At 42.0% G+C, this 72089-nt stretch overlaps 1 protein-coding gene across 1 annotated transcript; it reads right to left on the bottom strand.

The window, feature by feature from the left end:
- Window positions 1–19377: 19377 nt before the first annotated feature.
- Window positions 19378–45434, bottom strand: LOC141108835 (uncharacterized). Its single transcript, XM_073600798.1, has 5 exons — window positions 45191–45434; window positions 33393–33457; window positions 27362–27418; window positions 26827–26913; window positions 19378–22328 (listed from the first exon to the last, which is right to left on the bottom strand). The coding sequence occupies exons 1-5, from the start codon at window positions 45210–45212 to the stop codon at window positions 21390–21392; spliced, it is 1170 nt and encodes a 389-aa protein (XP_073456899.1). The 5' UTR covers window positions 45213–45434; the 3' UTR covers window positions 19378–21389.
- Window positions 45435–72089: the final 26655 nt, after the last annotated feature.

The raw sequence follows: 72089 nt of genomic DNA, 5'->3' as shown, positions 1-72089 counted from the left end.
TTCTGTCAGATTTTAAGATCGGCCAATATTTCCTTACAATGTGTTCAATAGATCTATATTGACTATTGAACCCTGTGACAAAGGAGATGTCTGCCGGAGAGTTCTTCTCATTGCTGCCTACCTTTATTAACAAGGAGTTCCGGTCAAGTCCTTGTATCTCGTTTCTTATTTTGACCAGAATTTCCGGGTCATATCCTTTATCTGAAAACTTCTTAATTAAGGTATCTGTCTGGTTCCGATAGTCTTCGATGTTCCCACAATTCCTCCGTATTCTCAAGAACTGCCCCTTAGGTATGTTCTTTTTCCATTTCGGATGGTGACAGCTCGAGATGGGTATATACCCATTACGGTCAGTGGGTTTGAAAAAAGTCCTTGTTGACAACTCCCCATCCTGTTTAAAAATCTGTAGGTCTAGATATTCTATCGAGTGCCAGTCAGTCTTTCCAGTGAAGGAAATGCCATATTCGTTCTGGTTGAGTTCAGCCAGGAACCCCTCGAAGGAGTCAGAGTCCCCTTCCCACAGAATAATTACATCGTCAATGTATCGACGGTAAAACTTTATCTCGGGTCTTCTGGTACCATATATATAGTGCTCTTCCAAAAGGTCCATAAATAAGTTCGCCACACTCGGCGCGTACTTGGCACCCATAGCAACCCCCTTCTTCTGTACATAAAAATCCTTTTGATACCAGAAGTAATTACTCCCCATCGCCAGTTCCAGGCCTTCCAAAATAAATTGTATTTGCTCTTGCTTGAGGTCTGAACCTTCATGTAAAGCTTTCTCGACCCCTCTTAGCCCATCCTTCTGCTTAATACTTGTGTACAATGAATTTACATCAATCGTGGCCAAAAGACAACGATCAGTTCCAGTAATTTTTCTCAATTCATTGATGAGTTGAGTACTGTCCCTGAGATAGGACCTTCCCTTTACCACCGCTGGTTTCAAAAAACGATCTATATATTCGCCTAGTCTCGAAAATAGGGAATCCAATCCACTAATGATAGGTCTACCCGGTGGTTTATTCAGCCGCTTATGTATTTTGGGCAGATAGTATATAACCGGGGTTTTCGTGGAATCCGGAATCAGGTATCTCGCTTCTTTTTTGTTCAAAATTCCTGCTACACTCCCCTTTTTTACCAATCTTTTTAGGCTCCTTAGGTATTGTGGTTTGGGATTACATTTCAATTTTTTGTAGGTGTTTTCAACACCCAGTAAATTCTTCATTTCTTCTTCGTATTCCTCTTTCTTCAGAATAACCAGACCCCCTCCTTTATCGGCGGGTCTTATTACCACCTCCTTTCTTTTACCAATATCCTTGATCGTCTTCCAAATATGGGAGCTTCTAGATTTCCTTGTGCCCATTTTGGCCAGGTCATTCTCTACCATTCGTTTGAACGCACCTATACATTGATCCCCAGGGACCTTGGGGTTAAAAATGGAGTTGTTCCTAAGTTCAGTGTGGATATAGCCATCGGTTCCATTAACTGAACTGACTTTTTTATTCAGAGCATAATGCTTCTTTATCTTCAATTTCCTAATAAATTTTTGTAAGTCAATGTACACTTCGAACTTATCAATCCCTTTTTCTGGTGCATATTTCAACCCCAAGTCCAATATCTTCAATTCATCATCCGTAAAAGTTGCTTCACTTAGATTGTAGATTCCTTGGCCTAGTATTCCCTTCTTCTTTTTCGGCTTCCCTCCTCGTTTCCCTCTGGTCTGTTTCTTTCGTGGCTTCTGGGTTGGTATTCCCACCCTCTCTCTGAGTTCATATTCCTTCCATTCTCTAGATTCATACGTGGATGTTGTGGGGAAAACTGATCTCGATACCCATTCGTCCTCTGTGTCCTGTACATACCATGTGGGGGATCCCTCCTCTGAGGACCATCGGGGTCTCGCCCCATCCCCCTCCAGCTGGGTGGATGGTATTGTACCCTCGCATTCCATCTCCCAGGGGGTCTGTCTCGTGGTCTTCCATGCTGAAAATCCCTCTCTCCTTGATAGTCTCTCCTGTTCCTAGGGTCCCACTGGGGCATACGTGCTCTCCCATATCTAAGTGGGGAGTACCGATTGCGAGTAGGTACATTATACCTCGGGGTGCCTGGAGATCTTCCATAATATTCATCCCTCCTACTTTCCAAATGTCTAGGTGGAAAATTGGGGGTTCTAGGGATCTCTTCTCTCCTGTTGGGTGTTGTATGTTCAAATCTGGTATGACGCGGTGTATTCGGATTCTGCGTATCTCCCTCTATAGAATCATCAATAAAGTTGTCGTCTAAAGATAATTCCTCCATGTCTACATTTGTTTCACCCAACTCCATCTGCCATTTGTAAACCTTCTTGTTGGTATAATCTAAGACATCCCTTTTATATTTCTTTTGTTTTTTAGCCTGGATGTCTGTATCATATTTTTTGATATGCTCTTGCAACTCCCTCTCTTTAACTTTATAGTCATTCTGGCTGCTAAATGGTAACAATAGTGTTTTTATTTCATTAATACTGACCTCCACCATCCTCATTTTCAATTCTCTCCTTTTAATGATATTACCAAGGAGTTCCTTCTCGCATTTAGAGAAGAAAGAGTACCACTCCTCCATGAGGGTGGCATCATTCAGGCCATCATTGGGATTCAAGTCCCATCTCAATCTCCTCGGTACCATATTCTCACCAATATATGTCTCAAGGGTGGCAATGTCCCACCACACCCTGAGTTGCTTTTCAAGCAAATGTCTAAGCTGTTTAAAAAGACTGTTCATGTCCTTCATGTTATTAACCTGTTCCTGACTGAATACCCCTGTGAGATTGATATTACGATTCACCATATAGCCAAAAATATCCATAGCTGCAGAAAGGGGAAGTACACCTTATGGGTGACCAAAAAATATATATATGACAGTATTTCCGCGCTTAGGAATAAGGAGGAAAAAGACTGCTGCCCCCCTAATCAATAAATATCACCAAGGTGATATCTAAAAATGGATAATAATCTAAACAGGGGAATTGGCGCTGTCCAGCTACATGTGCATCGAAGAATATAAAACTTCTTTGACAAATAAATAAACGGGAATAATTAGTGATGTGTATAAACAATGCGTGACAAGGGCAAACAATCCCTTGGTGAATAATATTAAAGTGCAATAGGCTCCTAATAATGAAGAATGTGCCCTAATACCAATTGATCAGATGCCCATATGTGCCTGAAGAAATATACACCAGATGTAAAATGTGTATAATACAACCAGTATCACTAACAACAAAGCAGTAAAGTGCATTGGTGTTTAAAACAGATATATAAATGTACCTTAATCTCAAATAAATAAATATAAAAATAATATATTAATTATGCCCGCAGGTGGATGAACAATAGTGACAATCAAATTGATAATAGCTAATCAGATAGACAGTAATAGTTAAAAAATGAAAAAATGAAAAAAGTCCCCAACAAGTGTAATTAAAAATGTATATGAAAAATGTATATAGAAAATGTGAAATGTAAATGTCCAAGTTCCAAGTCCCAAAGATGTGTCCTTATGATGGAGAAAAAAAAAAAAAAAAAAAAACGTGATCTCCGCTTTAACTGATATAATCCCCGTCTTCCATTACACCCCCACTCGTGCTTGCACTCACCGGACTACCTCACCCCTGCAGGGGTAAAGGCATGTATGGAGAAATCCCGCGATGGCGAGTCCAAGGAGCGTTCCTCCGTCCAAGGGGTATAGTATCCTTAGTAATATCCCCAATAACAGACATCCATATAAAGTGAGGAAGAAGGAAACCTCATAGCGTAACTCCACAAAAAACGATTTTATTAAAGTCCTTGACAAACGTAGTAAAAACAGTATAAAAAGCACCGGAGCTAGCAATGCTCCAAATCCCGGATCTCAGCTGTTAAGCAGCGTGGTATGGCGTGCGTTCCACCGCCCACAGCTAGAGACCGGAACAAACACAAAGAGATAGCGACGTGTGCGTATCACAAGGCCACGCCTTACGCGTTTCGTCATCAGGACGTCATCCGAGGCGTGGCTATCTTGATACTCCACACGTCTATATAGGGAAATGGAGGTGCCGCGGGAGCCAATCAACTGCTGTTGACCTAGTGACCTATAATCAAGATCTCGTGGTATACTAGTAGATGGTAATGCGCCATCATGTGGATGAAATAGATAATGACATATTTGGGCGCCTCCATTTCTCACATGGGATTAATATAAAAAACATGCCATAATCTACTGAAGGTATAAAAACGATAATGGATATAAAACTGCATACCCCAAAAAACATAGTACCATATAGGAAATGTATATCCCAAGAAATATATAAAAAATATATATATAAAATATATATAAAAAATGTATATAAACATAAAACTCATATATATAATCACTAAACATATGTAAAGAATATATGATGTGACTACGGACAATGGAAACATGGTGCATGATGGAAGCAACAACATCAAACATGCAAACCATTTATATGTAAAAAATATATGTGTGGTAAACATCTAATAAAAATATGATATATGCAATAGGACCTATGTCCAAAAAGGAGTATCAAGATAGCCACGCCTCGGATGACGTCCTGATGACGAAACGCGTAAGGCGTGGCCTTGTGATACGCACACGTCGCTATCTCTTTGTGTTTGTTTCGGTCTCTAGCTGTGGGCGGTGGAACGCACGCCATACCACGCTGCTTAACAGCTGAGATCCGGGATTTGGAGCATTGCTAGCTCCGGTGCTTTTTATACTGTTTTTACTACGTTTGTCAAGGACTTTAATAAAATCGTTTTTTGTGGAGTTACGCTATGAGGTTTCCTTCTTCCTCACTTTATATGGATGTCTGTTATTGGGGATATTACTAAGGATACTATACCCCTTGGACGGAGGAACGCTCCTTGGACTCGCCATCGCGGGATTTCTCCATACATGCCTTTACCCCTGCAGGGGTGAGGTAGTCCGGTGAGTGCAAGCACGAGTGGGGGTGTAATGGAAGACGGGGATTATATCAGTTAAAGCGGAGATCACGTTTTTTTTTTTTTTTTTTTTTCTCCATCATAAGGACACATCTTTGGGACTTGGAACTTGGACATTTACATTTCACATTTTCTATATACATTTTTCATATACATTTTTAATTACACTTGTTGGGGACTTTTTTCATTTTTTCATTTTTTAACTATTACTGTCTATCTGATTAGCTATTATCAATTTGATTGTCACTATTGTTCATCCACCTGTGGGCATAATTAATATATTATTTTTATATTTATTTATTTGAGATTAAGGTACATTTATATATCTGTTTTAAACACCAATGCACTTTACTGCTTTGTTGTTAGTGATACTGGTTGTATTATACACATTTTACATCTGGTGTATATTTCTTCAGGCACATATGGGCATCTGATCAATTGGTATTAGGGCACATTCTTCATTATTAGGAGCCTATTGCACTTTAATATTATTCACCAAGGGATTGTTTGCCCTTGTCACGCATTGTTTATACACATCACTAATTATTCCCGTTTATTTATTTGTCAAAGAAGTTTTATATTCTTCGATGCACATGTAGCTGGACAGCGCCAATTCCCCTGTTTAGATTATTATCCATTTTTAGATATCACCTTGGTGATATTTATTGATTAGGGGGGCAGCAGTCTTTTTCCTCCTTATTCCTAAGCGCGGAAATACTGTCATATATATATTTTTTGGTCACCCATAAGGTGTACTTCCCCTTTCTGCAGCTATGGATATTTTTGGCTATATGGTGAATCGTAATATCAATCTCACAGGGGTATTCAGTCAGGAACAGGTTAATAACATGAAGGACATGAACAGTCTTTTTAAACAGCTTAGACATTTGCTTGAAAAGCAACTCAGGGTGTGGTGGGACATTGCCACCCTTGAGACATATATTGGTGAGAATATGGTACCGAGGAGATTGAGATGGGACTTGAATCCCAATGATGGCCTGAATGATGCCACCCTCATGGAGGAGTGGTACTCTTTCTTCTCTAAATGCGAGAAGGAACTCCTTGGTAATATCATTAAAAGGAGAGAATTGAAAATGAGGATGGTGGAGGTCAGTATTAATGAAATAAAAACACTATTGTTACCATTTAGCAGCCAGAATGACTATAAAGTTAAAGAGAGGGAGTTGCAAGAGCATATCAAAAAATATGATACAGACATCCAGGCTAAAAAACAAAAGAAATATAAAAGGGATGTCTTAGATTATACCAACAAGAAGGTTTACAAATGGCAGATGGAGTTGGGTGAAACAAATGTAGACATGGAGGAATTATCTTTAGACGACAACTTTATTGATGATTCTATAGAGGGAGATACGCAGAATCCGAATACACCGCGTCATACCAGATTTGAACATACAACACCCAACAGGAGAGAAGAGATCCCTAGAACCCCCAATTTTCCACCTAGACATTTGGAAAGTAGGAGGGATGAATATTATGGAAGATCTCCAGGCACCCCGAGGTATAATGTACCTACTCGCAATCGGTACTCCCCACTTAGATATGGGAGAGCACGTATGCCCCAGTGGGACCCTAGGAACAGGAGAGACTATCAAGGAGAGAGGGATTTTCAGCATGGAAGACCACGAGACAGACCCCCTGGGAGATGGAATGCGAGGGTACAATACCATCCACCCAGCTGGAGGGGGATGGGGCGAGACCCCGATGGTCCTCAGAGGAGGGATCCCCCACATGGTATGTACAGGACACAGAGGACGAATGGGTATCGAGATCAGTTTTCCCCACAACATCCACGTATGAATCTAGAGAATGGAAGGAATATGAACTCAGAGAGAGGGTGGGAATACCAACCCAGAAGCCACGAAAGAAACAGACCAGAGGGAAACGAGGAGGGAAGCCGAAAAAGAAGAAGGGAATACTAGGCCAAGGAATCTACAATCTAAGTGAAGCAACTTTTACGGATGATGAATTGAAGATATTGGACTTGGGGTTGAAATATGCACCAGAAAAAGGGATTGATAAGTTCGAAGTGTACATTGACTTACAAAAATTTATTAGGAAATTGAAGATAAAGAAGCATTATGCTCTGAATAAAAAAGTCAGTTCAGTTAATGGAACCGATGGCTATATCCACACTGAACTTAGGAACAACTCCATTTTTAACCCCAAGGTCCCTGGGGATCAATGTATAGGTGCGTTCAAACGAATGGTAGAGAATGACCTGGCCAAAATGGGCACAAGGAAATCTAGAAGCTCCCATATTTGGAAGACGATCAAGGATATTGGTAAAAGAAAGGAGGTGGTAATAAGACCCGCCGATAAAGGAGGGGGTCTGGTTATTCTGAAGAAAGAGGAATACGAAGAAGAAATGAAGAATTTACTGGGTGTTGAAAACACCTACAAAAAATTGAAATGTAATCCCAAACCACAATACCTAAGGAGCCTAAAAAGATTGGTAAAAAAGGGGAGTGTAGCAGGAATTTTGAACAAAAAAGAAGCGAGATACCTGATTCCGGATTCCACGAAAACCCCGGTTATATACTATCTGCCCAAAATACATAAGCGGCTGAATAAACCACCGGGTAGACCTATCATTAGTGGATTGGATTCCCTATTTTCGAGATTAGGCGAATATATAGATCGTTTTTTGAAACCAGCGGTGGTAAAGGGAAGGTCCTATCTCAGGGACAGTACTCAACTCATCAATGAATTGAGAAAAATTACTGGAACTGATCGTTGTCTTTTGGCCACGATTGATGTAAATTCATTGTACACAAGTATTAAGCAGAAGGATGGGCTAAGAGGGGTCGAGAAAGCTTTACATGAAGGTTCAGACCTCAAGCAAGAGCAAATACAATTTATTTTGGAAGGCCTGGAACTGGCGATGGGGAGTAATTACTTCTGGTATCAAAAGGATTTTTATGTACAGAAGAAGGGGGTTGCTATGGGTGCCAAGTACGCGCCGAGTGTGGCGAACTTATTTATGGACCTTTTGGAAGAGCACTATATATATGGTACCAGAAGACCCGAGATAAAGTTTTACCGTCGATACATTGACGATGTAATTATTCTGTGGGAAGGGGACTCTGACTCCTTCGAGGGGTTCCTGGCTGAACTCAACCAGAACGAATATGGCATTTCCTTCACTGGAAAGACTGACTGGCACTCGATAGAATATCTAGACCTACAGATTTTTAAACAGGATGGGGAGTTGTCAACAAGGACTTTTTTCAAACCCACTGACCGTAATGGGTATATACCCATCTCGAGCTGTCACCATCCGAAATGGAAAAAGAACATACCTAAGGGGCAGTTCTTGAGAATACGGAGGAATTGTGGGAACATCGAAGACTATCGGAACCAGACAGATACCTTAATTAAGAAGTTTTCAGATAAAGGATATGACCCGGAAATTCTGGTCAAAATAAGAAACGAGATACAAGGACTTGACCGGAACTCCTTGTTAATAAAGGTAGGCAGCAATGAGAAGAACTCTCCGGCAGACATCTCCTTTGTCACAGGGTTCAATAGTCAATATAGATCTATTGAACACATTGTAAGGAAATATTGGCCGATCTTAAAATCTGACAGAACCCTTGGGAATTTATTGACAAAAAAACCTCGGTTTATCTATAGGAGAGCACCCACCCTTAGAAACCATCTGGTCCACAACGTTATTGATCCTCCTAAGAATGTAAAATTGTTCTCTGACATGAAGGGCTTTTACAAATGTCAAAAGTGTCTGGCCTGCCGGGTTAGTAAAAAACAACCTAAAAAAAGAACCTCTTTTAGAGCCAGGAATGGCAAGGAGTATGATATTAGAGAGTTGATTACCTGCAATACCACCCATGTAACCTACATTATCGAATGTCCCTGCCGGCTGCAATATGTGGGTAGGACCACTAGACCCCTCTGTGTACGGATTAGGGAACATATTAATAACATCAGAAAAGGGTTCCCTAAACATAATCTCTCCAGACACTTCGATGAATTCCATCACAGGGACCCGTCTGGGTTGATTTTTTACGGTATAGATACCGTTAAAAGTCACTGGAGGGGGGGCAGCAAGAGGGTGCTTATTTCACAAAATGAAACAAGATGGATACATCGTCTGGATTGCCTGGTTCCCAGGGGTCTGAACGTAGAGATAGATCTTAATTGTTTCTTGTCCAATTTTTAGGCACCTCCCCCTTTAGCTATACTAACCCCTTTTGCAACCTTGAGACTCCTTTAATTATATTGAACCTAGATCTAGCCTGGGTTTTAATTTTTTAATTTTCTACCCTATTGTTGGTTTAAATTTTTCTTGTACCTCACTTTCCACTGCACTTTACCGGTTTCCTATACTAGGGCCTTGGGTTTTGACCACATAGGCTCCTTGATTTTCATGGATTTCTACTCCTTCTTTTCCTTTTTGGACATAGGTCCTATTGCATATATCATATTTTTATTAGATGTTTACCACACATATATTTTTTACATATAAATGGTTTGCATGTTTGATGTTGTTGCTTCCATCATGCACCATGTTTCCATTGTCCGTAGTCACATCATATATTCTTTACATATGTTTAGTGATTATATATATGAGTTTTATGTTTATATACATTTTTTATATATATTTTATATATATATTTTTTATATATTTCTTGGGATATACATTTCCTATATGGTACTATGTTTTTTGGGGTATGCAGTTTTATATCCATTATCGTTTTTATACCTTCAGTAGATTATGGCATGTTTTTTATATTAATCCCATGTGAGAAATGGAGGCGCCCAAATATGTCATTATCTATTTCATCCACATGATGGCGCATTACCATCTACTAGTATACCACGAGATCTTGATTATAGGTCACTAGGTCAACAGCAGTTGATTGGCTCCCGCGGCACCTCCATTTCCCTATATAGACGTGTGGAGTATCAAGATAGCCACGCCTCGGATGACGTCCTGATGACGAAACGCGTAAGGCGTGGCCTTGTGATACGCACACGTCGCTATCTCTTTGTGTTTGTTCCGGTCTCTAGCTGTGGGCGGTGGAACGCACGCCATACCACGCTGCTTAACAGCTGAGATCCGGGATTTGGAGCATTGCTAGCTCCGGTGCTTTTTATACTGTTTTTACTACGTTTGTCAAGGACTTTAATAAAATCGTTTTTTGTGGAGTTACGCTATGAGGTTTCCTTCTTCCTCACTTTATATGGATGTCTGTTATTGGGGATATTACTAAGGATACTATACCCCTTGGACGGAGGAACGCTCCTTGGACTCGCCATCGCGGGATTTCTCCATACATGCCTTTACCCCTGCAGGGGTGAGGTAGTCCGGTGAGTGCAAGCACGAGTGGGGGTGTAATGGAAGACGGGGATTATATCAGTTAAAGCGGAGATCACGTTTTTTTTTCTCCATCATAAGGACACATCTTTGGGACTTGGAACTTGGACATTTACATTTCACATTTTCTATATACATTTTTCATATACATTTTTAATTACACTTGTTGGGGACTTTTTTCATTTTTTCATTTTTTAACTATTACTGTCTATCTGATTAGCTATTATCAATTTGATTGTCACTATTGTTCATCCACCTGCGGGCATAATTAATATATTATTTTTATATTTATTTATTTGAGATTAAGGTACATTTATATATCTGTTTTAAACACCAATGCACTTTACTGCTTTGTTGTTAGTGATACTGGTTGTATTATACACATTTTACATCTGGTGTATATTTCTTCAGGCACATATGGGCATCTGATCAATTGGTATTAGGGCACATTCTTCATTATTAGGAGCCTATTGCACTTTAATATTATTCACCAAGGGATTGTTTGCCCTTGTCACGCATTGTTTATACACATCACTAATTATTCCCGTTTATTTATTTGTCAAAGAAGTTTTATATTCTTCGATGCACATGTAGCTGGACAGCGCCAATTCCCCTGTTTAGATTATTATCCATTTTTAGATATCACCTTGGTGATATTTATTGATTAGGGGGGCAGCAGTCTTTTTCCTCCTTATTCCTAAGCGCGGAAATACTGTCATATATATAGGCATACAGTAGAGTGTTTAATTATATCTCCAGAGCAGAGGACCTAGGATGCAGGATGCAAATAAATCAGGCTGGGGCTTTCCAAAAAACTCCCAGTTGTTCTGGGTAATAAACTAGCGGGTAAACAGAAATCCTCGGTTGTGGCATACGATCAGGCGAGGTAGAAAAATCAGGTATCACAAAAAAGTAAACAAAGTACCTTCAACCATTATTGGATTTATGGAAGTGTTGAGCCTGGGATCCTGGCTGAGAAAGTTGAGAGGATTGTCGAGGAGGCCTGGATGGTATTGGTCTGGAAGAGGAAGACGACGCTACCGGCCGGGGCGAGAGGAGGTCCAACTGCAGATCCTGGAAATTACGTTTCAAATCAGATGGGAAAGTAGCATGAAACTGGCGGCCCGAGTGGGAGAAGGATAATTTAAAGGGGAAACCCCATCTATATTTGATCCCCTGTGTCTGTAAAACTTGAAGATAGGGTTTGAGGCCTCGCCGCCTGGCTATAGTGACCGGATATAGGTCGGCAAACAATTGGAGAGAGTTACCATGAAAGGAGAGGCCTTGTTGATCTCTTGCATCTTGCAAAAGTTTCTCTTTGGTGCGGTAATAATGAAATTTAATAATAACATCACGCGGAGGACCATCTGAGGGTTTGGGTGCCAGGGACCTGTGAATACGGTCAAACTCGAGCCTCTCCACTGGGATCTCGGGAGCCAATTCCTGGAAGAAAGCAGTGGCTGTGCCCTGTAGGTCAGTAATAACCTCTGGGATACCGCGTATTCGCAGGTTGTCCCTGCGGGCCCTATTGTCTGCGTCCTCCAATTTATCTTTTAGGGTCTCAACCTCGGCTGTCATTTTATCAACCTCCTCCTCGTGGCCCTCCAACACCGTGGTTGCCAGATCCATGCGTTGCTCTAGTTGATTGGTACGGTGGCCTATCTCTTTAAGGCCCCGCACCAAGTCTGAAGAGAGCTTGCGGGAGGCTGTGGTGATCTCGTGTCTCACTATGCTGCGGAACCTGTCCAATAAGTTATCAGGGTCCGCAGAGAGAGGTCTCCACAGATCTGTGAGGAATTGGTGCAGGCTGTCTGCAGGAGACGCTGGATCCTCAGCAGAGAGCTGAGTAGCGTCATCCGACTCCGGAGGCTCAGGCGCCATCTTAGATTTCCCTTTGCCAGGGCCTGAAGGAGGTTTATGGGGCTTCCGGTTCCTGGGCTTAGGTTTGACAGAGCGATACATTACCGGTCATTTCCCGAGGTGATCCGGAGCCCGGGGAGGTAAGTGAGCTGTGTCCCTGCTCGCTCTGTGCGCTGTCAGGCCGGTGTATGTGTTCCGTCTGAGCGGTGCGAAGCAGAGAAATCAAGTGGCCATCTCCGTCGCTCGCGTGTATGCGCCCCCCGGGTCTGGTATGGATTTTAAGGGGAACCCTACTTCAAATTTTTTTTAAAGAATAGCGTGGGATCCCCCTCAAAATCCATACCAGACCCCTATCCGAGCATGCAGCCTGGCAAATGTTTGTAAACACTGTTGACCAATCATGCATGTGCTTTCTACACTATATAAAAACCTCTGTCACCCAACAGCAGGGGGGCCGTTCTCCTCTTGTGAAGAACATGTGTTTCATTAGGCATCTTTCTGTTCACCGTAAGACAAGTGTTTTTGACTGAATTCCAACATTTGGATACAATAATGCATTACTGTTAGGGCTGAAATGATATTTTAGGAGGCAAAGAAACTTATGCCTCTTAACTTAAACTTATACTATAATATGTAGTCCTGGTCGAGGCACACTCTGGACATGCTGCAGCCATTCACACACAGCCAGTGCTGCAGCTATTCTCCCTCTCCTTGCCTGCCAGTGAGGAGAGAGAGCATTGGTGTCAGGGAAATGGCCATAGGAGAGCTTTCAATGTTGCCAATACTGGTAATGGGCGCATTCGGCGCATGCCCGTGCGCACTGGTGCAAGAAGGATGAACAGAATTGGCGAACGTGTGTGCGCAACGGCAGGTGTATAACCTGACGGATACGGCCACTTACTGGCTTATATAAGACTGCTGCTGAGCCCATCAGAGTGCTTGATTGTCCTCAGCCTTTCCTGTGTTCCTGAGTCTCTGTGCATATTCCCTTTGATTTTCTGCTGTGACCTGGCTTGCTCCTGACCTGTCTGATCTGCTCTCCTGGCTTTGACCCCATGGCCTGTTCTACCAACTCTGCTGCTGTCTCCAGTTGACCCCGGCTAGTATTACAGACTTTGCTACTATTACCTATTCCTTGCTTGCCTTCCTGTGTATGACCTCGGCTAGTTCCTGTTCCTGCTACCTGCCTTCGCTTCCTGACAGATCCACTGTGTTTGACCCCTGGCCTGGCATTCACTATCGTCTTCTGTGTGCACTAATGCCAAGTGCTACTTAGGTTTTCTAGGAGACTTCTGCCCAGCTGTTAAAAGAGAGAGAGAAAAAATAGGAGGTTGGGACTTTAAATGAGGTGCATATCGTAGAGTCAGCAGTTGATGAATGTACGTGAAACAAACATTATAGATAATACATGTATGTACACAGTAGGAATAATAAGTAATATTCTTGAAAATACATTTTATTGATACATTTTCTTGTTACATAACTTCATCAACAAATATGATTTGAAAATAATGTACAGTGGGGATGGAAAGTATTCAGACCCCCTTAAATTTTTCACTCTTTGTTATATTGCAGCCATTTGCTAAAATCATTTAACTTCATTTTTTTCCTCATTAATGTACACGCAGCACCCCATATTGACAGAAAAACACAGAATTGTTGATATTTTGCAGATTTATTTAAAAAGAAAAACCAAAATATCACATGGTCCTAAGTATTCAGACCCTTTGCTGTGACACTCATATATTTAACTCAGGTGCTGTCCATTTCTTCTGATCATCTTTGAGATGGTTCTATACCTTCATTTGAGTCCAGCTGTGTTTGATTATACTGATAGGACTTGATTAGGAAAGCCACACACCTGTCTATATAAGACCTTACAGCTCACAGTGCATGTCAGAGCAAATGCGAATCATGAGGTCAAAGGAACTGCCTGAAGAGCTCAGAGACAGAATTGTGGCAAGGCACAGATCTGGCCAAGGTTACAAAAAAATTCTGCTGCACTTAAGGTTCCTAAGAGTACAGTGGCCTCCATAATCCTTAAATGGAAGACGTTTGGGACGACCAGAACCCTTCCTAAGAGCTGGCCGTCCGGCCAAACTGAGCTATTGAGGGAGAAGAGCCTTGGTGAGAGAGGTAAAGAAGAACCCAAAGATCACTGTAGCTGAGCTCCAGAGATGCAGTTGGGAGATGGGAGAAAGTTGTAGAAAGTCAACCATCACTGCAGCCCTCCACCAGTTGGGGCTTTATGGCAGAGTGGCCTGACGGAAACCTCTCATCAGTGCAAGACACATGAAAGCCCACATGGAGTTTGCTAAAAAAACACCTGAAGGACTCCAAGATGGTGAGAAATAAGATTCTCTGGTCTGATGAGACCAAGATAGAACTTTTTGGCCTTAATTCTAAGCGTTATATGTGGAGAAAACCACCAGGCACTGCTCATCACCTGTCCAATACAGTCCCAACAGTGAAGCATGGTGGTGGCAGCATCATGCTGTGGGGGGTGTTTTTCAGCTGCAGGGCCAGGACGACTGGTTGCAATCAAGAGAAAGATGAATGCGGCCAAGTACAGGGATATCCTGGACGAAAACCTTCTCCAGAGTGCTCAGGACCTCATACTGGGCCGAAGGTTTACCTTCCAACAAGACAATGATCCTAAGCACACAGCTAAAATAATGAAGGAGTGGCTTCACAACAACTCCGTGACTGTTCTTGAATGGCCCAACCAGAGCCCTGACTTAAACCCAATTGAGCATCTCTGGAGAGACCTAAAAATGGCTGTCCACCAACGTTTACCATCCAACCTGACAGAACTGGAGAGGATCTGCAAGGAGGAATGCCAGAGGATCCCCAAATCCAGGTGTGAAAACTTGTTGCATCTTTTCCAAAAAGACTCATGGCTGTATTAGATCAAAAGGGAGCTTCTACTAAATACCGAGCAAAGGGTCTGAATATTTAGGACCATGTGATATTTCAGTTTTTCTTTTTTTATAAATCTGCAAAAATGTCAACAATTCTGTGTTTTTCTGTCAATATGGGGTGCTGTGTGTACATTAATGAGGAAAAAATATAACTTAAATGATTTTAGCAAATGGCTGCAATATAACAAAGAGTGAAACATTTAAGGTGGTCTGAATACTTTCTGTCCCCACTGTATAACCATAATTACAATATTTCATTCAGATATTAAAATCATCACAATTGGGCTAAATAATAATAAACGAAAATTGTGGATATTAAATGGGGAGCTGATAGTGTAGAAATCTAAGGATTTGACATTAGTTCATGATGAGTAGAAAGTAGATATGAATAATCAAACAGTAAAATACATGATTGTACACAGAGAATTGCATCCATATAGCTTGATGCGTTTTGTGGAGTATGCTCCACTTCCTCAGGAGCAGATACAAATCTAGAAAATATATATATGAAATATAATAATATAATGGTCTAATAATTTACCCAGATATGGAAAAAGGAGAGGGGAGAGAGAAAAAAAAAGCCACCAGTCCAAAAGGGGTTCTGTAAAACGTATTATGTATGTATTAGCATAAGGGTAAGTATATTAATGGTCAACTAATCAAAAACATGTGACTGCCAGTGGAAATGTTTCATTCTAGTTTATTCACTTGATTTGTTCACTCTTTTCATGCCTTTCTCCTGGTTCCCACTGGCAGTCACATGTTTTTGATTAGTTGACCATTAATATACTTACCCTTATGCTAATACATACATAATAATTTTTGCAGAACCCCTTTTGGACTGCCATTTTTGTTTACCATCTATTACCCAATGGAGATCTGCAATTTTCTTCGGGCACTTTTTGTATGTCCCTGCGGTCATGGAGGGTACCCCCACAGCTCCCGATGCAGATGCCCCCTGATGATTCTCATTTCACATTGCCACATATTGAATCCCAAACTGTGAGCATACTAAGGTAGGGATCCCACCTTTTTGGTGGGTTTGGTTTTCTCTCTCCCCCCTTCTTTTCTGATATCCTCTATTACAGATTGGCTCTGGGATTGCATATGCCAACATTAACCAGAGCTCTGTGGAGAGGAAAAGGTAGGTATTCGGGGCAGTCTCAGAGAAGATGTGATGGAATACACACACACAGTCTAGCAGGCTGCTGTCAAGTCAATTTTGCAACAGTGTCTGGTGTTGTCGCCTGATCGAGGACAGGAGAAAACTGCAGCTGACATCGCTAAACCCTGGATAGAGAGCGGGAGGAGACAAGTCACCACCCTAGAAGTTGGTGAAAGGCTGCTGGCCATACCCTTCTACACCGTACCTAAAGGAGCAGCGTTGTTTTATGGGGACACAGTTCAAACACATACACCCAGGTTCAGAGGGAGTTAAGTTTGAGTGTTCCAATGCCGCATTAGGGTCCCAACATACTGGCCAGTATGATCTTTGATTGTTGAACTATTGTGCATTGTTGCAATAAATATCGAACCCTCAGCATTGGTGTGTTGGAGAGTGTGGTGCTGCTTGTAGAGTCATAGGCACTGGGAACAAGGGACTAGCGGGTCCTTCAGAGGTAAGCGCTACAAATATAAACTAAGGCTAATGCTTTAAGGCAAGCCACATCATATTTTTAAGACCTTCAGGTCAAGATCGCCTCTGAAGCTCCCAAAGTTCCTATCCAATTAAAGAGCTTTTTGTATACACTGAGACATGCCTGCAATCCTGTTCCCACTTTATAATGCTGGGGATGTGCAGTTAGCTGATCCAGCTATGAGCATTGGGGTTTTTTGGGATGCTCTGTTGGTATTCTGGGGATTACGTCAAGAATAAAGATTTGTGACTAGATATCTGACATGAAGGGTCATACTTAACCCCTGTTCAATTTTGGTAGCCTGTTGAATACTTTATACATCTCTATACTACCCACAGGTATCTGTGTCTGCAGGTTGGCCAACTGATCCTCTGATATCTGAAACTTTGCACTGCATCCTGATCATACCTGTAGATCATTTGGGCCCCCTGGAAACCTGGCCAATAAACATTGTGGTTAGCGATTCCCACATACTGCCTTATTGTTATATTAAATGCATTGGTTTTAGCTCCTATAATGCTGAGTATGAACGTTCAATGGTTTTCACATCCTAGCTACAAGACAGAACATAAGAGTTTTTTAGGCCAGGCTTGTATGGAAAACATAACAATAAAATTAATGAATATTTAACAAAGCTGCAAAGTTTTTGTTTTAATATCTACTTGGGCCCCTTGACAGCATAGGCTATTTCCTGGAACAGGTGAACCTAGCCTTTAATACCCCCAGTCAGCTAAACATTATCAATAGGGGTCTTTCCCCTTATCATTATTGTGCATGCAGCAAATTCATTCAAATTAATCACAGGAATGGTCCCTCAAAAGTTCTTACCAAAATTATCTTAAGGTGTCTGGAAACCTACCCAAATAACTGCTGAGTTTCCAATCCTTCACCACACCTCCCATTCTACTTCTAATTTTAACTGAAATATTTTACAGTTGGGACATGGGAATTGCTAACTGGAAGTATTTTTACCAGGCTCCTGGGCGGGGGTCATTTTACAAAGCTGCACAGTTTTCTTAATATCTTCTGGGCCCCCTATGAGTGCACACCTGAACACAGAAAGACTTATCTTATCTTGACTTATATTTTCATTTATTGCTAAGAACACCATACCTTCCCAGATTCTGCGAGACTGCTCCAGGATTTTATTTAACAAAGATCCATCCAGGCAAACTCCAGCACCAGTGTCATGATTGCCAGCCAGCACCAGTGCCAGTAAAATTAGTGAAATTAGGTGTGTAATTTATGCCCCTTAAAATCCTGAAGCTTCTCCTTAGATTTTGGGCCCCTCTATATAGCTAGGCTGTGAAATAGTCTCACCCATGTGGTATTCCAATACTCAGATGTTTTGGGGTGTAATTCTAAGTATGCTAATGTTGTGTGTGAGAAATATCTTAAATTGACACTAAATCCTGGTTTAAAAAATAAAAAAATATTCAACTATGTATTCCAAGCTCAAACAAGCATCTCCTATTGCTCTCAGCCTCCTCCAAATCTCCAGATGTCCTTTTAGAGAGTGGCTACATTCATTCTCCATGGTCCCACTGTATGTGGGAATGTAGCCACCCCCACTCTTACTCACTCCCAAGATGGACTGTGGACTATGGGATTTGTAGTGTGCATAGAACAGTGTACATGACCACAACTAACATGCACTGCTCATTTCAAACAAACCTAAGTAAACAGGAGATGTTCTTAAGCTCATGGATGATATTACAAGGAGGTAGAAAACCAGAGTAGGAAACAATTTCATAAAAAAATTGATTTCAGGGCCATTACTGTCCTGGCACTTCAGGGCCTCTTAAAATGTGAAAGCTAGTCTGGAAATCAGATGCATAATGTATGCCCCTCTAACCACTTGCCGACCGCTGCGCGCAGATATACGTCGGCACAATGGCAGCGGTGGGCAAATGGGCATACCTGTATGTCCCCTTTAAGAGCCGGGGATAGCAGGCGCTGCGCGCCGCCGGATGCGCGTGCCACCGCATACAGTATCGCTGTATAAATGACAATGGTCCCAAAATAGTGTCAAAAGTGTCCGATGTGTCTGCTAAAATGTCGCAGTCCCGATAAAAATCGCAGATCACCGCCATTACTAATAAAAAAAAATTAAAAATAAAAATGCCATAAAACTATCCCCTATTTTTTGGACGCTATAACTTTTGCGCAAATCAATCAATATACGCTTATTGCGATTTTTTTTTTAGAAGAATACATATCGGCCTAAACTGTGGGAAAAAAAATGTTTTTTTATATATTTTTGGGGGATATTTATTATAGCAAAAAGTAAAAAATAGTGCATTTTTTTCAAAATTGTCGCTCTTTTTTTGTTTATAGCGCAAAAAATAAAAAACGCAGAGGTGATCAAATACCACCAAAAGAAAGCTCTATTTGTGGGAAAAAAAGGACGTCAATTTTGTTTCGGTGCAATGCCGCACGACCGCACAATTGTCAGTTAAAAGGGCGCAGTGCCGAATCTCAAAAAGTGCTCTGGTCAGGAAGGGGGTAAAATCTTCCGGGGCTGAAGCGGTTAAAGTCTCTGGGTGCTCCTTACCTTTTTCAGCCCCTCTATACAGCAAGGCTGTGAGTAATTCATGCACAACAAAAATTTGATACAGCAAAATAAATATGGAAAAATGTTAAAATTTTATTGAAAAAATATAGTGAAAACGGTAACTTAGATAAAATACAAGTATTCAAATGCACAAACCACTTTTAAAGACATGGAACACATACAGGTATATGTCTGAATAAGTAATGAAACAAATCGGTTTATCATTCAACCATTTTTTTTTTATTAATGAGGTTTAAAGTGATCTAAAAAAAAAAAAAAGTTAAATATGTTATCAAATTGCACATTATTACTAGAGATGAGAAAAATGAATGGGAAAGGTGAAAATAGGGTGCATTTTGGTGTTTTTTAAGGGTGCAATGGGCAAAGGCTCCTGAAAGTTATAGTAGCTATTTTCAACTATCCTGCTCCTATTCTGGTGCTAAAAAAACAGCCTCTTGTCATCCTCTTTTTTTTTTTTTTTTTTTTTTTTCTTACATTTTTTAACAGAAGGGTAAAAAAACAGAAAAAGGGTAAAATAAAAAATATAAAGCAATATTTAGCAAATAAAAATCAAATCCACACACACACACAAATAATAATACAAATACAAAGAATACTAAATAAATCAAATAGAATTTTTTTTTTTTTTCTAAGGAATTTCGTCTAAGCAGCTCAATGAGTACAACTGAGAATTAAACCCATGACGACATCACTAATTTGGATGTGAGATCAATTTTGTTAAAATCACTCTGCTTCTCCCTAGTTATCATACCACATCGCTACTGTCATTGTTAGCATCATGAACAGGGATATCTTCTTGAGCTGCTGTAAGATGCAACCAATCAGATTCCTTATTAAAAAAAAAAAAAAATGATATTTTGCTTGTTCTCTTTAGTTTTCATATACATGTCCAGTATTTACCCTGTTAGGTCATAGCTTAAAGAATTTTTTTGTTTGTTTAGTCAATGTTACCTCAATTTTATCAAGTATACCAGACTCCAGAGCTGCTGTACTGCCTACCGATCCATAGAAATCAACACTCCTAATGGGCAGAATACTTGTTCCATGTCAATAACAAACTAAGTAGTAAAGCTAGGGTCAAATTAACCCAGAAGCCCAGAAGCTTTCACTTTAAAATTAAGTTTGCTATGGAAACTTTTATATTTCTATCCTGACAGGTCTCAATGAAAAAGTATCTGTGTCTAAAACATCAGTGTTATTTTAGTATCCATTTAAGGGGTCTTAATATCAAGATTTTTTTTTTTTAATTTTCCTTCTGCGCCCACCTAGGCACTTCAAAGATATGAGGATGTTAAAAGTGTAAGACAAAGAATGCTGCTTTAAAATGAAGTACATTAATGGTTCATGTAGTAAACGTGGTTTACTACATGCCCATTTTAAGGTCCTTGCAAATAACCAGCATGCAATTTTTGCACCTAGAGAATAGGGGTCTTAACCTCTGCATATGGAAAGGCATATTTACAGTAAGAGCTTTGGAAAAGGAAAATAGACTTCCTGAAGAGCTGGCTGCAGTCATCTCTGTAGATTGCTTAAAAAAAAAAAGCAGAATGTGTTTTTACAGTAAATGCACAAGAAATAATTACCTATTCATATTTGTTTAAAATGACACTGTATATTGTTGATTCAGGAAGTATCTGATTTCTTTGGGGGATCAGAAAGGACACTTTTCTCCCTGTAGGATTAAACTGGTTCAGTTTTTTTAAATATGGGTCTTTACCTTCTGTCAATTAACTGTTAGTTTGGAATTCTGTGAATGTAGTTATCTCAATTTTGGATATTAGGTATTTTTAGTTTAACCAGAAGGATGTGTCTTTTTTTTTCAACCTAACTTACAATGTAACTGTTGTGTCTAAGGATATTGAAATCTTATTAGTTGTTTTATGTAACTGCATTATGCACATCCTCTTCTTTTTAGTCAAAGTTTTGCTGATTGTAAATGAAAATGCAGAAACAGACAGGAGCAGACATAATAAGTATTCATCATAACTATAAGCTATAACATCACTGTAATACTGAATAACATTCATGAATCATTTGATCGCTTAGTTTTAGATATCTATTATATTAGCCGAACTGCTGACTACTGTCACTTTCACTTTCTGAAGAACTTTGTTTGTGATGGTGACGATAGCGATAACGATTAGGTCTTTCATAATGTGCATATCTTTGTTGTTTGCTGGTATATTTGGAATTTCTCTTAGTGTTGTACTTTATAAGGGACTGCCTATCATTCTTTTTAGGCTGATTAGGTTGTTTCTTAACCTTATCCTTATGTGTCACTGGCTTTCTATGTCCGTCATTTTGTTTATTTCTGTGGATCTCGCTATTTTGTGTTACATTTGCATTATGTTCAAAACTATTTCTAGTGGGATAAGGGCCTTCATTATGTGTTGTTGGATGAGTAACTTGTCTGCGTTCTGGATATTTGGAAGTGTTCCTGCAAAGGCCATCAGTTTCCCTGCAGTCAAGCATGTTGCCATTCTCTACATCGTTAGAAGGATAGCTTACATTTGGGTCTGGTTTAGTAACATTGGTATCACTATAGCCTGAAATGTCAGTAAGTGTAATTCCCTCTGTACTATAAAACCCATCAACATCATTAAATCCATCCATAATCCCATCTTCTGCATGTTTTGGTTCGTCCCCAACTGTGATATCTGTTTTTTTTACCTTTTCATACTGTTCACCATCATTCTGTACAACAGTTATATGACTGTTTTTGGTTTCAGGATCCAGTTTATGCTGCTGGATGTTAGATGGTAAAGGATCCATAGATGTTTCTTGAAATATTGAATCCGTTTTTTTCTTTTCAACTGAGTTTAAGGAAACATTCATGGAATAGCTCACTGGTTTAGGAATAGCATTAAAACCATGTGGGTAAGCTGGCGTATTTGTTTCAGTAACTGCAACTTCATGCTGGTTTCCATCTCCCGTATTTGAAAGTGAATTGACTTTTTTAATCTCTGATGTAGTATTTGAGTGTTCCACCTTTTCATCTTTCACCTGGATTACAAAAAAAAAAAAAATCAAGCATCAAGGTTAAAATCATTCTACATTCATACAACATTAACATGCACTTCAATATTGTAGTCTTTCCACTGTCATGATAAGATGGGACAGTAGCTAACATGAAGACCTAGGAAATATCCCACAGCAGTGTTTATTGTGGTTGATAGTAGACATTAATTCCTTGCATAAAGTACATATTACAATACTGTATATCACAATAAAGAAGGCCGTATCCAGATACTATTACTGCTTGTGAGTTTTGTAATAGTATCTGGATACGGCCTTCTTTATTGTGATATACAGTATTGTAATGTGTACTTTTTTTTGGAATATGTACATTTTTAATCTGCTTGCTACTGTGGTTGCAAGGCCCCGTGCAGATAGCTGGTACCATCTGCTATTATTTTCAGCTAGCAGTCCTCAGCATCCCATATTGTAAGCTGTGAATAAAGAGATGGTGCTTTTTGCAGTAGCAGAGATTTGTAAAGCGCTGAAACTTCACTTCACTTGGAGATATTGCAAATTTTTAGAGGTTGTTTATGACAAGAGCCCTATGAGCAATGTCAAATATGGACAGATGAGTGCCTGATTGCAAAATAACATTTTTGGCCTGTCTTTCTTTCCATCTGGACTCACATCAAAAGTATGTTGTACCTGTAGCATACCTCCCAACTTTCTAAAATGATAAAGAGGGACATCTTGTAGCATTCGGTATGCAGGCAAAGGACACATACCTGCCACAGTCCCAGTTACGCGGATCACAAAGATCTAATAGGCAGAAAAAAATTGGCTAAACCACACAAGTCTTTTTTATCTTGATTTTTATTCTATATTGGCTTTTCGAAATAACAAATGTAGTAATATAGAGGTTGCAAAAAAGTTTAGTGCCACCAAGCTTTTTTTTTTAGCAGGAACGTGGCAGGACTCCGTTTTGTCACCTCTGGGCCTGGCTCTCTTGTCCTCCACTCACCACTGTCACGGTGAAAGCTTAATTCTCAGGCAGCACCCACAGATCTCTCCCTGCCCTGCACTTATGGCATCATTACCTGTAGTGCACTCCTGAACACTGCGCTCTGTATGTAGAGCACTCCTGAACCCTTCACTCTGTACGTACTGCACTTCTGAACCCTGCACTCTATACTTAGCGCGCTCCAGAACCCTGCACTCTGTATAGCACACTCCTGAACCATGCACTCTGTGCATAGCACTCTCCTGAACCCTGCGCTCCTAAACTATGCACTCTGTAAATAGAACATTCCTTAAAGTGGATGTAAACCCAATGTCATCCTTTCTAAACTACTGCCATAGGGGTTATCTATAAGGATATACATGCCTCCTGCATGTATCTTTACCTGTCAAATGTCTCCCCTCTGTCTGTTATGAGACCCGAAAAACTGCAGATTCTGTGGGTGGGTCTGTTGTCTGGAGCTCGGTGGGTGGAGTCCGGATGTCAGTAGACTCCCCGCCCACCTCTACACTCCCCTTGTGAATATGCATTTTCTCCTGTGTATTTCTTACACTGAACTTCTGCTATGATCTCTAACATCCAGTGAAAAGACAGGAAAGTAACCACATGACTTCAGCATGCCAAATCATGCTGAGGTGTGGAACAGCCAATCCTTGCAGAGCTGCTGAAGAAAGGAGTGGGGGTGGGAATTAAAAAATAATGCATATCTTAGGCTAGTGCACGAGATATATAAATCACCTGTCACTCACAGCAAGGGGGAGGATTTGACAAAGTTTTTCTCTGTTTGTCAAGTTTTATCTCACTGAACAATAAAAGAGGATTGCTCCGAGCTGGATTAACTCTTTGTGGCAAGACTGGGCTTAAATGATAGGAAATCTTATACTCTACATTATGACATAAAAAAAAAAAAAAAATTCGGGTTTACATCCACTTTAATCCTGCACTCTGTACATAACACACTCCTGAACCCTGCAAAAACCTCAGAGTGGAGCATAACACTTTTAGTAATAAAATAGTACATTTCGTATAGAGATGTACACATCAGACCAAAAAGTGGGATAACTAAGGCTGCATGAGTGACATTTGGAAACAATGCCTTTTGGAAAACCAGCACATCTTCTGCTGTTCCCCAACCCTGTGTACATAGTGCACTCCTGAACTCTGCACTCTGTATGTAGCGCACTCCTGAACTTATGCACATCCTGCTCACTGGCATCACACCAAGGGTGTAATTACCAAAACCATTAGCTCCTGTTTCATGTCACAGCCTATTGCAAAGAGATAACAAAAATTGGCATCACCAGAAGAGCTTTTCTCCTTCCAGACAACCTAGCTCCTTATGTATCTTCCTTTGAATCTCTCCCTCTTGGCCTTTAGACAGGAGTTGGCTCATCTAGTCTAGGAAGTGCATTAGTGGAAGCCATTATACTTGACACAGCAGAAGTGTAGAACATTATGCTGTAAAGGACTATTTATTATGCAACTACTTCTTATGAGTCTTCAGAAAATGTGACAGGATGGCCTAATTGCATTAATTTATTTTTTGTAGGTGCTAGCAAACTGAAATACCCACCTGCTTTTTTTTATCTCTTGGGTTCTCTGGTGGCAAGATATCTACTTTATAGATCCAGACTCTGCTCCTCCTGGATTCTCAAACCTCCTTCCCCATTATATAAAGTTAATGGAGAACACAACTAAATAGTGGGAACCATAGCAATTGTCTTCACATTTTGGTTGGTGGGAACGCAAGCTCACATTCTCACCTCCAAAGTTACAGAGAAATACAAGAAACCAATGAAGCCGTGTACACATGACCGGACTGGTCCGACGGAACGAATTTGTCGGACAATCCGACCGTGCGTGGGCTTCATCGGACATTCAGCTAACTTTTTCTGTTGAAAATCAGACAGACTTAAGATTTGGAACATGTTTCAAATCTTTCCGATGGACTCGAGTCCGGTCGAAAAATCAGTTCGTCTGTATGCTAGTCCGACGGACAAAAAAGGACGCAAGGGCAGCTATTGGCTACTGGCTATGAACTTCCTTATTCTAGTCTCTTCGTATGTCATCACTTTTAAACCAACGGATTTTCGAATGGACTTTAGGCTGCTCGTGTGTGGGCAAGGCCGGTCGTTCGAAAGTCCGTCGTAACTCCGTCCAAAGTCCGTCGGAAAAGTCCGCTCGTGGGTACACGGCATAAGTGTTTCAGCTTCCATAGACTGAAATTGCCCCTCATAATGAGCACAGCACAGGGATGGTGGGAGCCCCCTCATAATGAGCACAGCAGGGGTACAAACCCAGGAAGTCAGCACAGGGATGGTGGGAGCTCCTCATAATGAGCACAGCAGGGGTACAAACCCAGGAAGTCAGTACAGCACAGGGATGGTGGGAGCCCCTCATAATGAGCACAGCAAGGGTACAGCCCCAGGAGGAAGTTCCTCCTGGGGCTGTACCCCTGCTGTGCTCATTATGAGGGGCTCCCACCATCCCTGTGCTGTGCTGACTTCCCCCTGGGGCTGTACCCCTACTGAGCTCATTATGAGGGGCTCCCACCATCCCTGTGCTGTGCTGACTTCCTCCTGGGACTGTACCCCTGCTGTGCTCATTATGAGGGGCTCCCACCATCCCTGTGCTGAGCTGACTTTCTGGGTTTGTACCCCTGCTGTGCTCATTATGAGGGGCTCCCACCATCCCTGTGCTGACTTCCTGGGTTTGTACCCCTGCTGTGCTCATTATGAGGGGCTCCCACTATTCCTGTGCTGTGCTCATTATGAGGGGCTCCCACCATCCCTGTCCTGTGCTGACTTCCTCCTGGGTTTGTTCCCCTGCTGTGCTCATTATGAGGGGCTCCCACTATCCCTGTGCTGTGCTCATTATGAGGGGCTCCCACCATCCCTGTGCTGTGCTGACTTCCTCCTGGGGCTGTACCCCTGCTGTGCTCATTATGAGGGGCTCCCACTATCCCTGTGCTGTGCTGACTTCCTGGGTTTTTAACTTCATCATAATGAATAATCGTAATTATTATGACAATAATAAAACGATATTAACGAACATTCTTATTTTGTCCGATTCTGAATCTCCCAAAGGTAATTTTCCCAACCCTTACTCAGCAGCAGAAGAAAACCTCTGATTGGTCAACAAAACACCAGTCATGTTTCCATTGTAACGGAATTTGAATCCAAAATTCGTCAACGAAATTTCGTATACAATTCAGAAGCATAGAAATTCGTATTTCGGATGCTTCTGAATGAACGAATTTTCAGAAATTCGTTGCGAATTTTCGATTCGTACAAAACGAACTGCACATGTCTACTACACAGTTCATGGTAGATATGAAGGAAATTGTACAGTCAGACTGTAACGTGTGTGGGCAGCTTTACTGTATGTTATAAACAACTACTACTTTTGGCTGCAGTAACACTTTTAATACAATCCTAGGTTAGCCTAAAATGACAGCTGCTAGTCTCACAAAATAAACAAAATGTTTAAAAGTACACTGTACTTAAAAGCAATGAATACACTTACATTTGATTTAGAGCCATTCTTCAGTGGTGGAAACTCAAATAAATATACATTGATTCTATGTTTGGAATCATAGCCCTTAAAAAGTAACTAGAAGTAAATATAAAAACAATTGCATATTAATATTAAAAAACAGTAAAAAATGATCACAAATTGAACTTACAATATTTGTTCCAGTAATTATCAACATAATTGCTTTGAACCCAAGTAATTGGTATCAGGCACTGACAATGCTGGCAGTATACAGTATACCGAGTACAAAGACTAGTGTAATTATTTTCATGGCACCAGTAGTTAGAACGAGACAGTGTCAGCATACTTCATCCTGGTACATGTATCTGGCAACATATAATCATCTCCAAAGTATGAATAATATTGTACTGGATTCCAGGGGACAATATATATTACACTGGGATAAATCTTAAATGCTAGTTCCAAAATTTGGTTCAGATAACTTTTTTGAAGATTTTCATTGTGTATATAATTTGTTTAAAATAGTGCATAGACAATATTTGCTGTGCAAAAAGTAGATACATACACGTGGTGGTCCAACACAGCAAGACTTTTTTTCTTCTGTATTTGGTGGAGGTTCTGTCTTTAATAAAGAAGAGTAGATATTTAAAATTAGCATATTTAAAAATTTGGTAACTATTCCTAATGACACCATTTTTTCACCTAATTAAGATGCACATTGGTCATGTAGTTTATGGTGTTATTTCTTGCCCTGTGCAGACAGTCTATAGATCTTTACATTCCTGTGTCAACAATTTCTGTTTGTTGTGAAGCATGAGGCATTTGTCATTGATCTGCACATGTTATGGTATAATCTCTGTAGTCTGAGATCTAATACTTCCTGTGAAGAAACTACATATCCCATACGCCTTGGGTCTCTTAATCAAGTGCTCGGGCAGGTGAAAGCTACACAGTAATTAGATCTGTCACAGGCACAAGCAGACAGAGAATTCACAGACACACAGAGCGTACCATGCCTTGTGACACAGGCCTTGATGTGACATTTATCAGGAACACTGTTCCTAGCTGCACTAGTAAGGCGACACTGGGACTAGTGTGGCGGTGACCAGGAACATTGTTATTGGCTTATACTGGTCTGGTGACACTGGGACTGGTATGGCAGCAATCAGGAACACTATTGCTAGCTTACACAGGTCTGGGTACACTGGGATTGGTAACTAGTCTGGGTAGAATAGAGGTTTGGGAACCTGGCCTAGTCTAGGTAAATGACACTGGTGTAGTGGTGATCAGGAACACTGTTGCTGGCTGCACTGATCTGGCAACACTGAGACTAGTGTGGCGGTGACCAGGAACATTGTTATTGGCTTATACCGGTCTGGTGACAATGGGACTGGTATGGCAGCAATCAGGAACACTATTGCTAGCTTACACAGGTCTGGTGACACTGGGATTGGTAACTAGTCTGGGTGGAATAGAGGTTTGGGAACCTGGTCTAGTCTGGGTAAATGGCACTGGTGTAGTGGTGATCAAGAACACTGTTGCTGGCTGCACTGATCTGGCAATACTGGGACTAGTGTGGCAGTGATCAAAAACACTGTTACTGGCTTACACTGGTCTGATGACACTGGGACTGGTGTGGCAGCAATCTGGAACACTGTTGCTGGTAGGGATGAGCTTCGAGTTCGAGTCGAACTCATGTTCGACTCGAACATTGGCTGTTCGCAAGTTCGCCGAACAGCGAACAATTTGGGGTGTTCGCGGCAAATTCGAATGCCGCGGAACACCCTTTAAAAGTCTATGGGAGAAATCAAAAGTGCTAATTTTAAAGGCTAATATGCAAGTTATTGTCATAAAAAGTGTTTGGGGACCTGGGTCCTGCCCCAGGGGACATGGATCAATGCAAAAAAAAGTTTTAAAAACGGCCGTTTTTCATTTTTAACATTTTTGACACTTTTTTCGTGAAATGGTAGGGGTACTTATGTACCCCCTTACCATTTCACACAGGGGGGGGCCGGGATCTGGGGGTCACCTTGTTAAAGGGGGCTTACAGATTCCGATAAGCCCCCCGCCCGCAGACCCCCACAACCACCGGCCAGGGTTGTGGGGATGAGGCCCTTGTCCTCATCAACATGGGGACAAGGTGTTTTGGGGGGCTACCCCAAAGCACCCTCCCAATGTTGAGGGCATGTGGCCTGGTACGGTTCAGGAGGGAGGGGGGGCCGCACTCCTCTTTTCCTGCGGCCTGCCAGGTTGCGTGCTCGGATAAGGGTCCGGTATGGATTTTTGGGGGGGACCCCATGCAGTTTTTTTTTTTTTTGGCGCGGGGTTCCCCTTAAAATCCATACCAGACCTGAAGGGTCTGGTATGGAATTTAGGGGGAACCCCACGTCATTTTTTTTTTTAAATTTTGGCCGGGGTTCCCCTTAATATCCATATCAGACCTGAAGGGCCTGGTATAGAATTTAGGGGGACTCCCACGTCATTTTTTTTTTTAAATTTTGGTTCGGGGTTCCCCTTTGGGGAATTCCCATGCCGTTTTTATCAATGAACTTCTATGTGTATTGTCGGCAATGCAATAGCCGCGGGTAGTTTTAAATGAGTTTTTTCCTTCAAAATGTCATTTTGCTGTCAGACTGTTCTAAACACAGGAAACATGCGCCCCTTTACAGGCATACTATAGACACCCCCCAGGTACGAAATTTAAAGGGATATTACACTTTTATTGTTTGACTTTAAGCATTATTAAAATCACTGCTCCTGAAAAAACGGCCGTTTTTAAAACTTTTTTTTGCATTGATCCATGTCCCCTGGGGCAGGACCCAGGTCCCCAAACACTTTTTATGACAATAACTTGCATATTAGCCTTTAAAATTAGCACTTTTGTTTATTAATGTTCGTGTCCTATAGACTTTAACGGTGTTCGCATGTTCGAACGAACTTTTTTCCTGTTCGCATGTTCTGGTGCGAACCGAACAGGGGGGTGTTCGGCTCATCCCTAGTTGCTGGCTTACACTGGCCTGGTGACACTGGGACTGGTAACTAGTCTGGGTCAATGGCACTGGTGTAGTGGTGATCAGGAACACTGTTGCTGGCTGCACTGATCTGGCAACACTGGGACTAGTGTGGCAGTGATCAAAAACACTGTTACTGGCTTACACTGGTCTGGCGACAGTGGGACTGCTGTGGCAACAATCAGGAACACTGTTGCTGGCTTACACTGGTCTGGTGACACTGGGACTGGTAACTAGTCTGGGTCAATGGCACTGTAGTGTAGTGTAGTGGTGATCAGGAACACTGCCGCTGGCTGCAATGATCTGGCAACACTGGGACTAGTGTGGCAGTGATCAGGAACACTATGGCTAGCTTACACAGGTCTGGTGACACTGGGATTGGTAACTAGTCTGGGTGGAATAGAGGTTTGGGAACCTGATCTAGTCTGGGTAAATGGCACTGGTGTAGTGGTGATCAGGAACACTGTTGCTGGCTGCACTGATCTGGCAATACTGGGACTAGTGTGGCAGTGATCAAAAACACTGTTACTGGCTTACACTGGTCTGGTGACATTGGGACTGGTGTGGCAGCAATCTGGAACACTGTTGCTGGCTTACACTGGCCTGGTGACACTGGGACTGGTAACTAGTCTGGGTCAATGGCACTGTAGTGTAGTGTAGTGGTGATCAGGAACACTGCTGCTGGCTGCAATGATCTGGCAACACTGGGACTAGTGTGGCAGTGATCAGGAACACTGTTACTGGCTTACACTGGTCTGGTGACACTGGGACTGGTGTGGTAGTGATCAGGAAAACTGTAGCTGGCTGCACTGGTCTGGTGACACTGTATTGGCGTTATGCATTGGTCTACTTATGTTTTATGCTGGTTACAGCAGTTCTTCTACTTTAATTAGATTACAGGTTAAATTCCCAGGAAGGCAATCCCCTCTGTTCTAGTGAGATGCATTTGCACGGCAGGCAAAGCAGGCCAAATGCAGCTTTTGTGAAACAACAAAAGAAATAATGAAACTAACACTTTGCTTAGATAACTAATAGCTGTAAACAGAAGGGGAATCACCCACATAGAGACTGCTTACATATGCTAATAACTGCTGACATCCAAATTATAATAAGTGGATGTGTTCCTCTGAATTAGAGAGCATAACAAAAAACAAGAGATACAAAGAATTCTTCAATGAGGAACAAGCATGGTTAGCAAAAATATAAATGTTTAATATAGAAAATTAATTATATGAAATAATACCACATATACACCAGATAGAGTCATAAATAGACAATAAATGAACCAATACCAACTAATACCAATTAAAATTGACAACGTTGTCGGGAACAAAAAGCACAACATGCAGATGGCCACCACTACACATACATACACATGAAATTGGCCAGCTGGACTTTTAAAGTCTCTAATAAGTTGAGGCTGGATAGGAGTAGAAAGCCAATAAATAACAGTGTATGGCCTTAAATGGGAAGGAGTCCGCAGTATACACTGCCAATAGCAAGCCCAGATATGACTGCAGATGGATAGACACACTTTGTTGATGGTAGCACTGACAAGTGGAGGTCAACTGTGGCAAATAACATGCATAAACAGCTATGTCAGTGCTAAGTAAGGGTGCAGGGGATGATGGTGCACCTATGTGGCTATGGAAGTATAACAACAGCGTGTAAGAGGGAGCGATCTCACCAAGCCATGGAAATCCAGATACTGCAGGTAAGTGGGGCAGTCCAATCCTCCATGGATTTGATCATCATCTGGTCAGGATAGAGTGGCCGATAAGTCCAGACAGGTAGACGCCCGCCAGGTAAGTGGAAGTGAGGGGATAAAGTGGCGTGTCACCTGTTAGCGGGGTAGAGCGCAATGATATCCTGGTTACTTGCTGGTTCCGTGCTGCGGGGCAATCACCGGACGTTCGACCGGGCTTGAGTGACTTCAGCAGTGGCGAATCAAATCCCAGGGGCTAGTGGGTGGATCTGCACGGGTGCTACAACGGGCGTAATGGCGTCATGCTGACGCGTTTCATCCGTAAAGGATTTCCTCAGAGCATGAAGCTCTGAGGAAATCCTTTACGGATGAAACGCGTCAGCATGACGCCATTACGCCCGTTGTAGCACCCGTGCAGATCCACCCACTAGCCCCTGGGATTTGATTCGCCACTGCTGAAGTCACTCAAGCCCGGTCGAACGTCCGGTGATTGCCCCGCAGCACGGAACCAGCAAGTAACCAGGATATCATTGCGCTCTACCCCGCTAACAGGTGACACGCCACTTTATCCCCTCACTTCCACTTACCTGGCGGGCGTCTACCTGTCTGGACTTATCGGCCACTCTATCCTGACCAGATGATGATCAAATCCATGGAGGATTGGACTGCCCCACTTACCTGCAGTATCTGGATTTCCATGGCTTGGTGAGATCGCTCCCTCTTACACGCTGTTGTTATACTTCCATAGCCACATAGGTGCACCATCATCCCCTGCACCCTTACTTAGCACTGACATAGCTGTTTATGCATGTTATTTGCCACAGTTGACCTCCACTTGTCAGTGCTACCATCAACAAAGTGTGTCTATCCATCTGCAGTCATATCTGGGCTTGCTATTGGCAGTGTATACTGCGGACTCCTTCCCATTTAAGGCCATACACTGTTATTTATTGGCTTTCTACTCCTATCCAGCCTCAACTTATTAGAGACTTTAAAAGTCCAGCTGGCCAATTTCATGTGTATGTATGTGTAGTGGTGGCCATCTGCATGTTGTGCTTTTTGTTCCCGACAACGTTGTCAATTTTAATTGGTATTAGTTGGTATTGGTTCATTTATTGTCTATTTATGACTCTATCTGGTGTATATGTGGTATTATTTCATATAATTAATTTTCTATATTAAACATTTATATTTTTGCTAACCATGCTTGTTCCTCATTGAAGAATTCTTTGTATCTCTTGTTTTTTCAAATGCAGCTTTTGGCCACATTTTGTGTTTTGTGCATTTGTGTTTTTGCACTTTCTTCATTGTTACGTAACAATACATTTGATGTATTTAGTAGTGCTTTTAAAATGTATTATTTGAAAGGATATATTGCGGCCTACCAATTTTTAAATATGGTGGCTGCTTCTATTTCATTTCACCTGCTGACCCTGTCAGCTACACGCCTCTTGTCCTAGGGTGACCACGCTCACTCACCATACTGTATCAATAGAGGAACAGCATTGTCAGCTTAGGACAGGACTATAAAACATTCCCCCTCTCCTCCTGAAAACATAGGGGGAAGGTGTTCTGTAGGTCACAGAGAGAACTAGGAACAATGTAACTGATAGCAGTGCAGCAGAGTAAGAGAGCACGGGAAGTTATCAGATCTCAAGATTTCTGGGATCATAGTCTGGGTTCACTTACACTTTAAAATTCAGCAATATCAAATATCACAATATCCATTTGCTGGAATAACACAGTAACTCATTTTTGAATATGCGCATTGCAACAAAATAACAAACACAACAGCGGACCACAGGAACAGACTATCTTTGCAAGAACCCAAACATTTACATCCACTCAGCAATTTGTATTTGGGTACCAACCATACTTACTGGAAATGCGCTGGCCTTAGTAAGGAGGCAGACCCAGACAAAAACAATCTTCATTTTATATGTTTCTGTGGACAAGACACAATAATTACAGGTCATCGAAGTAGTAACCCAACAATGGTTTTTATATAACTTTTTAAAATTTTTTACTACACCCTGCACCATTACAACTCATGCTAGCGTAACATGAATCTTTCCCAGTGATATATGTTTTTAAATGGTGACATCTAGTGGTCCTTATTGTTATTACAGCATATTCATATTTCTTAACATTTGTAATATGCCCTTCAAAAACAAATTGGTAGTTTAGTTGCCAATTTCTTTATGAATCTCACTTTCTCTCTTTGCATCCTCATGTTTCGGTTTTGGGATGATGTACGGGTCTCGACAAAAAGAAAACTTCTAGATATCTTAATCACTTCTGGTTCCAACAGAACTGTCCCCAGCTTACATTAACTGCATATGCTAATATTTTGTGAGCATCAAAGCTTTCACATAAGATTTCCTTTTAGCCAGCATTGTAAAAATCTGACAGGTAAAATAGAACTTCCCTATTCCGAAATTTCACATTAGTACTGCAGAAGTAAGCCTGAATGTATAGTTTATACATAGCATTTACTATTCACTATTTAACTAGTGCTGGGCATTGACCAACAGATTTAACAATGTTGTAGTACCCACTGGCATCCTCGGTTTATCTTCAGAATGCGCATGTATCCCAAAAACCTGGATATTCTCCTAAAGCAGGGGTCTCCAAACTTTCTAAACAAGGGGCCAGTTTACTGTCCTTCAGACTTTAGAGAGGCTGGACTGTGGCCAGCGGGAATAGAATTTTTTTTGGCATCAGTGGGACTAAACAGTGCCTCATCTTTGGTATTAGGGGAGGAATAGTTCCCTATTGTTGATATCAGTGGCCAGAATTATGCCCCATTTTGGTGTCAGAGGGCAGAATTGTGTATCATATCAGTGGAATGAATAGTGCCCCAGGGGCCGGATAAAGGCAACCAAAGGGCCGCATCTGGCCCCCCCGGCCGCAGTTTGGAGACCCCTGTCCTAAAAAAATATCAGTTTCCAAGGGTGAACCCTGGCCCACCTTCTCTCTCCCAAGCATTTTCCTATGGATAGTAATACTTTGTGAGAAGGTGTAGGGAATGAGTGTGGGTTCTGAATCTAAACTGAAGCATGTATCAATCAATGCCTGCTCTATAAATACTAAAACACCATAGAATGTAAGGCCTACTTGAAAGTGAAGCTGGGACTCCTGTCTTGAAAATGTGTTCTAGGTCAGTAGGATAAGGATTATAATAGCTTGCACCTTTAAACATAGGTCAAGAATAGCAGCTCCTACAAGTACACTTGGTATAAAAACAAAGATGTAAGGCCTGGTTCACACTGGTGCGACATGCACTCTGGCTTTGAGTCGCATGACATGTAAAAATCACTGTTCCCCTATGAGATAGGGTTGCCACCTGTCAGGGATTCACCTGGGCAGTTCGGGTTTGGAATCATGTGTCCGGGTTTCAGACTGCCTGAAACCCGGACACATTATTCAGACTGGACTATGGCTTCCCAGCAGAGTTGCTGGCTGCAGTTGTCTAAGCTGAGAGTGTTACACACTCTTTCAAACTGCCCAAAGCTAGCACTAACGACCCCCCCCAACACACACACAGACGGGAGAGGTGAGAGGGCTTGATCTGCACCTCTTCCTCCCACCCCTCTGTGTCTGCCCACACTCCAATCCCTGGCGCTGTGCCTCAGAAAAGGAACATGGGGGCCAGAAATTTGAAGTCCAGCAGCCTCAGATACATCTGGATGAGAGGTGCTGACTGTCAAGGGGTGAGTGAGCTCACCATCCATCCCTGTCTGTGGTTGAAGTCTCCCCCTTCTCTCTCCTGTCTCTGAGTGGGTACACTAAGGTAAATCAGGGTTCCCAGAGCATCCCTTATGTTAGAGTCCCCAGTGTTCTCCCTTACATCAGAGTCTGCAGAGTCCCCCCATACAGTGAAAGGGAACTCTGCAGATTCAGATGTAAAGGGGGACTCTTGTTATTAACTTTATATGGTTAGAAATGTTATTTAATAGCAAAATATATGTACAGCTTATACTATATAAAAAAAATTGCTTGTACATAGTTCATAAATTATTTCTTTTTATTTAAAAACTATACTCTTGATGATTATTTTTTTAATTTTTTTTTTTTTTTATCTGAGGTCATCTTATATTAACCTGGTCTAAGTTGGTTTAATCATTTCTTATACAATGTATGACGTAATCTTTTGAGTAGTTAGATCCATGCTAAAATTATTTTAGGTAAACTACTTTTAGTTTATGTTGGAACTATAACTCAATATTATTACCATATATGTGATCTTTTCTTTTGCTGCCACCATATGTACTTATGTATGCTAATTGTTAAAAATTCAATAAACAAATTTGACAAGAAAAAAACAAATTGCTGTGCGCCACTAAAGTGTTTGGGTTTGACTTGAATAAAAGGTGGCAACCCTACTATGAGAGCCGTCTTAACTGGTCCCACTTGTGTCGGTCCTACTTTGGAAAAGGTTCCTGCACTACTTTGGTACGACTTCCATCCAATTTTAGATGCTAGCGTAACATGAATCTTTCCCAGTGATATATGTTTTTAAATGGTGACATCTAGTGGTTTTTATTGTTATTACAGCATATTCACATTTCTCAACATTTGTAATATTCCCTCCTAAAACAAAGAATTGAAAGGAAGTCACATCCAAGTCGGATCCTCAACTTAAGTCCCCTTTCACACTTGTGCGACTTGTCCAGCGACTTGGGACTGCATGACAAGTCGTAACCCATGATTTCCAATAATTACCGTTCATATCTGTGTGACTTCAAGTCACAGCGACGTCAAAGTAATCCCTGCACTACTTTGGTCTGACTTTGATGTGACTTAGGTCTATAGACCTCAAGATTACACAGGCATTGCTCCAAGTCGCGTCAAAGTTGTGTCAAAGTCACGCGGCAAAGTCCGAGTCAAAGTTGCATGACTTTCAGGTTGCACAAGTGTGAAAGCGGACTAATTAATGTGATTTGGAGCCGACGTTACAGGAAGATTACACAGGAATTCCCTGAAGTTGCTTCAAAGTCACGCCAAAGTCGCACCAAAGTCATCTGGCACAGTTGCTCGACTTTCAGGTCGCGGCAATGGGAACAGAGCTTTAATGGGAAAAAAACTGAAACAAATTACAATGTCCCTAGTTTTCAAGTAATCTAAGAATGCGCTTTGTATTACATTTCTACCAGACGTTTCAACAGCAGAAAACAAAATGGGAAAATAAATGTAACAGACACTATGGTGAGGATTTACTAAAACTCGAGCACTCAGAATCTGGTCAGCTTCTAATTTCAGCTAGTTCAATTATGAACGACAATAAGGCTACATTCACACTGAACGCAGGTTTGAAATCATGCACCTTCAGCTGAACTCGCACGATTTCAAACCCGCATTTCAGTGCGAGTTGGGGGGGCGATTTGAAAGACATCTGTGCAGGTTCGAAATCCCCCCGAAGTCGCCAAAAGTAGTACAGAAACTACTTTTGGAAATTAGTGCAGCGCCGCAAAGTTGGCGTTGCACCGATTGGGACAGTGCTGTTGCCGGCAATAGGCTGCGATTTGGCATGCGACTTGACATGTCAAATTGCTCCGAAGTGAACGGGGGCTGAAACTTGAAAGCTGATTGATTTCTATGCACATCACATGCAATGTCTGTGCGATGCAAATTCAGCCATATAAACTGCATTGCATTCGCACCAAAATGGTGCAGGATCCTTTTTTTGCGATCCAATTCCTATTTCACAGTTCACACTGCGATCTGTGAACTGATTTGGGGGTGTCATTAAACTTACATTGACACTCGCAGTGGTTTGCAGAGAGTAGTGTGAACTGCCTGCAAGTGAGATGCGTGAGATGCACAGGAATCACGCTGGTTCCTGCATCGCACATGTGTGAACCAGGACTAAAGCTGGTATAACATATGTGTACCAATTTATTGTACAATCTCTATAGTTACAGTGCCTTGAAAAAGTATTCATACCCCTTGAAATTTTCCACATTTTGTCATGCTACATCCAAAAATGTAAATGTATTTTATTGGGATTTTATGTGATAGACCAACACAAAGTGGCACATAATTGTGAAGTGGAAGGAAAATAATAAATGGTTTTTAACATTTTTTACAGATAAATATGTGAAAAGTGTGGAGTGCATTTGTATTCAGCCCCCTTTACTCTGATACCTCTAACTAAAATCTAGTGGAACCAATTGCCTTCAGAAGTCACCTAATTAGTAAATAGAGTCCACCTGTGTGTATATTAATCTCAGTATAAATACAGCTGTTCTTTGAAGCCCTCAGAGGTTTGTTAGAGAACCTTAGTGAACAAACAGCATCATGAAGACCAAGGAACACACCAGACAAGTCAATCATAAAGTTGTGGAGAAGTTTAAAGCAGGGTTAGGTTCTAAAAAGCAATAGAGCCGACATGCCACAGTGCATCTGCAGTAGACGGTCGGCAAGTGGTTAAGTAGGTCTATGCATTTTTCGATTTTTGTAAATAAAAAAGAAATTGTACATTTAGATTATATTGGTTATGACCAGTTTTATTGTACATATAATTTAATATTATCACAAACTTAGTAATCATGTTTAAATAACAATTAAGGGTAATTTCACCAAAAACTGTTATTTTAGTATTTTGTAGATGTGATTGGGTTCCTGAGTGAGTACATCTGCTCTACCCATTTTGAGAGTGTTCTCCTCTCCCTATTAGGGTTTTTATTTATTTGATATTATAGAGCAGTGAAGTCCAACTGAAAAGGGTCCAAGGGCCACAATTATATTAACAAGTCAAGTGGAGGACTGCATCTAAATCAACTCAAATGTTTTCTTTTTAATTTCTAATTAAAAATATCAGGCAACAGCTTTTCTTTTTATGACAAAACTAAGAAAAGACATTCAAAGAACAGTGATACTCCCCTTTTCCAGGGCCATCTTAAGAACATTATAGGCCCCCAGGCAATACAGTGCACTGGGGCCCTGTCTACACAATCACGCACGAGAATAAAAATGCAAATTATTAATAAGGCTATATTTATTGGTAACAACAAAATCAGTGTTTAAACATTAACACAACGTTTGGACAATATAACACGAGTCTGATGGGCACAGTGGCAGCGTTTGATGGGCACAGTGGCAGCTTTTGATGGGCACAGTGGCAGCTTTGATGGGCACAGTGGCTGCATTTGATGGGCACAGTGGCTGCATTTAATGGGCACAGTGGCTGCGTTTGATGGGCACAGTGGCAGCTTTGATGGGCACAGTGGCTGTTTGATGGGCACAGTGGCATCTTTTGATGGGCACAGTGGCAGCGTTTGATGGGCACAGTGGCTGCATTTGATGGGCACAGTGGCTGCATTTAATGGGCACAGTGGCTGCGTTTGATGGGCACAGTGGCAGCTTTGATGGGCACAGTGGCTGTTTGATGGGCACAGTGGCAGCTTTGATGGGCACAGTGGAAGCTTTTAAAGGGCACAGATAGTGGCTGTGTTTGATGCACAACTTGAACTTACTTAAGTAGACAGTGTTAGACTTACTTGAGGCCGTCGGCCTGGTGCAGTACAGTGTGTCACTCACAGCAGAAAGGCAGCGCCAGCTATCAAGGGCCGTCTTTCTGCTCCGCTCCCTCTCCACGCTGTCTGAAGAACATGGCAGAGGTAGGCGGAGCTTGTTCACTAGCAGCTGGGGCGGCTGCGGTGTGCTATGAATGCTGGGGCGGCCACGGCCTCTGACTGACGTCACTGGTTGCTAGCTAGACGCCAGGCGGCCGGCGATTCTAGCAAGTGAGCAACCAGTGCAGTCAGTCAACTTAAGCAGCAGATTGCAGCGCTGAGGATCGGCCCTGGATGGGGCCCTCCAGACAAGTGGGGCCCCCGGGCAACTGCTTAGCGTGCCCAGTGGAAAAAATGGCCCTGCCCTTTACTCCTCAGAAGCCCCTCCGCTCACTTGCATACTGCCACTATATCTCCCCTCAGCATTGGTGTCAGTTCCAAGAATAATATATCTCAGCATTGGAGTCCGTGACAGCATTAATAAACTCCCCCTTCATGGTGACAGTGGCAGTAATTATAACACCCCCCCCCCCCTGCCTTTCCTTTGCTGGTGGGTTGGTGTCAATTGCAGCAATAATAATCCCCCTTCAATGGTCGTAAGTGGGAGCAAAAAAAAGCCGTCCATTATTGGTGATCTGCACTGTACTGCTTACTCCCTCCTTGATGACACTGGGCCAGAACTATTCTATCCCTGTCAGGCAAGAGATCACTTTACTCAATGGACAGTGTTGTGATAACTACAGTGCCAAGTCCTGGAACACTCAGAGCAATCCAGTACTTAACAACCTGCTGGCAGTTTGCAGGTTTGATTCCAGTGGGACAGTCTGTGCAATGTAGACACAGGACCATGTTCAAAGTCTTGGGACTGCACATAGAATCCAGGATTAGCAACTATGTAGCTAGGACCTCAAGAACCACAAAAAAGATTCTGTGTCTGTAGATCAAGTGGCGGTAGATCATTCAGGGGTGCAGATTTGGATCAGGCACTCCAAAACTGATATTTTGGGTAGGGGGGTTGGAATTACTTTAAAGGCCCAGGACAATAAGTTGGTATGCCCAGTGGAAGCCGTTCAGCAATTTTTGAGGGCTAGACCCTCAGGTAAAGGGCATTTTTTGGTACATCAAAATTCGGGCCCCCCCTCAAATATCAGTTTGATTTTTTGCAAATATGTCTTATGAGCTTGGGTTTACATAAAGTTCACTCTCCATTCATTTAGAATAGGAGCAGCGTCAGAGGCGGCCAGGAGGGGTTTGGGAGAGTCGGCCATTAAGGAAATGGGGAGGTGGAAATCCAATTGCTTTAAATTATATGTTAGGCCTAATTTGTTTGTTTGAATACCCTCAGGTTTGCACCGTACAGTATGGATTCTGTGACATTCGTTTATTTATTGGGTGTGCGTAAAATAGTGGCTCTACGTAGTTATTCCACAAATTTGTCTCTGCATCTGGAATCCAAGGTGTATTGGAAGGGAGTGAGAGGTTTCCAGTGGCACCAACTTTATTTTCATTTATCCAGGTTATGTCAGTTTTGGCCTATGCAAGATGTTTTGTTGTTACATTTAGGAGAGAATGACTTGGGCAATATCAGAACGTTGGATTTGCTTTTTATCATCAAAAGGGATCTCCATCGTTTCACGCTTACTTCTCCAGGTATGATTATAGTGTTTTCGGAAATTGTCCCTCGTCTTTCCTGTCTGTCCTCTTTGCAGAGGAAAGTAATGGAAAAAATGAGAAAACGGATAAAAAGAGCTATGGAAAAGTTCATGCCTAGAATTGGTGGGCTGTCATACCGACACGTAGATCTGGAAGTTGGTATTCAAGGGTTGTACAGGCAAGATGGAGTCCACCTCCCAGATATGGGTCTCAATATTTTCAATTTAGGATTGCAGAATGGGATTGAACAGGCCACGGTAGTGGGGTGGGGCCGGGCATGATGCTCAAGCCCGGCTTGTGGGTCGTTATAGTTCCATGTTAAAATGAGGTAATGCTGCTTGAGTTGTGAAAACTGAGCAGTGAAAAAATTTGGTTTCAATAAAGTTATACTGTTTTGATGGTCAATAAAAATAAATTATGGTTATTTTATTTTCATATGTTTAACCAATAAAGTGCCTTTTGGTTGAGTATGTTTTATTTGGTTGTATCTGGAGTAAGTGATGGTGTGAATGGGTGTGGCCTACAATCTCATGGAAAAGGGGGAACAATATGAGCCCACTTCCTTGGGATTGTGGCCACTCCATTCGTTATTGTATCAATAATAATAATATTGGTTATTCCTTGTTTAAATAGCAGGTATTAAGAGCAGTGGCATTGCTATGGGGGTGCGGGGGGGGGGGGTGCGGCCTGTACCCAGGTGACACCTGTCAGAGGGTGACACCCGTCTCAGACTGGCACCGGTGCAGCATTGAGAGGGGCACCACGGCTCCCTCCTTCCCTTCCGGGATCTCTTCTCCTCTGCCCTATGCGATCTGCTGGGAGAGTGGGGGAGGAGGGAGTGAGGCAGAGATAGACTGGATGCCCGGGATCCAACTGTCCCCACACACACCTCCACATGGTGCGGCTGCAAACAGATCTCTGTCCCTGCCGGCTGCACTCGCTGCCTCTTCCTCCTCGGCTCTGACGTGTACACAGGCAGGTAGGAAGGACCGAGGAGGTGGAGGGACACCATCCATGCTACAGCACCTGCCCTGAGATATGCAACAGGAGTATCGCAGAGGAGGGGGGCATAGTGGTTGGGGGCATTGGCAGGTAAAAATTATGCTGCCAGGAGTGATTTTTTTAGGGGGGTTAGAGAATGGGTGCTAGGGGGTGCTCTTTGTTTTGGGTTAGAGAGGACTTGTACCAGACTTGTACCCAAAGCACTCCCTAGAACATATCCTTTCACCCCCCCAATCAAAGATCCCATCCCGGCTCCATCCACCCCCCAATCCCATCCCAGCTCCATCCACCCCTGATCCCATCCAGCTCACCCACCCCCCGATCCCATACCCACCCATCCACCCCCCCTTGATCCCATCCCAGCTCTATCCATCCCCGATCCCATCCTGGCTCCATCCATCCCCCCTGATCCCACACCCACTCATCCACCCCCCGATCCTGATCCCATCCTGGCTCCATATATCCCCCCAATCCCATTCCGGCTCCATCTATCCCCCCAGATCCCATACCCGCTCATCCATCCCCCCTGATCCCATCCCGGCTTCGTCCATCCCCCCGATCCCATTCCGACTCCATCCATCCCCCTTGATCCCATACCCACTCAACCATCTCCCATGATTCTGATCCCATCCTGGCTCCATCCATCCCATTATCCCATTCCGGCTCCATCCATCCCTCCTGATCACATACCTGCTCATCCATCCCTCCTGATCCCATCCCGGCTCCATCCACCCCCTGATCCCATTCCGGCTTCATCCATCCCTCCTGATCCCATGCCTGATCCAACCATCCCCCCTGATCCCATATCCACTCCATCCATCCCCCTGATCCTATACCGGCTCCATCCACTCCCTTGATCTCCTCCCGGCTCCATCCATTCCCCCAATCCCTTCCCAGCTCCACGCAGCCCCCGATCCCATACCTGCTCCAGCCATCCCCCCTGATCCTGATCCCATCCAGGCTCCATCCATCTCCACGATCCCATCCTGGCTTCATCCATCCCCCCTGATCCCATACCCACTCCACCCATCCCCTCTGATCCAATCCCCACTCCATCCACCCCCAATCCCATCCCCACTCCATCCATACCCCTGATCCAATCTGGGCTCCACCCATCTCCACAATCCCATCCCAGCTCCATCCATTATGGTGGGTTAAAGGGGGAGAATGGTGGGTTAAGGCAGCAATAGCCTGCTTAGTGCCGGGGGGTGGGGGGTGACACCATGTATCCAGGTGTCACCAACCCTAGTGAAGCCACTGATTAAGAGGGTACTGCCGCTTTAAATCTGGGAACAGCAGCCAGCCAGTGGGATGCTACGGAATGTGCTGGAATTTAGGAAGCCTTTATAGGGGACTGCCAGGCTGGGAATTTCCCATTTCCCTGCAAGGAGCACCTGCTGAAGAGCTCCCTGCCCAGTCATGAGCACTATTACGTGATTGGGTCACCCTGGATTTCTAGGGGGGGCGTTATATTTCCATGTAAAATGAGGTAATGCTGCTTGAGTTCTGAACAGTTAAAAATGTTGGTTTCATTAAAGTTATGCTGTTTTGATGGTCAATGAAAATAAAATATGATTATTTTATTTTCATTTGTTAAACCAATAAAGCGCTTTTAACCTCCGCTAACAGCCGAAAAAGGGTTAAAAGTGCCTGCAAAGCACCGTTTCGGCGGCACTGCCAATTGATTTCAATGGGCAGGGGCACTTTAGGAGCGGTGTGTACACCGCTCCTACAGCGCCTCAGAGATGCTGCTCGCAGGACTTTTTTGAGCGTCCTGCCAGCGCACCACTCCAGTGTGAAAGCACTTGGGCTTTCACACTGGAGTGAGAGGAGAGGTGCTTTGTAGGTGCTATTTTTAGCGCTATAGCGCATGTAAAGGGCTTCAGTGTGAAAGGGGTCTAAGAGCCGGCGATTCCCTTCACCATAAGAACAATCATAGCGGCTGTTCAGCCGATTGATTGTTCTTACAGGCGGTGGGAGGGGATGTCCCCCCCTCCTGCTGCCCTCCGGTGCTTCTACCGACTCACTAGTGTGATCGGTGAGCCGGAGAAGGAAACGACAGGCGCCGGATGTTGACCATAGAGACTTCCGGTGGGCGAGATGGTCCCTGAAGTCTCTATGATAATTCGGAGGCCGGGCGCAATGTTGTGACGTCACCCCCAGCCTCTGCATTTGAAAAAATGCTGCCGCCTCGGCTGGGAAGCTGAGATCTTTTTTTAATTTTTTTAATTTCAGGCTTCCCAGCCTAGAGGTAAGATCTGGGACTTATAGACCCCAAATCTCACTGTAAAGAGGACCTGTCATGCCATATTCCCATTACAAGGGATGTTTACATTCCTTGTAATAGGAATAAAAGTGACCAAAAAAATGTAAAAAGAAAGCATCAAAATAGAAAAATAAAAGTAAAGATGACAATAACATTTTTTTTAAAGTGCCCCTGTCTCCCTGTGTTTGCTCACAGAAGCGAACGCATATGTAGGTTGCGCCTGCATATGTAAACGACGTTCAAACCACACATGTGAGTTATAGCTGCAAATGTTTGAGCGAGAGCAATAATCCTAGTGCAAGACCCCCTCTGTAACTCTAAACAGGTAACATGTAAACATGTAACCTGTAAACCTGTAAAAGTGTCGCCTATGGGGATTTTGAAGTACCGAAGTTTGGCGCCATTCCACATCTTTCATATTATGTAAAAAAATTGGGTTACCTTAACAGTTTTTTTTTTTTAATGCATGAAACTGTCCCCCCCCCCCAAAAAAAAAAAAACACGTTTAAAAAATTGCTGCGCAAATACCATGCAACAACCACCATTTTCTTCCCTAGGGTCTCTGCTAAAAATACATATATAATGTTTGGGGGTTTTGAGTAATTTTCTAGCAAAAGAATTATGATTTTTACATGTAGGAGAGAAGTGTCAAAATTGGCCCGGTAGGCAAGTAGTTAATTTATATTTATTTTTTATACGCCTGTTCTTTTATATTCTTGCTATTACAATAAATAAAATGTGGTGTAGATATGCAACTAGAAGCAGGATAGATTAGACACTACTGCCTTATCCTAATTGCTAAACAACTGTTGTGATATGATATCAGCTACATAAGGGGTGGCTTGTTTTCAATGAGTTGGCTCATGCTTGCATTAGGAGAAGAAGCAGTAAAGCACAGCCATTATGAAGCATGCAAAGCAGGCGGAAGGTCTGAGCATATAATAAGCAAATATGGTTACATCATTTATGCATTTATCATAAACTATACAGAGAGACAAGATTTTATTATGAAGACTAATTGGAACATTATTTACATCAAGCTTTTACATGTTTATATAAAATAAAATAAAATGAAAAGATAATACACTTCTATTAAGATCTATCTCTTGTGCATACATACTCAGACAGTCAACATTTTAATAATAAAGTTAGCAAAACAGTTAATAGAATTAAACAAATAATAATATAATTTGGTAATCAAGGGGAGCAGTGGGGAAATATATAAAAAAAGTGGCTTTACCTGGCTTGTATTTTCTTTTCATCCACTGAAGAATTTGGGGACTAGCTGTCTCTTATTTCAGAAATATAAACTTAGGGACAACCAATCAGATTTTTGTGCTTGAGATGTCTGTGTCACCAATTCCGGGATACTGAATTATTTTAAACTCAAATAATTCTGTGGCAGAGACAATTAGAAAACCAAAAATACTCCGCTGTGACACAGACTATACTACATCCAGCATGCAGAAAGTGATTGGAATATTTTTGGACTATAAAACTTTCTGTTCTGTTAATAACAAATGTCCCAGTTTTTCCAGCACGTAATTATTTTGGAGAAACCGCAAAAGATGATGTGCTGAGAAAAACAAGTGATCCTAACCACAGTCATACATAGAAAGATACTTGTGGTTTTCTTAAGAATACCAAAGGACACTGGAAAATGCAAGAAATACGGTAATCTTCCCTTCCATTAGGGTCGAATTAAGCTGGTGGACGAATCAGATTTGTGCTTTGTTCCCATTTCCACATCATACTTCATTAATTAAGTTTCTTGGAATATGTTGCATTCTCTTTTGAAATTGATTGCCAGCTATACAGATCACTTCCTGCACATTCCAAACGGAGTCTGGTGTTAAACATGCTGTGATCAGAAGTGGGAAATTTTCAGTTTTCGGAAAATGTTATGTAATATGTGTGTAATGTTTCAAACAGGAGTACAATTCCTCAATAAAACCAACTTTTTTGTTTAGCAGAGCTGTACATCTGTTTGTTTCATGTACTTTCAGTTTTGTTTAAAGTGAATCTGTACTCAATTTTAAGTTTTCAGAAGTAAAGATCCTATCTAAGAGTTGCCACCACAGAATGCCAGCTATTACCTTCATGAGCCAAAAAGGTTTCCATATTTGACTTGGTTTTACTAGGTTACTGGTGCATGGCTTTGCCTGACCTTATGGCTAAGCTCTACACACTGCCAACCCCTTTTCAATTAAAGTGTTTGACTTTTGCCTGACATCATGACTTAAAGTGGAACTTTAGTCAGAAAATTAAGTCCTGCTAGATAACTTGTGCTATGTGCTGGGTGTCCAGTATGCCCCTATGGCTTTAAAGAGGACTGGACTACTTCCAGGCCCACTTGCCCTCTATCTATCCATTAAAATGCATGTTCTTTCACTGTTGGGGAATCTCATAAATTTACAAGCGTTAGGACCGCAGGTAATACAGGGTGCCATGAAGTGGCTCTGCAGCTTACGCATGCATTTGCAAATGTGTGCTAACTAAACCCCTGTTTTTAATGCATACTGTTAGACAGGTCAATTCGGTTGGTGTCAGGAAAAGTTTGCCAGAAGACGAGATGGTTCCTGCAGGCTAACTTCTGTTCCCCAAACTTGTCTTAAAAAAGCCCGTCAGTGTGCGCTCGCATATGAGCATGGACAGAATGCGAATAGATATGCATGGCGTATCCAGGCTGTGACAGATGAGGTTATTTAAACTGGATTAGTCTCCATGATCAGTGCTGTCTTGTATACAGCGTTCCCATGATTGTCTTGTTCCCTGTTTTTTCCTGCATCTGATTCCAGTTACCTACCCGGCATGCTCTGACTACTCCTGCTATCCACCTGCACTAACCCCGGCTTATACCTTGACCACTTTCCAGTCTCCGCATCTGTACCTTATCTTACCCCACTGTGTATGACCCGGCTTGTCTGACTTTGTTTATGTTCCAGTCTATACGAAGCTATCTAGCTGCAAGCATCTTTCCATCTGCCATTGGAAGGTGCTCTTCCACTGAATACGTCCAAGTACCAGCTTGTTCCAGTCTTCAAGATATCCGCTGTTATCTGGCATACCACTCAACCAGAAGATTAGCAGCTAGCACGACTACCGGCACTCGTGCTACTCTGCACTCCTGCACCACCTGTCTGCTATATCAAAGTTGCCAACATTGCAAAAAAAATTATAGGGACACTTTTTTGTGTGTAGGTGGAGTCTTGCTATAATTAAGGGGTATGGCAGTCGTTTTAAGGTGGTACGCAGTGAGGAAAGAAAAATGTGACGTGGTTTAAACAGAAAATTTGGCGTGGCTTAAAGGGAGCGTGGCTCAAAGGGGGTTTGGTTAGAGTCTGAGATGAACGAGGGATGGAGGGAGAAAGCAAGGGAGACAGAAAGAAAGAAAGAAATAGGGAGGGAAGGAGAGAGAAAGAAGGAAAGAAAGAGGGATGGAGGGACAGCAGGCCCAGATCCTACACCACAATAGAAATTTGTGTATGCCAGAAAGTTTAACAATCAGAAGATAAAGATACTCCAAACACCTGGTGTTAGCTCTTCAATCATCAGGGCACCATGGTTGTTATGGTGTCGGGATGATTGAAGCGCATTATTTCTATTATTACATTGTAATATAAAATGAAATAGTTCAGCTCACCATAATGTAGAATCAGTGGGAGCCCCGAGTGTATCACTTGCCACGTCGCCTGCCACCGGATGCCATCAGGTGTCCCCAGTAGAGTCCCTCCTTACACCAGGCCTTCCCATCAGAGTCCCTCCTTACACCAGGCATTTCCAGTAGAGTCCCTCCTTATATCGGGTGCCCCCAGCAGAGTCCCTCCTTGGGGCAGTTGGCAACTATGCTCTATCAGGGGCTCCGAGTCAGAGGTGTAAGAGAGGCCTTTCTCTGCATATCAGGCTCTTCCTACCAGGTATCTGACAGTTCTTAAGCAGACTGGTTGGTAAGTTGAGCTGGGAATTTTCTCTGGTTTTGTCTGGCATGCGTTGCCCTTCCATGTGCTCCTTGCTGTGAAGGCCAGTTATAGGTGGGGGCAGGCGCCATTTGTTTATTACTGGTGCATGACTTTGTCTGACCTTATGGCTATGCTCCAAGCACTGACAACCCTTTTTCCATGAATGTGTCTGACTTTTGCCTGACATCATGACTTAAAGTGGAACATTAGTCAGAAAATTAAGTCCTGTTAGATAACTTCAGGCTTGCCCCTTTTGCGGGTATAGCTATGTATAACAATTTAAACTAAGTGCTTATATTTTTTTAAATCCAGTAATACCCTATTTCATCTTGCTCTGCACATGCTCATTTGCTCTCCATTTTTTGTAGCAGCTGATCTGCTGACAACCTTAACCACTTCAGTACCAACCCCTGTCCAACAGGCCCATCATGAGACATTCTCTTTTGAAAGTAAAATAGCTGTTGGCAGGTTCTGCAACATAGGGAGAGCAAATCTGTGAGACACACAGAATAAACTTCTTTGACTAATAAAGATCATAACAGTCAGTTGATAAAAATATATTTGTGAATGATTGTGTGTACTTTGTACATGCTAAATGCCCCTTTTTTATCTTATCGCGTGAAAACGTTGATTGCGATACACGTTACATATCGCCGCGCATGCCAGAGTGAGAGCAATAATTCTAACACAAGAACTCCTCCTTAACACTTAACTGATACCTATAGGGGGCTTTTGAAGCGTCGCCTATAGAAAATATAGGGCACTGAAGTTTGATGCCATTTCATGGGTACACAAAAATTTAAGGTTTGGCATGTTGGGTATCTATTTACTCAGTGCAACCTCATCTTTTATATTTTACCAAAAAATTGGGTCATTTATTGTGTTCGTTTGCCCTAAAATTCACATTAGTGTGTTTTTCACTGACATTTTGCATTTCCTAGACCTGTGCGGTAATATCGTATGACATAAAAATTGCAGGTACCACTATTTTATTCTCTAGGGTATCTGCTTTCAGAAAATAGATAATATTTGTGGGTTTTGTGTACTCTTCAGGCCTAAAATTAGAGAAGAAATAGGTATATGAAAATTAGATAGTGTGCTAGCCTGCCAACATCCTAAATAGTGTTATAAAAAATAAAATTGCAACAAAGTGAATAGAGGGGATGCCCCCTTGGACTTTATAGGGCAGAAGAACAGTAATGGAGAGTAAATATATGTAAAAGGCACACAAGTGCCAACTTTATTAGTGTACAAAAATAGATGTTTAAAAACAAACACAGTTCACTCTTAAAGACAATATATCAATGAGTTGATGTAAAATTTGAACATACAGTTTGTATCACCCAAAGCTAACAATCCTAATTACTGCCTCAATTAAAATTGGATTCAGTTTAGGATTTGTAGCAGTCATTTACATCCCAACATGTTTTGGAAAATCGAATTGAAAGGCCTAAAATTAGTTTTTAAACATGTGCAAAAAACGCAAAGATCACTGGCAGCAAAAGTGTTAAAGTGGAATTAAACCCTATTATCCTTTAGCCAAGGAAGATGCTAGTTTAATTCCACTTTATGATTAAGTCCCTGTTCACACTGGTACACTCTGCGATATTGCATGTTTTTCGGACCACAATGCAGTGTAAATCACATGCAATGTCTGTGCGATGCGATTTCAGCCATACAAATATTATGGCTGCTAGCGCATCGCATTCAAGCCAAACTCGCACAGGACCCTTTTTTTGGTCTGCACCAAAATCGGATCGCATGGGTGTGAAAACCCATGCGATCCAAATCATGTCCGAACTGTCAGTTCGCAGTGCGTTATACAAGCTGAAATGGAGGTGTCATTAACAATGTATTGACACTCCCAGCAGTTCGCATTCGGCAGTGTGAACTGCCATGCAAGTCGGGTACGATGCAGTGGATTCTCAGTGAACTGAACTTTACTGTTGCTCGGGGGCTCTGGGCTTTAGCAAAATGGCAGCATTCAGCAAGAAGAAACAGGAGGATTGCTGGAGACAATTTACAGCACACCAGTGGCGGTTGGTGCTCAAATTTTTTGGGGGGACACAAACAAACTGAAAAATTCTGAAAAATACTGAAAAAAACACGTCAATTGCAGCCTCACTGTGCCTGTCAAATGCAGCCTCACTGTACACAACATATGCAGCTTCACTGTGCACATCATATGCAGCCTCAATGTGTCCATTAATTGCAGCCTCACTGTGCACATCATATGCATCCTCACTGTGCCCATCAATTGCAGCCTCACTGGGCCCATCAATTTCAGCCTCACTGTGCCTGTCAAATGCAGCCTCACTGTTCCCATTAACTGCAGCCTCACTGTGCCTGCCAAATGCAGCCTCACTGTGTCCATCAAATGAAGCCTCACTGTGCCCCCTCAATTGAAGTCTCAGTGTGCACATCATATGCAGCCTCACTGTGCCAATCAATTTCAGCCTCACTGCGCCTATCAAATGCAGCCTCACTGTGCCAGTGTGCCCATCAATGCAGCCTCAGTACGCCCATCAACAAGCCTCACTGTGCCCATGAATTGCAGCCTCACTGTGCCACTGTGCCCATTAATACAGCCTCACTGTGCCCATAGATTGCAGCTTCACTGTGCCAGTGTGCCCATCAATGCAGCCTCACTATTCTAGTGTGCCCATCAATGCAGCCTCACTATGCTAGTGTGCCCATCGATGCAGCCTCATGCTATCAACAATCACCCGATCCGTCCAGTCACTGTCCACCATGTTGCAGTGCTTGCTCCCTGTCATGACTTTACAACAACAACACACTGAGTCTGAGTCACTGACTGACCCACTGGGCTGCCAGAGGTTTTCTTGGCCGTGCAGCGGCCGGCCAAGTTTGACTCAGAGGGGCCCCTACCATGCGTTCCACTGCAGTGTGTGGTGGCCAGGGAAAGAAACCAGAAGTGACGCGGACGCGTGAAGCTTAAAGCACTGCCCTATGTCCTGCGGGCCGCCAATCATTAGGCAGAATTCCACAGTGGGAGTGCTTGGGCGCATCGCTCTGCCCCCGATGACGCTGTAAGTGTTGGCCAATAAAGCTTCTGGATCTTGACCATTTTTTCTTTGGGGGACTGCGCCCCTGCGCCCCCTATTGATGGACCACCACTGCAGCACACACTAATTTTGATAGCATATTTATTAATGTGGAATTATGTTCCTTGCTAAAGAACATTATTTTTGATCACATTCTTATGGGTAACATTCCACTTTAACACCACCAAGAAGAAGAGTCTTCTTTGACTAATAAAGATCATAATAGTCAGTTGATAGAAATATATGAATTGCGACTGGTTGCGAAGCGTTTGTGTACATACTGCCCCTTTTTTATCTTAAACAGAAGTTCCAGGCAACAAGTGAACCCATTCAGAAAACTTCTATTGCTGTCCAGATATTTCTTTTAAAACAAAAATTAAATCTGTCAAAAGAGGGGGCATTTTAGAACCTTCTATTCTTATGCCGCGTACACACGGTTGGACTTTTCGTCTACAAAAGTCCAACGGACGCTGACGGACTAAAGCTGGCTGGTAATCCGATCGTGTGTGGGCTTCTCCGGACTTTCAACGTACTTTTTTAGCCTCAAATCCGACGGACTTTAGATTTGAAGCATGCTTCAAATCTTTACGTCGTAACTACGACGGACCCCGAAGTCCGCTCGTCTGTATGCTAGTCCGACGGACAAAAAAACGACGCATGCTCATAAGCAAAAACTAAACGGAAGCACTCGGTCTAGTAAAACTAGTGTTCGTATTGTAGGTAGCACATTCATCACGCTGCAAAATCTGTGATCGTTGAATGCAGCGCATTTTATTTCTTCTTTACGAAGGCTCTAAAGAACGAAGGTGTTTTGCTGTTCATAATCAGAGTTCTCCCAAACTGATTTCTGGATTCTTTTTCTCTTTGATCTCATGAATGATATAGTATGCATTTTAAAAACAATGTTTCCATACTAATAATACTTTTTCCCCTTTTTTTTTTTTTTTTTTAGGTTTGTAAAGTTACCACAAAGAACCCATTATTCTGTTTTTTTTTTTATAGTGATTATTTTTTAGTTTTTAGATAAAGTTAACCCAAAGCACCGTTTTTGGTTATGTAAATTTTTTTATTTTCAAGACTTACCACTTGAACATTATTAACATTAGTAATGTATTTTTGGTGTGTTTTTTCCAAACTCAATGAGATTGTTGTCCCTTGTTAATTTAACATTGTGTGTAAAATCAATGATTTCAAAGAAAACACATAAAGTCTTTTGCTAAACTCAAAAAAGATCCATTTATTCATGGTCAAAATAAAATAAAGAGGAAGTCAACGCTGGAAAAAGTAGGTGTACCAGAAAATTGGGATCTTGCGGAGTCCATATAAGAGGGAGCACAATCTGGTCCAAGAATCCCAGAGATCAACAGCACCAGCAGATGATCTAGATGTCCCCAGACTGTGGTCCTACAACAGCCTGCGTCTTCTGTCAGACCAGACTGAACCCAGGTCATCACTTTCTTCTCTTCCCTGCAGCCTTTCCTCCACGCTGCCCTGCAGCCTTCCCTGTAGCCTTCTTTTGAGGCTGTGGCTCTGGTGTTTCAGTTGTGGCAGGAGGAGGAGGAGGAGGAGGAGGAGGGGGGGCTGCCTCATGTAGTTGGGTGTTTTGTGTTAGCGTGCCCTGCAGCCCCTTATGGATTGTTTCCCCAAATAGGCGCTCACAAATGAGGCGCTGCTCCCAATCCATCTGAAGAAGCCTGCTGGCTAAGTAGCAGCCATAGGATTCTTCCGCTTCGGGGGGGCTCCTTAAAAAACGGGTGGCCTCTTGCATGAGGCGCAGGGATGCGTCCTGTGTGACCATCCCCTTCCTGGCCCTTTTTTTGGGAAGGTGGAGGGGAGGCACTTGGGATTCGGTCAGGCTCCTACTGGGCCCAGCCACCTCACTTGGCCCAGCCACCTCACTGGGAGCAGCCACCTCACTGGGAGCAGCCACCTCACTGGGAGCAGCCACCTCCTGCCTGACACTGGGCCCAGCCTCCTCCAGGATGATGGTGAATCCGGCCTCCTCCAGGCTGTCCATGGGCCCGGTCTCCTCCTGCCTGCCACTTTCCCCACATTCCTCCTGGATGGACTCATCCTGTGTATAAAAAAAGGACAATAGTTTGAGTATATTTTTTTGGGTTCATCAATGACACACAGTTTGCTTCTCATGAATAGCAAATTCAATGTGAATACATCTCTTTAATAAAAGAGTCTAATCAGACACCCTAATTATTTCAAGCAGGTGCCAAACATATTTAGCCACTACTGTCAATTGATATGTATACACAATTTTGAGTGCCAAATTATTTTAGACAATTATAACATCCAGTTAACATCATTAATATTAGTACAGTAAATATTTGTTAAAATAATTTACCTGACTCCAGATGGTCATATCTGGTTCATCCAGGATGGAAGACCCAGCTTGCTCCTCATCAGCCTCTGCTGGGGTGGAGGGAAGGGTGGAGGGAAGGGTGGAGGGAAGGGTTGAAAGTGATGGCCTGGCTTCATTCTGGTCATCCAGAAAACGGAGTTGATTGTAGTACCACAGCCTGGGTACATAAACATCATCTGCTGATGCTCCTGATCTCCTTGATTCCTGGATCTTCTTATGCTCCCTCTTATACATGTTCCTCAAGACCCCAATTTTCTTGAGCAATGTCTCCATTGTTGCTTCCGGGATGGTCGCCTGGACAAAGGCCAGAAGTCTCTCCAGCGTTGACTTCCTCACATGCTTTGCATAATACTGAGGGTGTTTCACCTCCCACAAATTCCTCATCTCTCGATATTTCGAAATAAAAGCTGTAAGGAACTCTGGATCCTTAAATAGGGGATTCATTATATCTGGAAAAGATGAAGTCACAAGACAAAAAACACTTTTATTATAGGTTTCTGCTAACCCCTCATCATCTTCTCCCTATGTAGGCCTCATCAATCTATCAAGCCATATAGGCCGCTTGCTACAAAGTCATGACCATAAAACCCAAAAAATATATATCTAAAATTACCTTCGTTTTGTAACGTCCTGGTCCACTATCACCTACCACAGAACGTACGTACGACACGTGCGCAAGGGCCCTCTTTATACACTACGCATGTGTGAAACTCCGCCTGCGTCGCCCGCCCCTGACGTTCGAAATTAACTCATGTTCTCCGCCCCCTAATTCGACGCACAGAACGTACGTACGACACGTGCGCAAGGCTCTTTATACACTACGCATGTGTGAAACTCCGCCTGCGTCGCCCGCCCCTGACGTTCGAAATTAACTCATGTTCTCCGCCCCCTAATTCGACGCACAGAACGTACGTACGACACGTGCGCAAGGCCCCTCTTTATACACTACGCATGTGTGAAACTCCGCCTGCGTCGCCCGCCCCTGACGTTCGATTTTAACTCATGTTCTCCGCCCATTTTTTGTTACGGCGCGTAGTGGAGTTAAAGAATGAAATGTTGACGACCTCAGGTAGTGGAGACAGCCCGGAGGCTGGAACGTCAACGAAATCTATGAGGCCTAGATTTAAGGCCTCTAATATGAGTTTTAAAGAGATGGTGGAGATGGTGGCCATTCTTCACAAAGACGACTATGATGGCAATTATGGGCCGTACGCACGGCCAAATTTGCGCAAGGCCAAAATAATGGCGAAGGTCGTGGAGACTTTGCAGGCATCTTTTGGGGTCCAGCGCTCCAAAGATCAATTGAGAAAAAGATGGTCTGACCTGAAACTCAGGGAGCCGGATCAATACCGACGTATCCGGAAAGTTCTTAAAAAAAGTAAGTACTTGTCGTGTTTTTCTCTTGTGTTTATTACCTTGTATACTGCTCCATGTGCTTTTCCTTCCTATACGATTTTTTGTTCATCGTTTTAAACGATCTTTTAATAAACCTCGTTACATATCTATAGATAGATCTATATATATATATATATATATATATATATATATATATATATAGATATATATATATCTATAGATATATATATATATATCTATAGATATATATATAGATATATATATATAGATATATATATATAGATATATATATAGATATAGATATATAGATATATATATATATAGATATATATATATATAGATATATAGAGATCTATATATATAGATATATAGAGATATATATATAGATATATAGATATATATATATATAGATATAGATATAGATATAGATATATAGATATAGAGAGAGAGAGAGAGAGAGAGAGAGAGAAATATATAGAGAGAGAGAAATATAGAGATAGGTAGATAGATAGATATAGAAATGTAAAACATTCTTTTTGAATATTTGAAGTTATCTTAATTTTTTTGCTTTACATTTAGTTAGATATTTAGAGATTTTGTTCCAGATATAGAGAGAGATCAAAAGATTATTAACTATATTTTGAGATATTGATATCTATCTATCCGATATGTCTTTATAATTTTAAATATTGAGGTAAAATAGGAACTCTACACAAACCACTTCACTACAAATGTTGGAAAATTACTATGTACTAAAATATCTGTGTGCTAATTAGATTAATAATTTTTTGTTTCACATAGGGGAAAAATCACTCAGCCAACAACAAGAAGACAGTCCACCCCAAGCAAAACATGATTGGGAAATCAGCCCAAGTCCCATTGAGGATGTGGAGGAAGGAGAGGTGGGCGACATGGGCACCCCACCAGGTGAGTGTCTGACACACCAGCTTACGTTAATCTATGCATGGCTGCCTTTTGTTTAATGTAATTTGTCTACTCTATTTTAGGGGATCTGGTTGTGCTTCATTCAAGCAACAGTGCCACCCCCCGAGGATGTGGAGGAATTAGGCTACATGGGCACCCCACCAGGTCAGTGTCTGAGACAACAGCTTTATTTATGGTAAGGTAAACTATGTATGTGTGCATATTTCTAAAGACATTTTTTGGTTTCATTCCACTTTAGGTACAACAAGAAGTGACTATTTCACCTCTGAAAGTGCCCAACGGCTAATTGGTCAAATAATGGCCTGGAATAAAGACATTGATGAAATGCGTAATCGGCTGGATCGTATGCAGCAGGAAATGAAGGACATGATTGATGTTTTGGGTCGAATCTAAATGCCCTTTTTTAAACCCCAAAACATCAATCATGTCCTTCATTTCCTGTTTTGCTGACCCCATTCTGGGCCTTCTCTTTCTTTTTTTGGCAGAACATAAATGGCTGTTTAACCTAATGTAAAAAAGGAGGGCTGTTTCTCGTAAATACCTCAAAAATCCACAAAAAAATAAAACTTGATTTTCTAAAAAACACAAAAAAAAAAAGTGATTTTAAAAAACCAAAAAAAACTAAAAAAATTGATTTTAAAAAACCAAAAAAAAATAAAAAAATTGATTTTAAAAAACCAAAAAAAAATAAAAAAACTTGATTTGCAAAAACCAAAAAAAAATAAAAAAATTAATTTTAAAAAACCAAAAAAATAAAAAAATTGATTTTAAAAAACCAAAAAAAACTAAAAAACTTGATTTTAAAAAACCAAAAAAAAATAAAAAAACTTGATTTTAAAAAACCAAAAAAAAATAAAAAAACTTGATTTGCAAAAACCCAAAAAAAATAAAAAAACTTGATTAAAAAAAAAAAAAAACTTGCTTTTAAAAAAAAAAAAAAAAAAACAAAACTTGATTTTCCAAAAAAAAAAAAAAAAAAAAAGCCTGTTTGCGAAAATCAAAAAGCCAAAAATATTTTTTTGTGGATCAGGTAGAAATATTTAAATATAATTATATTTTGCTACATTATTAAGATATCATTATATTTTTGTCTATGAACATTTTATACTAAATGCAGAACTGAATGCATAACAACCATTAATAAAAACATCTCCTTATAGGATTTTAAAAAATGTGTGGTTTGTTATTTCAAGGCTCAGTATCAGTTTGGTTATAATTGTAAAAAAGTTGTTTACAGTGGCAATGGAGCTTATTTAGACATTTTTAAAATTAAAATACAGTTGGCACTACAACTGCTCGACCATAACCTAGGAGACAGCCCAAAAGAAAGGCAAGCAATAAATATAATGCCAGATTTCCGCAATATTTTTTTTATTGTAAAAAATTATATATCCTGGCCCATTGCAATGGCCCCCCTACCCATAAAATAATTAACATATTGCTGTCTAACTTGACGGGCACTTTGGGGGGCCAAGCCAGTACGGACAGTATCCAGGCCTGTAAGGTTGGCTTCTATTTGTCCGGCCTCAGGCCCAACTGTGCCTATATAATTGGTAGAATGCTTGTTTAAAAAGTTGTGCAGAATGCAGCACGATAAAATGATAAAATTAAGTTTGTATTCCGCCAAATTAATGGCTGTTTGAAACAGGCGGAACCGGCTGACCAGAATTCCAAACGCATTCTCAACCACTCTTCTAGCTCTGGCCAGCCGGTAATTAAAAACCCTCCTCTCCGGGGTGAGGGTTCTTTGGGGGAATGGCCTCATGAGGTGCTTGCTGAGAGCGAAGGCTTCATCGGCAATGAAGACAAAGGGGAGTCCTTCCACGTTATCCTCATCAGGTGGCAATCCCAGGCCACCACTCTGGAGACGCTGGCAGAACTCCGTCTGGGCAAATACCCCTCCATCCGACATCCGGCCATTCTTCCCCACGTCCACATATAAAAAATCATAGTGTGCCGACACCACCGCCATTAAAACAATACTGTGGAACCCCTTATAATTAAAATAATATGACCCCGAATGGGGTGGTGGCACAATGTGGACATGTTTCCCATCTATAGCCCCTCCACATTTGGGAAAGTCCCAACGGCTGTCAAAATGGGATGCCACAGTCTGCCATTCCTGTGGCGTTGAAGGAAACTGGGGAATCAAACAAGAAAACCAAAATCAATTAATTTGGAAGCTAACATTGCAAGAAAATTAGACAATTAAAAACATTATTCCCCAGCATCAGTATAACATTCAATAATTTAATTCTTCTGGAATAACTAATATGGAAAGGCACACTTATCAGATTGCTCACCCCCTCTGATGGAACATTGATTACATTTTAGGGGGTTGTGAAATCCCTAAAAAAAATTACTTTTAGGACACGCAGGAATTTAGGGACTAAAAAGGCTACAAAACTGCAGTTGTCGCACTCTGCAGGTGCAGTTGCTAACCAGCTTACAGTAAATGAGGTAATGTAAAAAGGCATTCATGTTGCAAGGAGTACACAATCACAGGCAAGGGCAATTAATGAAAACACTTTGAGGCTTGCATATGATTTGATGATGGAAATCAGCAGAGCTTCTGCTCATTTACTAAAGCACTGGAACAAATGCACTTGTAGAGTGCACATGCATTTTGCAAACTGCAACATATATTTGCTTTAGACAAATCAACACCACAGAACATTCAAGCAAATTTTAACGAGGGTGGGGGTGGGGGGGGGTTGTGAAATCTAGATAATTGCTCATTAGCAGCACACTATTTGGAGTGAGTTTAGGTGGGGGGGGGGGGTGGGGGGGTTGTGAAATCTAGATAATTGCTCATTAGCAGCACACTATTTGGAGTGAGTTTAGGTGGGGGGGTGGGGGAGTTGTGAAATCTAGATAATTGCTCATTAGCAGCACACTATTTGGAGTGAGTTTAGGTGGGGGTGGGTGGGGGGGTTGTGAAATCTAGATAATTGCTCATTAGCAGCACACTATTTGGAGTGAGTTTAGGTGGGGGGGTGGGGGGGTTGTGAAATCTAGATAATTGCTCATTAGCAGCACACTATTTGGAGTGAGTTTAGGTGGGGGGGGGGGGAGTTGTGAAATCTAGATAATTGCTAATTATAAGCACACTAAATACACTCAAACAAAATACATTCAAAATGAGTAGACTAGGTGGATATGTTCCCATCACTTCATGCTGGGAAGGTTATTGAAGGAAAATATACATGCATGACAAAAAATAACAGGAAAAAATTCCAGCATGTGTGAGGATAAAAAGGGGACATTCACACTATATTGCAATGATGGTAAGTAGTGTTTGAAGCAAGAAATACATCACATTATCAAAGATTACATAAAAGAACATGTGATGCTAATAAAAGAAAAATATCTTACCTTAATATAGTCCTTCTGCAGGACCTGTATGATGGCAGAACAGGTCTCTGGGATAATGATCCCCAGAGCCTGGGGGGAGATGCCTGTCGAGAACTTAAGGTCCTGCAGGCTTCTCCCTGTGGCCAAATACCGCAAGGTAGCGACCAGCCTCTGCTCCGGAGTGATGGCTTGCCTCATGCAGGTATCCTGCCTGCTGATATAGGGGGTCAGCAAAGCCAACAAACGGTCAAAAACGGGGTCCGTCATCCGGAGAAAGTTCCTGAAATCCTCAGGATTATTCTCACGGATCTCACGGAGCAAAGGCATGTGACAGAACTGGTCACGCTGAAGCAACCAATTCTTGGTCCATGAACTCCTCCTCGCCCTGTTCATGGACTGGTCTTGGGCTGAAGAATAAACTACAGCACCAAGCACATACAATGCACGAGCTCTACGACGAGTACGTACAGGTAACATGGCTTCAAAACGGTCGGCTGGTCAGAACGCACTAAACAGAACGCACTGAAGAACAGCAAGGCCTGTGAAGAACGACCTGAAAATCAGGAACGAGCGGCCAATAAAACAAAGATTTCTCAATGCCAACTGACCAAACGCACTGAAAAGCAGATACAAACCTCACAAGCACAGACTGAACAACAGTTAAAACGAACTGAAAAATACGAGTCTCACAAGCGCGAATCGTCTCTCACCAAACTTCTACTAACACGAGATAAACACGAGATTAGCAGAAGGAGCCCAAAGGGTGTCGTACGGGCTATTGAACTTCCGTTTTATAGTCTCGTCGGACTTGGTGTACGTCACCGCGTACTAGGCTGTCGTACTTTTGTGTGGTCGTGTGTGTGCAAGTCCGTTCGTAAGAAAGTCTGCCGCAAGTCCGCCGAAGGTACGTCGGAAGTATGTCGGACAGGCTGTCGGACTTTTGCAGGTGAAAAGTCCGACCGTGTGTACGCGGCATTAGTGTTCTTAATGCTATACTTTAAAATCAGTACATTATAATGGGAAATACCTACAGTGCCTTGAAAAAGTATTCATACCGATTGAAATTTTCCACATTTTGTCATGTTATAACCAAAAACGTAAATGTATTTTATTGGGATTTTTTTTTGATAGACCAACACAAAGTGGCACATAATTGTGAAATGGAAGGAAATGATATATGGGTTTTACAGTTTTTTACAAATAAATATGTGAAAAGTGTGGGGTGCATTTGTATTCAGCCTTCCGAGTCAATACTTTGTAGAACCACCTTTCGCTGCAATTACAGCTGCAAGTCTTTTTGGGTATGTCTCTACCAGCTTTGCACATCTAGAGAGTGACATTTTTGATCATTCTTCTTTGCAAATAGCTCAAGCTCTCTCAAATTGGATGGAGAGCATCTGTGAACAGCAATTTTCAAGTCTTGCCACAGATTCTTGAATGGATTTAGGTCTGAACTTTGACTGGGCCATTCTAAAACATGAATATGCTTTCATCTAAACCATTCCATTATAGCTCTGGCTGTATGTTTAGGGTAGTTGTCCTGCTGGAAGGTGAACATCCGCCCCAGTCTCAAGTCTTTTGCAGACTCTAACAGGTTTTCTTCTAAGATTGCCCTGTATTTGGCTCCATACATCTTCCCATCAACTCTGACCAGCTTTCCTGTCCCTGCTGAAGAAAAGCATCCCCACAACATGATGCTGCCACCACCATGTTTCACGGTGGGGATGGTGTGTTCAGGGTAATGTGCAGTGTTAGTTTTCCCCCACACATAGCGTTTTGCTTTTAGTCCAAAATGTTAAATTTTGGTCTCATCTGACTAGAGCCCCTTCTTCCACATGTTTGCTGTATCCCCCACATGGCTTCTCGCAAACTGCAAACGGGAATTCCTACCGCTTTATTTCAACAATTGTTTTCTTCTTGCCACTCTTCAATAAAAGCCAGATTTATGGAGTGCATGACTAATAGTTGTCCTGAGCTGTGGATATCTGCAGCCCCTCCAGAGTTACCATGGACCTCTTGGCTGCTTCTCTGATTAATGCTCTCCTTGCCAGGTCTGTCAGTTTAGGTGGATAGCCATGGTAGATTTGCAGTTGTTCCATACTCTTTCCATTTTCGGATGATGGATTGAACAGTGCTACATGAGATGTTTAAAGCTTAAGATATTTTTTTATAACCTAACCCTGCTTTAAACTTCGCCACAGTTTTATCCCTGACTTATCTGGTGGGTTCCTTGAGCTTCAATATGCTATTTATTCACTAAGGTTCTCTAACAAACCTCTGAGGGCTTCACAGAACAGCCATATTTATACTGAGATTAAATTACCCACAGGTGGACTCTATTTATTATTTAGGTGACTTCTGAAGGCAATTGCTTCTACTAGATTTTAGGAGTATCAGAGTAAAGGGGGCTGAATACAAAATGCATGCCACACTTTTCACATATTTATTTGTAAAACATTTTGAAAACCATTTATCATTTTTCTTTCACTTCACAATTATGTGCCACTTTGTGGTGTCTATCTCATAAAATCACAATTAAATACATTTATGTTTTTGGTTGTAGCATGACAAAATGTGTAAAATGTCAAGGGGTATGAATACTTTTTCAAGTCACTGTACATATGTTAAAATGCCATTGTGTAAAACATTCAAATTAATTATCAATGTCAACAATTCATGCAATAAAGTAAATACTCTAAATACAGGTGAAACAGTCCATATAATTCATATATATCATAAAAAGTTTTAATGAGTAAATTCCAGTAAAAAATGTTTCTTCTGTTAAAAATCTTCTGTCTTCCACCACACCTCACAACAAAAAAAAAATCCACCACTAGATGTGCTAAAATAATATTATAAACCAGCCCCCCTTCCTTTTTAAGTGGGGAGAGGAATTAGGAGTTTGTTTCAATGAATCGCAGAGGGAGAAGATTTTACATTTTGCCCAGAAGTAATCCTTGGCCACCAGAGTTCAAGAGACATGTTATAAAATTGTGACTCGTTGGTACAGAGTACCTTCCACTCTACACCGTTTTTTACCGCAAGTTCCCAGTCTATGCTGGCGATGTGGAATAGGAGAGGGAACAATGTTCCACATCTTTTGGGACTGCCCTAAAATCAAACCCTATTGGCTGGAGGTGGCACGCACAATTAGGCACTTGACCAATGTTACTCTGGAGGGGGATCCCGGGGCCTGCTTGCTGCACCTCTCTAGATGACCAATCAAGAAATACAAGGCCTCCCTCACTATTCAATTATTGAACGCCGCCAAGGCATGCATACCCTTGTGCTGGAGATCGGAGACCCCACCAACGAAATCCCAGTGGTTTGCCAAGGTGAACGAAATACGTAACATGGAAGATCTCACTGCCACCTTGTACGGCAGGGAGGAGACTTGGCGACCATGGCAACATTACATCTATTTTGAAGCTTACCTCCAAGAGGTGACACAGACTGAATGACTCCTGGGCTCGGGTTGCTTTCTGGTCGGGGAGCACCACCGCCGTTTCCCTTTTCCTCTTCTTCTCCTCCCCCTTTCTTTTCACCTCTTCTGCTCACTACCTTTCTGCCTAGCCCCCCCCTTTCTTTCCCCAATTGCGGGGAGTCCTATTCCCTCCTTCTTTGTCCACTCCCTTCCTCCTTTCCCCCCCAAATTACCCCCAGTTTTGGGAAGGTTTAGTCAGATAATATGAATATCTTGTTTTACATTACCTATCTGTTGCATCCCATGACTGGACTCAGCTGGTTCCCTGGGGGATATTCCTCCCAATCGGCTGAGAATGTCTCTCTCACTGTTTGGCCTTGATAGCTATACAAGTCTAAGTGGGTTATTAAGATGACGCTCAGGAAGCCTCTCAGGTTGAGCACACAGACAGCTTCGTCACACGGTTTAACCCCTATATGTACTTTACAGAATGCATAACCGAGGGAAATGTTGTTTGACTCTGCTGATATGGCATCTAACCCTTTATGTGACATGTTTTTATTTCTATTATTTTTGTATACGCTGTCATTTGTTTTTTGACTACTAAACTGTAACATATTTGAAAGAAATAAAGGAATTACAAAAAAAAATATTATAAACCAGCTAGCAGCGCATTCCCTCAGGGATCAATATTCTGCAGGTTCGTGAAATTTCTCTTTAGACTCTCACAGTCATCAAGCAATAATCTGCAGGCTCAAAATTTTCCTCTGGATCTCTTTGGGGAAGCAACGGATGCCTCCCCGCCACTTTCCTCGAGTGAACTGGATACACCTACCCTTGACTCTCAGGCCTCCCTGGGTGGGGAGGGTGCGGATGCAGGGGCAGAACCCACGCTGAAGAATGTTCTTGCTACTATCATGGTAAATCATTCTGATTTAATGGGGAAGGTGGGTGAGCTTAAGATTGATTTGGCAATAATGCAGCAAGATATGCAAAAGCTAAGAGGCCGGGTCAATGAAATGGAACAGCGCATAAGCAACATAGAAGACACCCTTAACCCTTAACACCTGTGGCGGGAAGATCAAAACATTAGAAGACAAAGTGGATGATCTTGAAAACTGCCTGCACAGAAGCAACCTCCGACTGGCCGGTCTCCCTAAGCGGGTGGAGGGGGCAGACCCTGTGGCCTTCCGTAAAAGCTGGCTCCAGCAGGAATATGGCTGGGATTAGCTCCCTCCCTGCTTTGTGATCAAGAGGGCGCATTGAGTCCCTGGGAGACCACTCCCAGAAGGTAATCCTCCCCTGCATGATGGTGATACACTTGCTCAACTATAGGAATTGGAACTCCATTCTCCGTGCTGCACGCTAGAAGGGAAGTGTTCGGATCAACAACGCCGTGATATCGCTGTTCCCGTATTAACCTATTAATGTTTGCAACCTCAGAGCAAAATACCAGCAGGTCAAGCAAAAGCTGCGATAGCATGCCATACAATACTTCATGCTTTTCCCTGCCACCCTCTATGTCACCCACCAAGGGAGGGTCTTTTTCTTTCAATCTCCTGACAACGCTTTGTCCTGGTTGGAATCACTACCACAACCAGCCCTAGCACCTGCTTGAGACACTATGGCCTATACAAATGGCCTTACAAGTGCCTTTTCTGTTTAACAACAGAAATGCAGCTTTCATTAAGTTCTTGGGTGACCGTTGTCTCTCCTGAGGAGAGCCTGTGATGATCCTCCTCTTTTTTTTTTTCCTTTTTTTTTTTAGCTGGCTGAGCTGCCAAAGGGTACAAATGTTATCCCTTAATTGTTAAACTGCTGACATTTTTTGCTACCTGTTCATTTATGTTGGAAATGGTCATGTTCCCCATACATGACTTAAGTTTAGGGATTAAGCCCGCTCTTGCGTTTAGGAGTTGTTCAGGGGTGTTACTACCTCTGTTTGATAGCTTGAATTTCTCTGTATATAGTTTTATTTCAGTGTGCATGATGTATGCGTGTGTGTATGTGTGTGTCTGCTCCTCTATGTCTCCCATTTACTGTTGCAGGTGGAACCGGAGCTGAAAATACTTCTGTAAGGCCTTGGCTGGCCTTCCATCCTGTCCTATGTCCAGTAAAACTTAATATATGTCCACACCGACCATCTTTTCATGGAATGTGCACAGACTAAATTCCAAGTTCAGAAGGGCTACAGTTTTTTTAAACGCTTGAGCATCACAAACATTATAAGACTGCAGGTAGAGCCGTGCGAGCAGCACTTGTGGCCTCTTTAGATGCTGCTCGATCTCGACACTGTTAACCCCTCTGTAGAATCCCGTGGTACTTTAGCTGAAGCACATAGAGCATTACATCTCCACATGGTTGACTTGACCAGTAAACGACAACAGAACATGTCAGCTCAGCTGCATGAGCATGGAAAAAATGGTAAACTGCTTATCTTGCTCACACAAACTTTTTGGATAGCTTGATTCCTGAAAAATTAAATTACCTGATGAGACGGTTGCTTCTGACCCCTTAATAATTAACCAAACCTTCGCATTCTTTTATAGTCATCTATATGAGGATTTGATACCTCCCTCTGAGGCCACTTTCGCTGTTTTTTTTTTCCCTCCCTGATTTTTCCTACCCTTAGCGATTCCCAGCAACTTCTTTTAGATAAACACTTGACAGTTGAGGAGGTGGTTGCTGCCGTACGCTCCTTCCCTTCAAATAAGACTCCAGGGTTGAATGGTCTCCCCTCAGAATAGTATCAGACTTATATAGAAGATTTAGCCCTCAGATTACTAAATACTTTCAGTAAATCCTTGGATCCAGAATGGCTTCCTGACTCTATGAAAAAAGCTCTCATTGTTGTTTTACCCAAACCCGGTAAAGATAAACTATTGTGTGGGTCCTATCGACCTATTTATCTTTTGAACAGTAATGTTAAGGTGTTGGCTAAAATCCTCGCCCTTAGACTACAGAAAGTAATTTTATCACTTGTGCACTCTGACCAATCCGGTTTTATGCCCGGTAAGAGCATTTTTGATAACATCCGCCGATTGTGTCTACACATTCATAAGGCAACCAGTATGATCAAAGTGGGTTGGTACTCTCGTTGGATGTGTTGAAAGCTTTCAACACTGTCCGTTGGTCCTTTTTATGGGAAACTGTGTCACTCATTGGCTTTGGCTCCCAGTATGTTCAATGGGTTTGTTTACTTTACCATAGCCCAAACGCTAGAGTGCATACTAATAAGGATATTTCTCCGGTATTTTTCTTACACAGGGGCACCAGGCAGGGATGCCACCTTTCCCTGCTTCTGTTCATGCTTGCAATTGAACCCTTGGCTCTTGCGATGCTCCAGACAATTATGGTTGGGGGCTACCGATGTGGTCCTCTGGAAGAGAAAATCTCTCTGTATGAGGATGATGCTCTTATTTACCTAGACGAAAGGGAGGCCTCCTTTGAAGACCTAATGCGAGTGGTGGAGGAGTTTGGAGAGGTGTCGGGTCTGCGGGTCAGCTGGGACACATCTCAGGCCTTCCCCATTGGCCCCTCCATGTCCTGTGATTATTTGATTCAAGTCTAAATTGCAAAAATCCCAGTCATTTAAATATTTAGGCATCCAAATACATACAGATATATCTCAATATGAGACCTTAAATGTTACTCCTATAGTTAAGCAGATGGTTGCTAAACTTTATACTTGGTCGAATTTACCGCTGAACTTAATTGGCCATATTAATATTTTTAAGATGATTTTTTTACCAAAATGTTTGTATTGCTTTAGAGCTGCACCAGTTTTTCTACCCAAAAAGTTGCTTAAATCTATTGAGTCTAACCTGTCCTCCTTCATATGGAATGGGGCTCATCCACAGATTGCTGGGTCCTCACTGCAGGCTCCTAAATCGGATGGTGGCCTGGCTTGTCCACATTTATGTAATTATTTTATTGCATCTCAGCTCATGTATGTGTATGAGTGGTTACACTCTGCTCCTCTGACCACCTCCACCACTCTTTTATCTGCTTTTTTTGGCCTTTCCGTTTCGCTGAAGGATGAGATTTACAGGTCAAAGGGACCTCGGGGTTCTTGTTCCTCACCTGTCGAAGTGGGTTTTTTGGCATGGCATGGGGGGGGGGGAGGGGGGGGATTCTTCCTCCTTCATCACCTGGGGTATCTCCTCAGGTTCCTTTATGGAATAACAATAACCTCCCTGAGCTCTATGGTCACCTGGACTCAAATTGGTGGGGTTGTCTCGGCGTGAAGCATGTTTCACAAGTGTTTAAAAATGGAATATTTCTGTCTTTTGAGAACCTGAAGGATTGAGAAGCTTCAGGTGTAGAAAACATGTTCTTTTTTAAATATCTTTTGTTCCGTCATGCTATCCGGACGCAGTTTGGGTCCCTGGCTCTGGAGCTTCGGGAATCCCCTTTGGAAGATATGTTATCTTATACAGAACTTACTAAGTTGGTCACTACTTTCTATGGCCGTCTTCAGTTGGCTGGGTCTAGTCCCTTTCAGATAGCCCAATGCAAATGGCTTGCGTTGTTGCCCAGGCTCTCTGAGGAGGGTTGGGAGGAGGCCACAGTACTTTTTTTTCAGGATATCATTAGTACAGCAGACCAGTTTATTCAATTCAAGTTTATTCATCATCTTCATTACACACTGGCCAAATTGGCTCATATGGGAATGGGGTCTGCAGCCATTTGTTCTCGTTGTGGACTCGCTGGAGCCGATAGCCTCCATATGTTTTGGAACTGTCCAGCACTGACAATCTTCTGGCGTGACTTATTCTCTTTCTTTGAACAAATCTACCAGTACCACAGACCCCGAAAGTTGGACTCTTTGGTATTTTAAATTACTTTGTTCCTAGGACTCAAATTTTATTACTTACGTTATTGTTTTACATGTGAAAAGTTATCTTGTTGCGCTGGAAGCAAATTCACCTACAGCTCAACAGGTTTATCGTATGGTAAATGGGGATCTTCTGGCGTGACTTATTCTCTTTCTTTGAACAAATCTCCCAGTACCACAGACCCCGAAAGTTGGACTCTTTGGTATTTTAAATTACTTTGTTCCTAGGACTCAAATTTTATTACTTACGTTATTGTTTTACATGTGAAAAGTTATCTTGTTGCGCTGGAAGCAAATTCACCTACAGCTCAACAGGTTTATCGTATGGTAAATGGGGATCTGCCTAAGTTTAAACTAATATACAAGAGTAGGGCAAGTCCAAAGAAATTCAGTAAAATTTGGCAACTATGGTTGGATGTATCTGAGTTGTTTTGGGGCGAGGTCTTGTCATCTCAACAAAATTGATTTCTGATGCGCTGATTCAGTTGACTTAAATAGGTTATACAATTGTAGTTCTGTCTGAATTCTCTTTTTTGGTCCTCTTTTGTGGCATGTAGGGAGGACTGGGGGTGCGTATGCTTGTGTATGTAATGTGTGTGTATGTGTGCTGTGTGAATGTGTTTCTGGATTTGGAATTTATAACATCTGGTTAAATGGGTGCTGACCTCCTTTAAACAGGGCTCCTGGGTGGGGTCTATTTTCATGTTAGCACTCGGGTTGTCCTGAGTAATGCATGTACACTCATTGTACACAACGTATCTTCATGTATATTTTATAACAATGGTAGTTCCTATGTGTACTGTTTTTTTTATGTTTATGAAAACTTTAAATAAACACTTTAAAAAAAAAAGAACTGGTTGCCTGGCCAAACTGAGTATTCAGGGTAGAAGGGCCTTAGTAAGAGAGGTGACCAAGAACCTGATGATCACTCAGACTGAGCTTCAGAGATCCTGTGTGGAGATGGGACAAAACTCCAGAAGCACAACCATTACTGCAGCCCTCCACCAATTTGGGTCTTGGCAAAGTGGCTAGATGGAAGTCTCTCCTCAGTGCAAAACACAAGAAAGCCTGCTGAGAGTCCTTTAGGTGTTTTTTTCAAACTCCAAGCGACACCCCCTAGGTGCAACGTTCATATAGCCTATGTGAAGTACCCCTGTATCACATACAACCGTGTACAGTGTCCATATACCACATACATCCCATGCACAATGTTCATATACCACATACACTCCATACACTGTGTATATCACATAAACTCCATGCACTGTGTATACCACATAAACTCTATGTGCTGTGAATACCACATACACTCCATGCACTGTGCCCATATACCACATACACTTCATGCATCGTGTATACTACATACACTCCATGCACTGTGCTCATATTCCACGAACGCTCCATGCACTGTGTATATTACATATGATCCATGCACTGTGTATACCACATACAATCCATGCACTGTGTATACCACATACACTCCATGCATTGTGTATATCACATACACTCCATGCACTGTGTATATCACATACAGGTTACGTTATGTTGCCAAGCTCAACAGCCAGCCATTACACTGGCTGGAAACCTCGATCATTTTTATTGTATTGATTTGTGCTTTTTACTGCTTTAGTTGTGAGTATTCTGGCTTTTGCTGTACTCTTAACCACTTCAGCCCCGGAAGATTTGGTTGCTCAATGACCAGGCCATTTTTTGTAATACGGCACTGTGTCGCTTTAACTGACAATTGCGCGGTCGTGCGACGTTGTAACCAAACAAAATTGACGTCCTTTTTTTCCCACAAATAGAGCTTTCTTTTGGTGGTATTTGATCATCTCTGCGTTATTTTATAATGTGCCCTATAAACAAATTTGAAAAAAACACAATATTTTGTACTTTTTGCTATAATAAATATCCCCATTTTTTTTTAAAAGAAGCAAGTTTTTTCCTCAGTCTAGGCCGATATGTATTCTTCTACATACATTTTGGTAATAAAAATCGCAATAAACATATATTGATTGGTTTGCGCAAAAGTAATAGCATCTACAAAATAGGGGAAAGATTTATGGCATTTTTATTATTTTTTTTTTTTACTAGTAATGGCGGTGATCAGTGATTTTTATCGGGACTGCGACATTATGGCGGACAGATCAAACACTTTTGACACATTTTTTTCCTACATTCCTAGTCTCGGACTTTAGGTTTGTGGCTGCCCCAGCATACCTGCATAGAATGAAAGTCCATACTTGGTAGAATCCATAGGCGGTTTCTTTCAGGAGAACTGCAAGTCCCAGCGGTCTTCCCTAATAGCAGGGATTCTTTTTTTTTTGTTTAATACATTTTTTATTCATTGTAAAGTATGAAGCATTTTACATCAATGGCAAAAAGAGTAAAGTATATTCGAACTGGGAGGGGCAACACGTCCCCTTACAACATGTATATTGACATCACATCTTATTTGCGTTTCAAAGATATACATTTACAAGTGTCTGATCGATACTTAATCAACTATTTAGCCAGGGACCTGTCATTTCCACAGGGATACATAACATCTATGGTTTAGATATAGAGGCATTGGGTCATGTAAATTATAAACCTGGGGGATATGTGTCTCCAAAGATTAAAGGTTCCCATATTGCCAAAAAAAGAAAGTTTTTCCTCAAAGAAAAACTGATTTCTAAAGAAAAAGAAAGAGAATAGGTAAGAGAAAGAAAGAGAGAGAAAGGGGGGTGGGGAGGGAAGGGAAGGAGAGATTAACCAACCTTTATAATATATATTCATATCTGTCTGCAAATGGTTACAAATATTTATAAGTATTCATAAATATCCATTTTCTATTTTCTGGTCAGGTTTATTTCTCAATGTGAGTGTATTCTTTTCCATGTGATATACAGTATACGATCCACTTCTCTAAGCCATTGGCCTAGTGTGGGTATTGCCTGTTGTTTCCATAATTTTAGGATAAGTGCTCTAGCCGCATTTAGTAAGTGAGGTGTTATAGTTCTTTTATATGATCCTGCTGGTTTGTTCGTACAATGAAACAATACCACCCAGGGGTCATTGGGTATCTCACTCTCTTGTATTTCTTTAATCCAATATAACACAGTAGTCCAGTATGGTCTAAGAACTGGGCAAGACCTCCAAATGTGGGCATGAGTGCCCTGATTCCCACAACCCCACCAGCATAAATCTGGAATGGTTGGGAAAGATTTATGGAGCACAACCGGGGTGTAGTGCCATCAAGTTAACATCTTATAGTTTACTTCTGTGGTCTTTGAGGATATAGAGTATATGTGGGATAATTGGAGTATTGTGGAGCGTTGAATATCTGATAGTGGGCTTTGGAATTTCATTTCCCATTTTGCTAAGAACGATTGGTGGGTTATAGGAGGTAGAGATAATAAAGCTTGGTAAAAACAAGAGATAGGTTTGTCTGGAGGTTGGTCCCCAACAAGTAGATCCTCAATAGGGTTTAGATTTGTGTCGGATCTCAATGGTTGTGGAAGGGATTTGATTGGTTTGATTTGAAGGTTGGTGGTACTTCCATTGAATCATGAATGACACTGATTAGAGATAATCCCAAATTTAGTGAAGGCTGACATAAGATTAGGGAGGGTTGTTGGACATAAAAGAGAATATCATCCGCATATGCTGCGTATTTGTGTTCCCATTTTCCCAATTTAATCCTGTGTATGTTTGGGTCGTTGCGTACCATCGCTAAGAAGGGTTCTAATAAAAGGGCAAAGAGGATAGGTTATAAAGGACAGCCCTGACGTGTTCCGTTGTGGAGGTGAAAGGGTTCACTCAGTGTACCATTGACTCTCAATTGGGTCGAAGGTGATTGGTATAGAGCTGAAATTCTCCTCAGCATGGACGGGCCCATGCCCAGATGCTGCAACGTTGACAACAGATACTCCTAGTCCACCCTTTCAAATGCTTTCTCAGCATCAGTAGACAGGAGGTGGGTGGGCTGGGAGCATGTGAGAGATCAAGGAAAGCGTTCTGAGGGAATTATCCCGTGCCTCCCTACCTGGGATAAAACTGATCTGGTCCTTGGAAATCCATTGTGGGATCGGGGGCATAAGTCTCATCGCAATAACATTAGCATATAATTTAGCATTTAGGTTCAATAAGAAGATTGGGCGGTAACTGCCACATAGGCCTGGGTCCTTCCCAGGTTTGGGGAGTAAAGTGATGTAGGCATGGAGAGTCTCTGGACGGAGGCCCACCCCCCGTGGAGACCGAGCCAGCATAAGACGTTAAATATGGGATTAATATTTTAGTAAAGGTGCGGTAGTACGCCACCGTTAGTCCATCAGGACCTGGTGCTTTACCATTAGCCATAGATTTAAGTGCTGCTCTGAACTCCACAGTGGTGAGCTTTCCCTCCAATGCTTCTAGTGTAGCGGAGGGAAGTTTCGGCAGTTTAGCCTGTGTGAGGTATTCTTGTATGAGAGCTTCTCTAGTTGTCTCATCTGGGGTGGCTTTGCTAACCTGATATAGTTGTTGATAAAAAGAACGAAATTCTTTTGCAATTTAGTTAGTTTTGTATAACATTGCATCCAAAGAAGATTTGATTTTAGCTATATAAGAAGCTGATTTATTGTGTTGTAGAGAACGGGCTAGGAGACAGCTGGGTTTATTCCCCCACTTATAGTATTGTTGGGATAGTATGCGAAACCGGGAAGTCTGTTCCTCATAAAAGAGAGCTTTTAATTCTTCTTTTTTCTGTGTGAGGGAGTAGAACATTAAGGGTGTGTTGGAGAGTTTGTGATTTTTCTCTAAATTACAGATCTCTTTGATGAGTTGTGTTTGTAGGTATGTTCTC

Source organism: Aquarana catesbeiana, linkage group LG01 (genome assembly GCF_042186555.1).
Source record: "Aquarana catesbeiana isolate 2022-GZ linkage group LG01, ASM4218655v1, whole genome shotgun sequence".
Taxonomy (NCBI): Eukaryota; Metazoa; Chordata; class Amphibia; order Anura; family Ranidae; genus Aquarana; species Aquarana catesbeiana.
Note: the sequence above shows the minus strand (reverse complement) of the source record. Positions and strands in the feature narration are given on the sequence as shown.

Excerpts from the sequence above, each read along its gene's own strand:
- LOC141108835 (XM_073600798.1), bottom strand. The coding sequence starts at position 45,212 with ATGAAAAGAAAATACAAGCCAG. Across the intron at positions 33,458-45,190 it reads GAAAAGAAAATACAAGCCAG|AAACATATAAAATGAAGATT; the intron begins GTAAAGCCACTT and ends TCTTGTCCACAG. Across the intron at positions 26,914-27,361 it reads GCTGTGTTGGACCACCACGT|TTACTTTTTAAGGGCTATGA; the intron begins GTATGTATCTAC and ends ATTTACTTCTAG.